The sequence below is a fragment of the Gymnoscopelus microlampas genome (genome assembly GCF_963454915.1).
Source record: "Gymnoscopelus microlampas genome assembly, chromosome: 2".
Lineage (NCBI taxonomy): Eukaryota > Metazoa > Chordata > Actinopteri > Myctophiformes > Myctophidae > Gymnoscopelus > Gymnoscopelus microlampas.
Window position 1 is genome coordinate 31,707,066 of NC_139939.1, and position 72,089 is coordinate 31,779,154.

Here is a 72,089-nt window from a genome sequence, read left to right on the forward strand (position 1 = left end):
GGCCTGCTGTATCATTTAAAATAACTTTGCCCCATCATGCTCTCAGCTGTTAGTGTTGTTATTTTCACATGGTTAACCCAGAGCTGAGAGGCCCAGTGATGCAAAGTTAACCTTAACGGCCATTTACATCACCTACTGTTCCTCACATTGCATGAGCGGCTGTGTGTGTGTGTGTGTGTGTGTGTGTGTGTGTGTGTGTGTGTGTGTGTGTGTGTGTGTGTGTGTGTGTGTGTGTGTGTGTGTGTGTGTGTGTGTGTATTGCCTGCATGTCTGATGTGTAAGCTGCATGTGCGACGGAGAGATGTATGTATGTTTAAGTGAAGGTTAACGCAAGAGTTAAGTACCTTTCAGCACTCCTCCATGTCATTACAGGCGGCCTCGGGGGCAGCGTGACGTGTATTTATTGCCTGATCACTGAGTGTCATGATGACTGTGTGTGCGCGGAGAGCAAGTACCGTAGCGACTGGGAGACGCTGAGGAAATACAGCATGTGTAATAATAGCATTGGCATATTTTTGGTCCTCTTGTGCTGTCACATTTCTGAGTGCATGTTAGCCTAAAGTGAAAGTATTATGCCGCTAAATGTCAAGGACATGAATGTTGCAAAGGCAGCCCCCATAATGCACACTGTGACAGTGGTGGAAAAAGTACTCAAATGTTTTACTTAAGTCAAAGTATGAATACTGCAGTGTAGAAGTACTCTGTTACAAGTAAAAGAACGGAATTCAAAATTGACTTGAGTAAAAGTACAAAAGTATTGGTATCAAAATATACTTCAAGTACCAAAAGTAAAAGTACTAAAATGTTTGAAGATCTACAAGCTCACAACGTTGAGCTTGTAGATGGGCTATTTTCAAATAGCATAGGTATAAAATAGGACTAAAGTGGTTAATGTATGTTTTATAATGTCATAATCTGCAAAGTAACTAGTAACTAAAGGTTTCAAATAATTGTAGTGGATTAAAAGTACAATATTTGCCTCTGTAGTGTAGTGGAGTAGAAATAAAAGTACTGAAAATAAGAAATACTCCAGTAAAGTAAAAGTACCTCAAAATTGTACTTAAGTACAGTACTTGAGTAAATGTACTTAGTTACTTTACACACCACTGCCTGTGAGTGTGGGCACACACACCCAAACACGAATACACTCACTATTAGATGTGCAAACAAACTCGCAAAAACGCATAAACCATATTCGCACAAACATCGACATACTGTAGGGAGCGAGGGCTCAGTGCGCCCTATAGGTGCATTTCAACATTTGAATAATTTAGACATGGATCTGTGCCCTGATGGATGCTGTAGAGTGATGGTTGAATATGTTGCCTGTCACAAGTGGTCTCCATCAAATGGACCTGTTTTTCCCAGACAATAAACGTATGTCATTAGCCCTGCTTTGTCTTCGAGGCTGTTTGTAATCATGAATAAAAGTCTGCGCAACAGCATTGCCCCTAAGTATTTAGTTCACTTTAAAACACAGAAATAATTACACGGTACAACGTTGTGTCATGTAATTCTATCTGTGTTTTAAAGTGAACTAAACACTTAGGAGCAATGCTGTTGTGCAGACTTTTATTCTTTTGAACTGTCACTTTGTGTCCAGCACCAGTAACGAACTGGATGTGCGCAACCCCTGTTTTGAATCACGACAAAGATGAGTGAAGACTCAGAGTGAGAGACAGACAAAAAGACAGACAGACAGGGAAAGGTATGTGTGGACATGTGCTGAGATGTTTGATCATGAGCTTCACACAGATCATGATCTTCACACAAATCTTTCACAGTCTTTTCATTTCTTTCATGTTTCACTGTGACCAATAGGCCAAATGTAAATGAGAGAATTATGTCACTTAAAAAAAAATAATAAGAAGAAGACCCCCCTGAATTAATACTGTGACCAGTACAAAGATGGACTTTATGTACAGTGTGTGTGTGTGTGTGTGTGTGTGTGTGTGTGTGTGTGTGTGTGTGTGTGTGTGTGTGTGTGTGTGTGTGTGTGTGTGTGTGTGTGTGTGTGTGTGTGTGTAGCCTACTGTATGTATGTATGTATGGTGGCATGTATATCTTCCTTTTGTGACACAAATGGAGGTCACACCAAAATGATTTATACTAAGTTTTTAGGTAGTTTCAGCAAGGTCAGGTAGGGAGAGACCATAAGGCTACCTGTAAATTATTGAGAGGCCATCTGATGTGGCATGTGGCTTTGTCTCATTTAAAATAGTATACACAGGACAACTCAAGCGTGTGTGTGCGTGTGTGTGTGTGTGTGTGTGTGTGTGTGTGTGTGTGTGTGTGTGTGTGTGTGTGTGTGTGTGTGTGTGTGTGTGTGTGTGTGTGTGCGTGCGTGCGTGCGTGCGTGCGTGCGTGCGTGCGTGCGTGCGTGCGTGCGTGCGTGTGTGTGTGTGTGTGTGTGTGTGTGCGGCTGTGCGCGTGCGTGCGTGTGTGTGTGGGCACTGAAGTTCAGTTTCTAAGTTAAGTTTCTGCATTTACATAAAGTCATAATTTAGTCTCATTCTCAACGGTATAATATATTCCTGATCATGAAACTCCAGAGGCACTAACATGGCCTAAAGCAGAGGGTTTAAATGTATGAACCCTATACCCTGACACACAGGCGACAGATGTGCTTTTCAGGACCATGGACAGAGCATTATTACCAGCCTGCTGCTTGTTCACAGCCCTGTGAAAGCAGTGGAGATGAAGCGCGCTCTCTAAGTTGAGACAGACACGTAACATCTAGTTTGTCACAAATACAGCTCCTCGCCTGTAATACGCACACAAAAAACATGTCAAATCATAGGGCAGTGGTTCTAAACCAGTGGTCCGGGGACCACCAGTGGTCCTTGAGGGGGTTCCAGGTGGTCCCCCCAGCTAAATGATGGAGAGTTGGTGACCAAATGGACCTTTATAGATCTGTAACTCTTGGGAGCGTAAAATGAAACCAAATGGACCCTTGAGTTACATTACTGTTAAACATATACATTACTTAATTTACAAGAAGTCTACACAATTAGATTATGTAGATGACATAGCTAATAAGTTTTGGGTCTGAGGGGCTAAATCTCATCAAATGGTGAATCCGTGGCTCAAATGCCGAATAAACAATGGCCCTTGATATGAAAAGGGTTAAAAACCACTGTCATACAGGCTATTTGAAAACAAATAAAAGCATTTACGGAACTTTATTAGGCCTACTTAACAGACATTTTGTAACGGCTACAATTATTCAACTTACTCGCAAGAGAGAGGATGAGAATGAAGAGAATGCTGTTCGCGGCCATCGTCATCTTCGCAAACGCTGGAAACTTGGTTCGCTTTTTTACAAAGAAATCACCTCCGGGAGGAAAGTATAAACGTTGACATCACTGTCACATTGGCAATACGTGGACCGCTTGATTTCTTCTTCTTTTCGGTTGTAGAAACTCTCTTTAGATTTCCATCGCTTTGGTGGCTCTTCTTTTCCAAACACGTGCAACTGCAACGGTCCGCGTGTCCTCGGGTTTTCTGGCAGCACAGAGATATAAAGCATCACAGATCGCAGATCGTGTGTAGGAGGACAGGTGCGTGTATTTCACACATTATAGAACACATTTTGTCCCATCATATGGTTCAGCTGCCCGGCGCCGCTGAGCGCCTCCAGACTTGCCTCTTCAGCCATAAATAAACTCGCCGCGTTGACATTGGAGGCACATTCGATCCGAATCCAATAGAGTCCACAGGACAGTGTTGCTTCTGTATAGGCTTAACAAGTAGACTATAGACAAACCTCACAAAGCTACAGAGTGATCTGTGATGTCCTTCTTCTTTTGGACGCACCGTTAACTTTCGCGTATTGGTAATGTTAACAGTAGGCTATAGCGCTGAGGCGAATGGGCGTAAGTTTTCGCTCTACGGCAGTGGTTCTCAACCTGTGGGTCGGGACGCCCAGGGGATACCCACATGATTTGTGTTTTTTTGTTTGTTCGTTGTTTTGTTTTTGTTTAGTTTTTTTTTTTTGGGGGGGGGGGGGGTCCCACCACCCAGATGACAGTGAAGTGACAATTTAAAAAAAAATGTCTTTAGATTAAAAAAGAAAGAAAGAAAAGAAAAAAGATCATTACTGCATCAAAAGTAATCAACAAACTATACTCTAAAAACTGCTCAAACATTGGCCAAATAGGCTCTATGTACAGCAGCCATATTGGAAAGAATTTGGGCCTCTTCTTACTTCCTTCACAGGTGTTACCAATGATACTAATAAAGGCTCTGTTCCATTCTGGTCAGGGTGCTGATATTGTGCACGTTGGCTCACTAGATACACTCCATTTTGGTTCCCGAATGGCCCCTTATGGTCGGTGTGTAACTCTGAGAGTGTGCAAATGGAACCAAATGGACCCGTAAGTTATGGGGGTCCTTGAAAATAAGACAACCACTGTAGCTTCCCTCCAGTTGACAGATACGATCACAAGGTTTTCTTTTCTTTTACAGCCATTTATTTACTAAATGCCGTGAGAACTGAATAAATAAGCATAAAAATACAACAGACATTAATTCGGTATCACATTTTCTCAAACATAACAAAACATACAAAACCATACAAACAAATACTCTGGCAACAATGATTACCTCATTGGCCGCATCAAATTATATGGGGGAAACAATCTTGTCTTCTTCTTTATAAAGTAAACTTAAACAGTTCTTCTTTAACTATTTTATCTTAAATCTCTTCTTTACTCTCTTTAAACATCTCTTTAAACAGCATCACACTCGACATACTCTGTTGCATGTTGACAGCCCTAGTGCTCAGAACAGAATGACTGACTCTGCCCCTGCTCTGGTAATTAACCAAATCTAAACCACCCTTGCTGATCGCTTGAATGACTGAATCTGACTCAGCTGCCAGGTCACTGTGACCCTAGACATCAGAGCAACTCAAATACACACATTAACAAAGAGCACAATCCAAACATGAATTGACCTAACAAAAAACATTATGAACTTCTTAACTTATTCACTTATTTATAATAATATGAACTTTAATCATGATGGCAGCTACAACCACAATGCCACACTAAATGGAACAGAGCCTTAATTAGTATTATTGGTAACACCTGTGAAGGAAGTAAGGAAGGGGCCCAATTCATTCCCAATATGGCTGCTGTGCATAGAGCCTATTGTCAGATTATACATAAAGAGGCAAACAATGTTGGGGGGTCACGGCCTGAAAAGGTTGAGAACCACTGCTCTACGGGGCCAGGACAAGGTAGGCTAGTTTACTCTGCATTGATTCCTCCAGGCTTGTTGCAATTATCGATGTCAGAGGTCAGAAACAAATGTCCCACTAAAGTCTGGGGTTCCAGGGGGTCCCCAGCAAAATGTGTCACCTTGCCTATTCAAACATAGCAGATCTACAAGCTCGAGCGTGTACATCTGCTATTTTTGAACATTTTTTAAGGTGTTTTGAATCATTTTGATTTTTTTTCTCTTCTAGGAGGTCCCTGGCACAAAACAAATTCAGATGGAGGTTTGTGGGCAAATCTATATAGTTTTGGGGGTCCTTGACAGGACAAAGTTTGAGAACCACTGCCCTAAAGCATTGAACCTGGACTGGAGACGAGTCGGCCACGTGACAGACAGGACAGATACTTCTAGCTGAGTGAGCGTTGGCTGCCAGTGTGCTTATAGCCTGATGCCTCTGATGTTGCACAGGCACTCTGCCAATGTCTGGATTACAGCCCACTGGTCACGACCAAATGAAATAAAAGTAAACAGCCAAGAATGAAAGGGTTTAGAATATATGAACCAAGCGTTGATTAATCCCACATAGTGTTTTTTGTTTTTGTTTTGTTTGTTATTATTTTTTACATTTATTTTTTGCTGAAAGTAGCAATAAATACGTTTTAGACCAAAGTAATGGCAACTGTGCCCTTGGAAATTGGTACATATAGTTAAGATGACATAATGTCATGGACTGTTGGATTTTGTCACACCTGTACCACTGCAGGCTACTACCAATGAAAATAATAATAATGATATATTTATATATATTATATAATAATAACCCACCCAGTGTTTTTCAGGTATACATTATAGAGTAGCAGGGTAAGTGGTGGATCAGTAACCGGAATCATTGTGATCCACTTTCTTCTTGAGAAAGCCTGAAGAAAACTGTGATATATGATACATGACACTGGGCCACAACCTGATGTGAAAGACCTAACAGAAGGAGAAGAATAATTGGAAAACTTGTGCTGCTCAATTAAAGTAGTGAGTGCAGAATAGTTCAGCCCCACAGACAGCTCCCCCGTTCAATTCCTGTCAGCAGGCCTCTATCTCTTCAGAATGAGAATGGATGATGTCATTGATTTTCCTCTGTCTCTTATTCACACACACACACACACACACACACACACACACACACACACACACACACACACACACACACACACACACACACACATCACACACACACACACACACACACACACACACACACACACACACACACACACACACGCATGCAGAATCATTCCAAATCAGTTGTTATTTTTGTTTAATAGAACTTGGAACCACGTCCCACAGTATATTCGAGAATTGCTTAAAGTTCCTCCTGTGTGCACGCCACACTGTGTGTGCCAGAAATATTTCTAAAACCTGAAGAGGCTACGTGCATGTGCGTGTGCGTGTGCGTGTGCGTGTGCGTGTGCGTGTGCGTGCGCGCTTGTGTGTGTGTGTGTGTGTGTGTGTGTGATAAGACTGTCATAGTAAGAGCAGAGTTATGTCACAGGCCACTCAACCGTACCACTTCGCACCAAAAAGACAGGGAGGAGAAGTAATACAGAGAGAGAGGTATGACCCAATGATTGCACCTCTTTTAGACATCTCTCCTGTTCCCTCATGAATTAAACACAAGCAGATGCAGTCCCATAACGCTGTTAAAAGCTGGGATTTGCCACAGCTGACGGGAGGAACACAGGAAAATCCTGAGTGTTCCTTTAACTCTGAGGCTGTGCAAAAGTAACCAAATGGACCTGTGGGGGTCCATTTGGTTAAATGTCTACACTCCCCAGAGTTACAAATGGATGAATTAACAGGATGGATTTTATCGTGTAGACTTGTTTTTGTGGAAGTTCTTTGTTTACAAGGGGTTTTCCTCAGTGTAATGTGAGTAAACACACAGATTCACACGCTGGATTACAAAAGCAGTGCAGGCTTTACTGTACTAGTCATGGTCAATTTCCCCTTAAATACAGGAGTACTAAACTTTTGGACAAGTACTCACAACTTTCTTCACTTCATTTAAATAAGAACAAATTGAAGGATGTTGTGATTGACTAGGTCTAGGTCACATAATGTCACATTCATTGTCACACATTCCCTGATAGCCTTTTTTTGGTTTGGTTTGGTTTATCTTTGTCTATTCCCTGTTTGCTTGTTTGCAATAAAGATTTGAAACCATGTAAAATCAGATATGTCAACTAATTATGTTGGATAATTATTACTATCAGTAATCTTGTCATGGATAATCAGGCATAAACATAATGTTGTAGATTTGTATTTTTATACTGCAATCATGTTATTTGTAATTCTATATTCATAATTTGTTGTTTGCAAATCATGTTCAATGTTTTTAATGTTGCTATACATAGGTAGAGGCCTTGTATAAGCCCTTTGGGCTTCTTGCCTCCTCCTGGCACTTTTCCTTTTTATATTTTGTGTACAGTTTTGTTTGTATTGTTTTTATATTTTGTGCTAAATAAATAAATCAAATCAATACTTACGACAGGCCATAAAGCTGTCGTTTGGGGAGAACCCCAGACCTGTAATGCTCTTGCACATGACAAAGACCACCACCATGATACGGGTGTGTGCCCCATGGCCTTTGTGACCCTTCCCAGTCGATGTACCACGTACGCCTTGTATGTATTTGTCACGGGCATGGATCAATACGGCTTTCCATTGATCCACAGTAAATGGTTTGCTAAAAAATGAGTTCGCTGTGATTAATTATATCTATAGGTACATGCCAATAAAATGTCAGGAGGTGTGGCCCAAACAAGAGTATTGGTAAAAGGTAGAATGAGTTAGGCTAGCAATTCTCATACCTTTTTTTTTTGGTACACTTTCCTTATTATTTTCAAAACAAAATGAGTGAAGAAAAAAAAAAAGAAAAAATGTCCATTCCCAATGTCCATTTTCATCCAATGATACAGTTCACATATCGCAAGGCATGTCAGTCCTTCATCCTTTACAAAGCAGACAGGCTTGTCAGTCCTCTTCAGAGTTATTCCACTGACACAGTGTCCTTTACAAATCAGTGTTTTGTAAAAAGCTAATAATGGGATCCCACGCTTTTGTTAATCTCTTGTGTTGCTTTAATAGAGTAACAGATTTCAAAGACAAACATATAGGAAGCTCGTTTAACCACTTACCAATATTTGGTCTGTTTAAATCTTTCCATGACAATGCTATCATCCATTTTGCTAACTATACATGTCTATTTTAAATGGTCATTGATACATGCATTATTTATACTGTATTTACACAGCCTTCCAATTTATTTCAGTTACTGGTTTCATGTTTTCCCATTGTTATTATTATTCAACTCACATTATATCTTCCTTCTGTGTCAAAACTGACCAACTTCCATGCTAAGTATTTTAGCACAGTGCTGCTGACAAGTTATGAGCTCTTGTGCACAGCTAAATCCGGAGTGTACATTTTATTTGGAAATGGTTAAAATGAGCCCATAAGGATCCATTTTCTGTGATTGTACTGTGTGTGTATACGGGCTGTGATCTATTTAATATAACCTGTGACTGTGGGAACCCTAAGAAAACATCTACAAATACAAACATACTGTATTGTACATGTCCTTGAATTCTACTATCCAAAAGCAAATGAATGATTCCCCAACAAAACATGGATGATAAATCAGGTGATTTACGATGGTTATTAGGGATGGGTTAAGCAGGTATATGAATCACTCATAGTCCAAGTCGTATAAGCAACTAATTATACCCCACACACAGCCCACTGAAGATTCCAATCTGCCATAATGGAAGTGTTTGCGTGCGTGTGCGCGCGCGTGTGTGTGTGTGTGTGTGTGTGTGTGTGTGTGTGTGTGTGTGTGTGTGTGTGTGTGTGTGTGTGTGTGTGTCTGTGTGCGTGCGTGCGTGCGTGCGTGCGTGCGAGCGTGCGTGCGTGCGTGTGTTTGTCACTTCACTCAAGCAACTGGCATACAATATTCCACAGCATATGGTGATTCACAGCACTCCTCCCCTCTCTCGTGTTTTTCAGATTCAGGCTCCGCAGTGAGAGTTTCAGAGAGATATATGGTGACAGCATGAGGATGGCAAATGAAATAGATCAGCACTACACAGAGGAGGAAGCTTCATTTTTAGAGCAAACACTAATAAGGTATTAAGGTATTCCACATGCATGATGGTGTATAATCTTTATTTATGTAGGGGAGGTCTGCTGAACAAGCATGCCGGAAAGTTTGCTGAGCATGCGGAAAACACTCTACCTTGCCCTCAGACAATTACTCATCACACCTGGGAGCTAGCCTATGCCAGTGTTTCCAAAAACATTGGATCGGGTCCCGTTCTTTTATGGCCTGCGAATAAATATCAGTTTCTGATAATTGTTTTGTTATTATTTCAGAACATTTTCAAAAATAAGAAAATACATGTTCAAAAATCCCAAAAAATTCAAAAAACATCAACATACATTTTTCAAAAGAAGTTCAGAAATACATAAGTACACATTCTAAATGTGAAAACAGCCATTCTACTTGTAGATCTTTTATTTTCTGCTTAGATGCATGCGTGTCTAAGTTCAGAGCGCACACACACACACGCTGTTCTGTTGTTCTGTAAGCATATTCTTTTAAATGAAACAAAGCCACAGCCACAGCAGATGGTCTCTCAATAATTTACAGGTATGCTTTTGTTTGGGTCAGTTTGCATCCCGAGGAGACACCAAATGTATCTTTTGGGTCTTGAGCTGACAGGTCTGGTAACCACTGTCCTGTACAACCACAGGCATCTGTTGTTGCATACTGAAGCAGTTAGGGCCAGTTAGGGCAGGGGTTCTCAAACTTATTTTTGGCTCAGGGCACTCCTGTAAATAACTTTTTCATCTACGGCACCCCTGACTGACATTGTTACTTTATAACACCTTTCATTTATGTCATATTATGGTACGGAAATATGTAAATATTTCGCCCTGAGATACAGGATGTCACGAGGAAGATTTGAGAGAATATCTGTTTCCATTATAGGACAGGTTGCAAATAACTTTATACATCCCTATTCTGGGTGGAACGTTCGCCAAAAATAACAGAGAACTACAAGCTCACAACGCGATGCGTTGTGAGCTTGTAGATCTGCTATTTTTGGCAAACAGATTTTATGTAGATAGAAAAAGAACGCGCCAAGTACAGTGCAACTGAGGTCCATTTTACAAACTATAATGGTTAAACTGACTTTGATAAATTCCAAATATTATCAAAGTATTCTGGCACCCCTGGCACCCCTGGACACCCTAGGGTGCCACAGCGCCCACTTTGAGAACCCCTGAGTTAGGGCCTTGTTCAATGGCACCACAATAATATATGTAGTGTAGAAAGAATGAACAACAACTGATCATTTACTACATTTACCAATATGTCAAAAGGACTTTGAGTCCTACATCGCACCGCCGATCCAACTCATGACAACACGTTTTTTTTCCCGTTTTTTTTGTCTGATGGCTATCACAGTCAGCATGACACACACCATATTTGGGTGTAGCTGCAGTGGGCACTATATATATGGTAATATCTGAGTCATAGTGAACTCTATGGTTATGGCTGAGTCATGGGGCAGTGGTCTGCTGGCCCGCCCGCCCACACATAAGCCAAGTTTAATATAGGATAAACAAATAAAACATTTACAAAAAAGTTCAGAATTCTTCCAAACAAAATCAAATGTTGAAAATGTTTGGATTTTTATGTTATTTTAATTTCCAAACATAGCAGATCTACAATGCATTGTGAGCAGATCAGCTATTTGCGCTGTTTGTCATACGATGACGTATATAGGGCTTAAGAAAGGGGAACTGCTTACGCCCACCACTTCGGCCTATAATGACCAACCACATACCATCTACCTAGAGCTCACACAGTTGCTCAGATGATCTCTGAACACCAGTGAACCAGCTCTCAGCACGGTAGCATCCCTGCCTAAACTGCCTACATTGGCCAGCTATCATACAACCCTATGGCACTATCAATAACCAGTCAGTCATAAAGTACTGCTGACAGTCAGCAAGGTCAGCAAGTGGAGCCATCAGTCGATAAAAGGACGTTCCAAGATCAATGAGAACTCTGCCCATAGATAGCAGCCACAACTAAATAAAGATTTATTCTTTATTAATACACACAGATGAGGCCAAGACTCATGCAGTGGATATAAAGTGAACACTATAGATTCAAATACCCTGGTTATGTAGGCATTTCAATCAGGGGTTTTAGAATGAGATTGAGGTTAAAGTTGGACGGAATCCCAATCAAGATCTTGGACTGACAAACTTGGACAATTCAGACACACAGTATGGAAAGTCCTTCAGAGGGATTGTCTACCTCAGTGGTTCTCACGTCAGAACCATTCACACTACACTACAGTCTCCATTCACCACTCACTCCTTGGATCTACACGTTTACTTCCATTTACAAGGCATGTCACCGCTGAAATTATTGAAGCGTTTTTACGTACTTAAAAGTAGACGTTTCAATATTTGTTAGAGGGTTCAGGAAATGTTTAATACACACCTCTTCTGACTGGATGGAGTGGGGTTTTTTACTCCTAAACTCACTGGCAGCTTCTTTTTTTCTGTTCTTTTTTTTCAGGCAATATTAGCTCCCTTCTATTAAGCGCCATTTAAAGCAAAGTAGTGGCCTCTGATCGTAACCAATGAGATTCCTTGATTGAAAACCACATCAAGTAACGTGTGTTCCCCTCCCTAAGGCATATACACCCTCCATAATGACCAACTGGTACGGGTCAGCAGTGACAAGGGAAGACTTGGGAATTGACAGAACAACTAAATTGGGAGGAAAAGGGGATACAAATATTTTTCTTTCGAGAATTTGGAATATACTGCACGCACGCACGCACACACACACACACACACACACACACACACACACACACACACACACACACACACACACACACACACACACACACACACACACACACACACACACACACACACACACACAAAGCAGAAGTGTGCTATCATTAAAGATCCAGTCACAGCAGCCAAGTGTAACAACAACTAATGAGGCAGGACTTGTAAAATGCACCTCTCCTCCACAAGCTCTGGATCCCAGGAGGAGGCACCTCTCCTCCACAAGCTCTGGTTCCCAGGAGGAGGCACCTCTCCTCCACAAGCTCTGGTTCCCAGGAGGAAGCACCTCTCCTCCACAAGCTCTGGATCCCAGGAGGAGGCACCTCTCCTCCACAAGCTCTGGTTCCCAGGAGGAGGCACCTCTCCTCCACAAGCTCTGGTTCCCAGGAGGAGGCACCTCTCCTCCACAAGCTCTGGTTCCCAGGAGGATGCAAAATGGGGGAAGGGAGGAAAGGTGAGGACATTTGAGGGCTTTTATCCTCGTAAAACAGCCTAGGCTTTTATGCACTTTAGGGACATGAATTCAGGATAACATCATCAATAAACTTCTTGTGGATATAAAATACAGAGATAGACCCATGTTGTCCATTATTACTACGATGCAAGTTATCAAATCTGGGTTTTATGTTATTTAAAACCATCCAACACTGATTGTCTGTAATAACCTTAACTATGATAGTTCATGCAGTTAGTTTGAGTTTATAGACACTAGACAGAGGTTCCATTTGAAAAGGTGTACCTCTGTAGGAGCTAGCTGTCCAAGAGAGTCTGTGTCTGTGTGTGTGTGTGTGTGTGTGTGTGTGTGTGTGTGTGTGTGTGTGTGTGTGTGTGTGTGTGTGTGTGTGTGTGTGTGTGTGTGTATGTGTATGTATATCCGGAGCTAATTGCAAACCAATTGGACCAATCAGTGTCAACATTCTTGTGCACACTGACAGTAGGGCAACTTTTAGTTTTCTTTCTTTTTTTTTAATCTTTTTGAGACATTTCATTTTTATTTAATAATGGAAGTCAAAGGGCTTTGGATCGAGCTCAAACCTTGCCCAAATTTGGACAGGTCATCGATATGCCAGAAATAAATAAAAGATGAAAACATGACAGAAACACCGGTCATCTCTCCATATTAACGTCATCAATATGGCCCCAATAGACCCCATCTTGTTTTGTTACACATTTACTTTTTTATACCTTATTATATGTTGGATTCTCTCTCTCTCTCTCTCATCTGCTAGATATATTCTCTTCTTTTCTTCATATCATGTTGCTTTAATTAGAACCCTGGCCAATGAACAGATTCTGATTGTATTTTCAGTACAAGGCTGAGAATGAAAACCATTCACGTGATTTAGATCAACTTCATATCCACATTTCTCCAGAAGGCATATAAGCAGTCGCTCCTTTCGTGTGGAACTTTGACCTTAATGTCAATGTCAAACGGGTAAAGGAGCGAAGGAGGAGTTGCAGGTCAAATCAGTGTTACTGAAGAGAGAAGTTGCTGGTGAACCATTGAGCTATAAGATTATACACCGATACTGCCACCTAAAGGTTAGCGCTGGAAATGCCTAAATGGACACTTTAAGGCATACCTACTGACTGAAATGACAACATTAAACATTAAACGAATAAACAATGCCACATTTTAAAAGAGGACGTTATACATTTATTATTGAACCAGCCTTTGAAATCCAAGACAGGGAAAGGGATAAAAAAAAAACATTGCACTACTTAGTAAAGCATTACTAGTAATAACTCTCATAAAAAATGTACAAATGTTTGTTAAAAATTTCATCATCATAACATTTCATCAAGCCTTCAATTGATTTTGGTTACAGATATAATACATAATGAAACTACTATAACACCATATTCAAAGATAGAGTTCCATGTATTTGTTATAAAATACAAACAAACCTTTAAACAACCCAACAAAAGTATATGAAAAACAAAAAAAAGCTAAATTAATCGATGAACATCAATCAAAAAAAATCTCCCATGAAACAGGTTATGCCATGTTCTGAAAAAGACATAAATAGTTGAACTGAGGTAACTGCTAGTGTACCAAGCAGGAAAAAAAAAACTCACTCGGGTGGAAACCTTGTATATCCAAAACCGTAACTTTTCAGGAAATGGAGCGACATTTTTCAGAAATCGCGAAAATAGCCGATCTACAAGCTCACAACGCATCACATTGTGACACTTTGTGAGCTTGTAGATCGCCTATTTTCACTACTTTTGCTTAACACTCTTGTGCGACCAAATAGGGCATTAAGTGACGGGGGAAAAAAACATAACAAAAGTTGAAATATGGAGATACAAGGTTTTCGCCTGACAGCGACGATATAACAATCCTATGACACAAAATGGACACCATAATTATGGTAACCAAGATGACCTTTGACACCCCCCTGCTCCCAGGAAAAAGAGTGAAAAGGAAAGAAGCGTTTTCCTACATCACCATGGATACTGTTATGATCTTAAACATAGACAATACTGCAGATGGGTTTATGTTCTCCCTATAAGCACTGACCGGTTTGCATTTCCTTCCTCTAATGCAGTGGTTGTCAAACTTTTTAATTTCAAAGAAACCCCATAACTCAGTGTACAAATATACTCCGAGTTACAGACCTGTACGCGTCCATTTAGAAACCCTGGGAGTCCCAGGACCACACTTTGAGAACCACTGCTCTAATGTACACAGTAAAATCCTCTGAGTTATTTAACTCGAGAGATTGCACAAAGGGAACCACATGGAGCCTTACGGGTCAATTATGATTCCATTTGTACATTGAATTAACATTATGGATTCTACTGTGTATGCTTCGGCTAAAATTAAAAGGCGTTACGCCAACTCTGATCCAGTTCATGAGATTGATGCTACTTGTGTTTGGGGGAGAAATGTGTTTGTATAGAACGCAACACTGCAGGTGCCCTGTCTGAAATCATCACAAAGCTCTGCCCTCTTAAAGGGATAGTTCACCCAAAAAATGACTTGTTTTCTATCAATTACATACCCCATGAAGCCTTGAATTCATGGAGATTTTTCTGTTTTTGTCGCATTCCTAAGCCATAATTTGATGACGAGCGGAAAGATGCTATGTCTCCGGTAGGAGACTCAAAGTTGACACTTTGAGTCTCCGACCGGAGCCGCCACCAGTCATCAAATTATTGGCTTAGGAATGCGAAAAAAAACTCAGAAATGGGGTGAACTATGCCTTTAACGCACATCTTATTCAAACCTGTCAGGCTGTCATAATCATGACACTAAATACCCATTGTGATACATAGTGAAGCATAGTGAAACATAATTAGGATGGCTGCATATAAGGTGAACACAGCAAGTGGGTTATGACAGAAAAACAAAAGGTCTCAAAGAGGTTACGTAATGTCAAACGAGAAACTAATGTAAAAAAATACAGGCTTAACACATGATGGGCTTTGCAGTGAAAAGGGACATAGATTTGGATGGATTAGTAGTTGGCATGGAGAAAGACCACAATAGTGTTATTTCACAAAGCAAGAATCTCCCTAGATACGCTATAGGATTGAGCAACATTTCCCAGACACTGACCGTGATTGCTTCAAATAATGCTGATAAACTGTCATGGGAATACAATCGTTTATCCCCAAAGAGCACACCATACACAGCAAACTTCAAAGTGTTAATTGAAAATGGACCATTGCAGGCCTATGTGTGTACTCTGCCAAAAAAACAAAAAAAACAAAAACAAAAGGCAGATAGAGCCCAGAGCTGTCTAAGGCCATGTCTGAGAACAATCTTTTAAAACCCATCCAAGTCATTGATTGGACACCTATGAGGACTGAACCAAACGGATCTGTGGTCTGTTGTTGCGCCAACAAAGCATACTGTAGGTGTTAAGCTAAGTAAAGTGCTTAAGTGAATCTACAGTCTGATCAAAGACTGGTCAGAGGAGAACATGGTTCTCTGAATCCCAATAAGATGGCTTCCGTGACCCTCACGATATGTCCACTCATCTTTACTCACTTCACAGTGGCAGAGAAAGCCTTGCATCTTAATGTCTATAGGGGCCCATTGGATGTGGAAACGCTGCCGGTATAGAGGCATTTTAATCATTGGCCTTATTTCCACAATCTAGTCCGTGAACGGAGGATGAATGAAATGGGCAGTGATACTTTCAGTTACCAATTACCATCCACCCAGGCTGTTCATTCAGAGCACCTCAGCTCTAAAGCTGCTCTCCTCTCTCTCAGAGAGAGACAGACAGATTATATTCCAACCATTTCTCTGACGATTAAGACTATTAAGATAAACATGACAACGAGATAAAGAATGCACAGATATAGGCTGTGGAAGATGAGGCAAATACATGACACGCATATATTTCTGCATTCATCAGGACTGTGTGTTCCCATTCACCTTTCCTCGCATGCACCTTTGTCAGCATGGTCAAGCAAAGCTACGATTAAAGGTCGGGAATGACTGTCCTTCTCTGGTTTTGAAACTCGTCGCCAAGAATGCCTGAACCAATCAGAAGTAGAGGTGGGAAACAGGAATGAGGAAGTCAGTGTACTGTACCACATGGACTTGATAAATAAGAGGAGTGGGATGGACGGACATACACGCACGCACACATGCACAATAAACTATATCATTCTCTTCCGCTGTTCCAACACAGTCCCTTGCTTTTGATAAAACATACAGTACAGTATCCGTTTCAACACAGAATACTTTCACACAAGGAATGTTAATTTGCTCACACACATTTTCTTTAAAAAGTAAATTCAAACCGTATAAGAACAACCCCAGTGAAAATGGACACCATCACTCAGAACCGGAACGCAAACACTATGATCGGAAATAACGATAAAATTGTAATCTTTGGGCTTCCACTTGTTTTCCGTAGCTTTGTTAGTACAACTATACATACGAGGTTCACTTCAGTCTTCCCCCCCCCCCTGTCCATCTTAAAAGGAGTTCAGAAGGGCTGGAGTGAGTGTTTTAAAAAAAGAACTGAACAAAACAAAATAACATAACACATTATGTCCAACTGCACATACAGTGTGTGTGTGTGTGTGTGTGTGTGTGTGTGTGTGTGTGTGTGTGTGTGTGTGTGTGTGTGTGTGTGTGTGTGTGTGTGTGTGTGTGTGTGTGTGTGTGTGTGTGTGTGTGTGTGTGTGTGTGTGTGTCAAAAGGCCATTAATAGTAAGGGGGGGGCAACCATGAGTAGAAGGCAGAGTGTTGTGGAAGGGGGGGCAACAGTTCAAAAGGTGTGAATCTTGGGAAGTCCAGTGATAAAGTGAGCACAAGTCAGCAGAGAGCTTTCCCAGGGGAGTGCTACTGTCCTGGTAGTTCAGGATGAAGACGTACTGAGCCTGGACATATGGTAGAATGTGTGTGGGTGGAGCTATAGGGTTAAAGGAGGAAAGGTTCACACTGTTTGATGGTCACAGGATTCAGTGATTCGTTGGTTGGAGGGTCCGACGTCACTCTGAATCCCGCTGGACCTCAGACGCATCGGCTCGGCAGATTGGACAGGTTCTGTTAGACTGAGAGAGGAGACAGAGAGAGAGAGAGGGAGGGCGAGGGAGAGAGAGAGAGAATGCATATTTTTATAATTGTTAAATGTTAACACTATAAAACACAGGCTAATAGGTACACATATCGTTGCTGTTGGGCAGAAACCTCATATCTCCATATGTCCATGTTTTTTGGTAAATTAATGCTCTACATCATCATACTATAGTGTCGTGAAAAAAAGGACAAGGTTTTGGACATACAAGGTTTCGACCCGACAAAAACAATATGCAGAAACCAATAGGAAACTTGGCCTTGGCTTGGCCTCTCCAAGACGCTTACTGTAAATCGCTCTGGACTAAGAGCGTCTGCTAAATGCCTAAATTGTAATTTGAAACAATAAACACTTAAAATCATCAATCACAGTGCTGAAAGTCATAAGATTAAAGAAGTGAAGGATGACTGATGTTCAAGTCCAGACACTCACCTTAAGCCACTTGTCTACACACTTGGCATGGAACTCATGGTTGCAGGGCAACACTCGTAGCAGCTGGCGAGACTCAAAGTCGCACATACACACCACGCACCTGCAAGACAAAGCAAGGATATAGCTCAACACAATGCCACCGTTGCCGTACCCGTCAGCACCAGGACGCAGGAATGATACTCCTGGAAACAAGCGTTTCATTTTTTTTCAGTGTGTGGGTGTTTTTTTCTCAAATGTTCAGCTAGAGTTAAATGTACTAGAGAGAGATCACTGCCCTTCGTGCCAGTGAGGACGAATAATCCATTGCTTCTCAGATGTGAAAAGCAAACAACTGAGAAAGTACTGGAGCACATAGAAGCAATAAAAGAACGGACATGTTTCGATGCAACTGCATCTTCATCAGACTGATGAAGATGCAGTTGCGCCAAAATGTGTTTTGTTTGTTATAGCATCTGTCTGTTCCACCACTTTGTTAGTCATGCGCAACTAATTTGAGTTGATCTGAAATCCTTTTCCTTTCCCAGGGAAACTTGCGAAGTAGTCATCTCGGCACTGCTACACAGAGGCGACGTCGAATACGACTACATGAACGCAATCAACGCACAGACTTCCAGAATCTGTGCAAGGAAGAGTAAGGTCCACTTCGCAGAACACCCAACCCTGCACAAGGGAAGCCTACACGACCAGGTACACATCCGCAAGGCTGAAACTCCAACTTTTGCAAAGAGCCTGAAGGACATCGCACTCCACCGCGACTATCCTACAGACACAGCACCCTACAAACGCAACCATCGTGGACAACATCCTACACCCAGAGGACACCGCACTGCACACAGAGGACACTCTACTAGACGTCACCACCCCTACCAACCTAGCAGACCCTCTCCTAGACACCCCTCCGCTCCATCCAGACCCCATGCCACACAACAGGGTGGCCCACCCACACCCCTGATGCCTATCCTCACTGCTCCACCCAGACCTCATTCGACACACAGCTCACCCACACCACTGATGTCCATCCAGCCTCACCACCGCCCACTCTCCCCCTCCCTCTCCAACCATACACATACACACAGGCGGTGACCAGAGCCATCCCCAGCACACACAGCATCGAGCAGATGTTCAGGGAATTCTACACAGCATGGGCCCAGGGCAGAACCCCTGGAATGTAACAACAATGTGAACAATGGAGTACAAATCACTCACTATATCATCCTGGAATATACAAGGTTTGAGGTCCTTGGCATCAAGAGCAGAACCCCAGACTTTGCCAAAGAGATTGCAAACATAGACATCATTGTTCTACAAGAGACATGGCACAGAGGGGACAGCCCCACTGGCTGTCCTACTGGCTACAGAGAACTCGTGGTACCATCTACAAAGCTGGCAGGAGTCACCCAGGGGAGGGACTTTGGAGCTATGCTAATATGGTACAAATCAGAACTAATCCACGCCATCAAGCTAGTCAAAACTGGAACTTCTTCCATCTGGCTAGAAATAAACAAGGAACTTACCACAACCGAAAAAAATGTCTACCTGTGTGCCACCTACATCCCCCCAATTGAATCCCCTTACTTTACAGAGGACTTTTTCCCCACACTAGAAGAGGATATCAGCCGTTTCCAGGCACACGGTCACAGTGTAACATCTAAACAGATCAACACACAGACACAAAGAACAAACTACATACTTTAAGAAAACGTTACAAATGGAATGAACATAGCGCAGAAGCTTTCCTAAATGCTATTAGGCAAAAACAAGTCCAATCACAACTGAATCAGTTCCTAGAAAAAACCTTTGAAGAAAACAGTGAAAGTGTAAACAGGGCAGTAGAAGGCCTCAATCATATATTTGAACTAACAGCCTCACTAGCAAACCTAAAAGTATCAAACAGGAAAGACAGAAAAAATGTTGAGAATGACAAATGGTACGATAATGACTGCAATAATCTCAGGAAAAAATGTAAGGAAACTATCAAACCAAAAACACAGAGACCCAGACAACCACAACACACGTCTCCAATATGGGGAAACACTGAAACAATACAAGAATACAGTAAGAAAAAAAAGAGATCAACATGTTAGAAACCAACTGCAAGATATCGAGGATTCCATACAGACAAACAGCTTCTGGGAAAACTGGAACAGACTTAATAAGTTAAAACAGGACGAACTACCCATCCAAAATGGAGATATATGGGTGAACCATTTTTCTAGCCTCTTTGGCCCAATCGAGAAGAACAAAGAACAAAAACAAATAAAAGATAAACTACAAAACCTAGAGTCAGCCGTAAAAGACTACCAGAATCCACTAGATTCCCAAATCAACCTAAAAGAACTACAAGACAAAATAAAAACACTTAAAACCAAGAAGGCCTGTGGGGCAGACGGTATTCTAAATGAAATGATAAAATTCACCGACCTCAAATTCCAAATGGCCATACTAAAACTCCTAAATATCTTCCCCAGCACATGGATTCAAGGGCTGATAACGCCACTCCACAAAAGTGGAGACAAATATGACCAAAATAACATCCTCGGAAAGATCCTCTGCATGATCCTCAACCACAGAATTCTAAACTTCCTCACAGAAAGCAATGTCCTGATTAAATCACAAATAGACATCCCAATTAAAACCTGGCTTAAAATACTGGACTGTGATAGAAACTCTATGGTTGTGAGATCTGGGGACCTTTAGCAAACCATGACCTTGAAAATGGGATAAACACCAAACCGAGACCCTACACACAGAATTCTGCAAATCCATTCTCCGTACCCAACACCAAATAATGCATGCAGGGCAGAATTAGGACGATACCCACTCATAATCAAAATAAAAAAGAGAGCACTTAAGTTCTACAACCACCTAAAAGAAAGCGACCTAGATGCACTCCATAACAAGGCACTCACACACAGAGAAACTCTAGAGAGATGCCCCCTCAGCCAGCTGGCCCTGGAACTCCGGGCACAAACAGAGCCACGAGATAGAAAACCCATTGGACTAAACCAAATTATAAAACAGCAAAAGGAAAACTACCTGACACATTGGAAAGAAGCAACACAAAAGCAGAGTAAACTAGAATGCTATCTGGCCCTAAACAGAGAATACACAGTGGCAGAATACCTGAGCACCGTGACCGACCCAAAACAAAGAAAAATCTTAACTAGGTACAGACTCAGTGAGCACAGTCTTGCGATCGAGAAAGGTCGTCACAGGCAGACCTGTATCCCGAGAGAAGACAGACTATGCACCCACTGCACACAAAATGAAGTGGAAACCGAGCTACACTTCCTAACCGTCTGTCCATTGTACCAAGACATCAGAGACACATACTTCCCACAGATTACAGCCACACACGGAGATTTTGAAAACATGACCAATGACAAAAAACTCCCATATCTGCTGGGCGAAGTACAACAATGTGCAAACACAGCAGCAAGATTCGTGAGTTGCTGTGATAGGAGAAGGATATCAAACGGAACACAAGCACCCTAAAGACTAATCATTGTGTACATTCCTGCACTATACCCGCACCCAGTGATCTTGGTGCATAGAAATTGATCTATTGAAGATTCTGACTTTCAAATGTACATATTTTTTGTTTTGATTGTATTGCTGTATTGTTGTATTGTGCTTTCTGCTTTGGCAATGTAAACGTATATTTGCTCATGCCAATAAAGCCCTTTGAATTGAATTGAAATTGAAACTTGCAGCCCCTTATGGTTGTAGAGGTTTATGTCACAATTTAATTTATTTAGTTTTCAATTTACAGCGCAGGCCCCAATACCTTTTCATTGTGTCTCAAACACTCAACACACACACACACACACACACACACACACACACACACACACACACACACACACACACACACACACACACACACACACACACACACACACACACACACACACACACACACACACACACACACACACACACACACACACACACACACACACACACACACACACGATACTCACAGAGTTTGTTCTGACTGGTGGTTGTTGGGGTTGAACCTGTAGGATGGTAGCTGTTCTATGTCGGCCTTGGTGAGCCCACGAGGCTTAGCCTCTCCTAGACGCTCAGCTAGGTTCAACAGAGCCTAGGGGGGAAACGAAAAATATTGGCAGTCATTAGTGATGTTATTATACACAGGCTGCAAGGGAATTCTCTCTAGTGTAGTAGGTTGGAGTAAAGTCACTGAGTATTTAACCACTTCAGCCCCATCTTCATCATTTGACAGTGTCATGCAGCTAAAATAGCCGATCTACAAGACATTTCACCTATAAGGCCATGCCCAAAATAGGTAGTAGGGGATTCGACTTTTCGCTAGGTGTGAGCACAGCTTTAGCGGCAACCACATACAGACTATAATGTATCCTCTTGCACTGGTTCTCACAGTGGGGTACGGGGTCCCCAAGGGATCTTTGAGGGGGTCCCCAGCTAAATGAGTTTATCGCATCAAAATCAGTTTGACCACTTTAACATTGTAAATATCAGCTATTTGAAAATAGCCAATCTATAAGCTCACAATTTGTAATAGTTTTGAAAAATCTTAACAAAATGTTGTACGGAGGTCCGCACAAAATCCTTTCAGATTGGGGTCCTTGACATAAAGGTTTGAGAACCACTGCTCTATTGAACAGTGTGGTGGCAGTCTGGTGTACCTCATAGTTCTCCACCTCTCCATCATCCACATCCAACTCCAGGCTGATGGTGGGGCCAACGGTGGGGGTCACAGGGAGCATGGACCTGACATGACAGAAAGACACATGTTATAACATGAGACCTCACACAGTGGCTGTTCAGTACTCAATTCCAAATACAGGACATTGAGAATAGCAGTGGTTTATCATCCATCATCATCAATATCAAACAATAATAATGATAATAACAACAATATTGCCAAATGTAGTTGTTGTTGGGGTATTTGACACGTAGAATGTGTCCGCTGCATTTACACATCCTAAGCATTAAGTGCAGTGGCTTCCATTAATATGGCACCAAGGGAGCAATTAATAGTCTTGCTTCGACACACACGGCCAATCCCAATACTTCCCCTTTTGGATTCTAATGATTCTGTGCATTTGCGAATGTTTATTTCTTTCTTTTAATGATTAATAAAGAGGCCACTTACAGGAAGTAAGGCAGTAAACTTGGGTGATAGGGCGACGGCGGGACAGGCTGTTGAGAGCGGTATCGCCGTCCTGTGATTCGCCGAGGCATGAAGTGAGGGTAGGGCTGTGAGAGGGGAGAGATTATACATGTTAAATTAAAACACTTCTGCTGAGCATAATGCACAAGAAAGTCCAAATCTACAGTGTATTTGTGGTGCTCGCTGGAGGGCATTACATTTGCCAGGGTTTGATGGTTTGATTCTCAATGCTGGCCACCCATGCCAACATCAACATGCTAAATATACTGTAAGGTGCTTTGGATACAAGCATCCACTAGATGGCGTATGCGAGTTGAGCAATGTGTTATGCACTGATGTGTTATGTATTCGTGTGTGTGTGTGTGTGTGTGTGTGTGTGTGTGTGTGTGTGTGTGTGTGTGTGTGTGTGTGTGTGTGTGTGTGTGTGTGTGTGTGTGTGTGTGTGTGTGTGTTTCTATTTACCATTGTGAAGAGCTCCTGCGACAGGGGGTCGTGGTGCGAGAGGAACTGCAGCGGTGTGGAGGGGGGCAGGGTGGGCGGAGGCTGGTGGTGATGGTGGTGGTGATGATGATGGTGGTGGTGGGGGTAGGTGAAACCCCCACCCACCTGCATATGCTCTCCGAGGAGCTCCACCTCGTTCTCAATCCTGTGTAGGGGCTGGGAGGACACACAGTGTGTTAAGGACCAAGACGCAGAGGTGGACAAAGTACTCCACCCAGTCAAAATATAGATCGTCCCAGTACAAAATATTACCCAACTAAAAGTGGAAGTTGCTCTGTCAAATTTGTACACAAGTTAAAAGTACTGGAGTACTTGCTTTTAAAATTCAACTACTCAACTATTATTCAACTACTTTGTAGTACAAACTACATTTTCAGTTTAGTATTAATTCATTGCTGTATTGAAATTTTGACATTCTCCCCAAATGTTTATCCAGAAAGTTTCAAATAAATATAAATAAATTATAGTTCTCAGGAAAAACAATGACAAACAGAAATGCACTTTTTATACATTATGTTCCATGACAGAAGCACTATTAAATTGTTAATCGCAATTATTTGAGAGACAATTAATGGTGACAGCCCTACTCAGTCTCTCTCTTTCTTTATCTCTCACAGACATGCACGGGAAAAAGTGTCTCATCTTTTTCCCTCACTTTCACACACATTATGCTAGGGCTGTGTCACAATTACATAATTACATAATGCAGCCGAGTGCGATCATATCAAAATCACAATAGTAGTTCTCGCACTCACCGATCGCGGCTGTTGCGTCTGGAAGGGCAGGAACTGTCCGGGAGGGGGGAGGTGGGGCGCGTGGTGGTGGGAGAGGTGGGGGGGCGGCGGCAGCAGGAACTGTGGGTCGCTGGACAACAGGGAGGGGAAGGCGTAGGGCACTGGCAGGTGGCCTAGCGAACAGGCCTGTAGCATCTGAGAGGGATGGATGGGAAGAAAAGAGTTTGAGCTGAATGCAATCAATGGCAGTTTGGCCTTTCTAACGTGTGTTCCCGTACCTCACCACAAGGTGGCAGCCAACATCCAAAAAATGAGAAGCTCCCAACAGTCTGGTTTCAAAAGCAAAACAAACCTCACTCACCATTTTCCTGCCCTACTCATGCAATTTGCTTGTACTCCGTCGCACCGGAGTACAAACCGTACTTACATAATGCTTATATATGCCAGGGTTTGATGGTTTGACTCTCAATGCTGGCCACCCACGGCAAATGTACGCTTTGGATGCAAGCATCCACTAGAAAGCTTTATGCCATTTTCCTGCCCCAATCATGTAATTAGATGTTTATGTCGCACCAGAGTACAAGCCCCAAATACTTTATTTCATGCACACATGTACTTTACGGGTATCGTACAATGTAACACTGTGCTCACCGGGTGGTAATGCTGTCCGGTGCTGAAGACCACGCTGCAGGCAGGAACCTGTTGCTGTGAGGAGCAGGCTGGGGGGAGGTGCTGTCCGCTACATAGAGGGGCCGCCAGGCCATGTGGCGGGACCGGTGTCACCGTGTAGGAGACAGGTACACTGGCCTGCTGCAGCTAAAGGAGGGACGGAGACTGCTGTTAGCGTGCACTCAGTCTCTCTCTTACTTTATTTATCTCTCTCTCTCACACACAGTCTCATAATTTTCCCTCACTTTCACACACAAACGTGTCGATATGAATCATTGAGACAAAAGACTCGTCGCGACGTAACAAAAAGTAAAATGATAATAATTTGCTGGTGAAAGTTACAGGAGTTCCCGGATTGAATGGGATAAATGCACCAATTAGCATTTTACAGACAGTGGCTGGTAACAGTGTTGATTTTGACAGCACAATTTTTATTTTGTTTTAGTCATAGTCTTTTGAATAAAATTCAATTTAGTTTTAGTCATATGAAATGTTTTAGTCTAGTTTTAGTTGACTAAATATCATTAGATTTTAGTCACCTAAATCTACAGTTGATTTAGTCAACTAAAATATATTTTGGCGGTGCCTTTATGGCGTCGTAATGCCTGATTTTACACTTGGTTGCTGAAAATAGTGACTGAAAATAGCCGATCTACAAGCTCACAACGCGTCGCGTTGTGAGCTTGTAGATCGGCTATTTTCAGAGCGCAACACCCAAGCGCAACCAAACATAAAATGACTTGTCTTAGTTCTACTGGATCTCTCTCTCTCGTCAATATATTTAGTCTTAGTTTGAGTCACCGCAGCTTAGTTTTTATTTAGTTTTCGTCAGTGAAAAAAGGTAGTCGACGAACATTTTTCGTCATAGTTTTAGTCGACGAAATCAACACTGGCTGGTAACAAACGCCGACATACACACCTGTTCGTGCAGGTCCATGACCATGGCGCCTTGCTGCTGTTGTACTGCATGTTGCTGCTGCTGGTGGTGGTGGTGGTGATGGGGGTGATGGTGGTGCGGGTGGGGATGGGGGTGGTGGGCGGCCGGGTGCAGCAGTCGAGGCGACAGCGTGGGGGGGTGGAAAGCCCGGGGCTCCTCCGACGACACAGCCCCTCCTCCGCCCGCGGTCAAGGGGGCCTGTCCGTACACGTTGGGGGCATGGGTCGCAAACGTCTGGTGGTGCGGCGAGGGGTGGGGGTTGCGGACGTGGTGGTAGTTCTCGTCTTGGAGCTCCGACGGGGACAGGCGGGGTCCGACGGGGCCTTGGGTGGGCGAGGGGTGGGGGTGATGGGGTAGGTGGCGGGCGGGTCGGGAGAGACGACCGCGCTGGCGCCTTGCGGGTGGGCTGCAGGGGAGGAGATCAACACACAGGTTTACTAGAGCGACACTGAACCATGGAATATAAGAGCCAAAGTCCACACTGACCATTAAGGACATTCATATTAATATATTGTTGCTGTCGGGCAGAAACCTTGCATCTCCATACATTTTTTCTCTAATTATTTTCGTAAATTACTTACTAAATTGCTTACATCGTGCTACAGTGTCACACAAAAGCAGCAAAAATAGCAAAAATAACCAATCTGCTATTTTCGAAAAAAAATGTAAGTGTGGTTAAGTGCGTCTGTGGGTTAACAAGAGCTTGTGACTAAATAATAACTATACTGGATCCATTGGAACACAAGGTTCTTTTTTCCCCATTTCCTGAAAGTTTGGGACTTTCCACCCCAAGGTTTCCACCCGACAGCAACAACTCTATTCTATCATATCATATCTTACCTGCGTCTGTGCCTGGCAGGCGTGTGGCACCTCTCCTGGTGGTAGTGTGTGTGTGGGTGAGGTGGTCTCCGGTTGGGGGTTCCCAGCTCCCAGGGCCGGATGGGGGGAGACGGGGTGGAAGGAGGGGGTGCAGCGGAGGAGATCTGCTCCAGAACAGACTGACTGGACAGCCTCTGGCGCTTCGGACTCGGACTGTCCTCACTCTGTGGGGAGAGGAGGGGGGGTACTGTGATTAGGGACCATTTATATCAGTGGTTCTTTCTTAACCTTTTCTGGATCAGGGCCCACTTGAAACATCTCAAGCGTTCACAGGCCACCCCGGGTCCATTTGGTTCCATTTTGTACACTCTTTTACATTCATTGTCAGAGCATGTTATGATCAATCAATCGATTGAGTTCCGACTTGGATCAAAGGAACTAAGAGTTCCTATTTAGCAGTATCACAATGAAAACTCACTTTTCAAGGTTTAAAATAAAGAATCTGTGACATTTTGGGGGGATAATGTTCCATGACAGAAACACAATTAAATTGTTAATCGAAATTATAAGTAAAATGTCATAATCGTGACAGCCCTACTACTCAGTCTCTCTCTTTCTTTATCTCACACACACACACACACACACACACACACACACACACACACACACACACACACACACACACACACACACACACACACACACACACACACACACACACACACACACAAGTAAATAATGGTGATAATAATCATCATCATCTTAAGAGTTTTGTCAATTCTTTGGGGGCCCCACTTGCAATACCTTCACGGTCCACCAGTGGGTCCCAGGTCCACAGGTTGAACACCATTGATTTATGTAGTACTTTTCATACAATCTAACAAACATAATAAACAAATCACGAACAGTGAGATCAAAGACACGGACAGTGAAACACCAGAGATAGCAGAGAGACACAATGTCCACAACTAGAAACCACACTGAGTCAGACACAAAGACAAATAAGATCAGATCCCATACATTTGAATAAAAAGATTGCAGCAGCCAGATTGAAGGCCGCAATCCGGTGTATGTAATAACAATATAAAAAGCACAGTTGGTTGGAGGTGGTCCTCCCTACTAAGACCCTGGTTGTCAGGTAGACCTGGGATCAGTCGCAAATACGTGCATCTCTGAGTCCAGAGAGGACAACTCAAAGATTGTAGCTTTAAGAACTAAGAGATAGAACATGGATTAAGATAGAGATAAAAAGCTAAATAAACCTTTTTTTTTTTAAAGATTCAAATCTAGGCCTAACAGAGACTAAAAACAGCCTGGTTAAAAGTAAAAAGGTGTAGCCTATTTTAAGTTTGCGTTTCAAAATACCAACATTCTCAGCTACCCTCAGATCCTCTGGGAAGCCATTCCGGCGGCTGGGATCCTGGAGTTGAAACGACCGCCTATCTGTCATACTAGTACCAAATAAATCAATTCACCATGCGTTACATGCCTTCTGGGGCACTATTCAATACTATTGCACAATCGCACACACACACACTACACTCCTTTGTGAGTCATGGCATTTCCCCTGCCCCGAGTGTGTGTGTGTGTGTGTGTGTGTGTGTGTGTGTGTGTGTGTGTGTGTGTGTGTGTGTGTGTGTGTGTGTGTGTGTGTGTGTGTGTGTGTGTGTGTGTTGGAAAAAGTACTCAAATGTTTACTGCAATCATGTAGAAGTACTCTGTTACAAGTAAAAGTCCGCAATTCAAAATTGACTAGAGTAAAAGTACAAAAGTATTGGTATCAAAATATATTTAAAGTACTAAAACTAAAAGTACTAAAATGTTTGAAAATAGCCTAGCTGTAAAATAGGGCTGAAGAGGTTAATGTATGTTTTATAATGTAATCATTTATATCTGCAAAGTAATTAGTAACTAAAGTTTTCAAATTAATTGTAGTGGAGTAAAAGTACAATATTTGCCTCTGAGATGTAGTGGAGTAGAATAGTCCAGTAAAGTAAAAATACCTCAGAATTGTACTATATGTACTTAGTTACTTTACATGACTGGGGTGTGTGTGTGTGCGCGTGTGTGTGCGTGTGTTCATGTGGGAGCAGCCAGCCAGTGAAAAGGGTTTTGTACATGCGTTGTGAGTGTTACGCCACCAGGGCTCAGAGGCCTGGGGGGGGTTCACAGTCACTTCCGCTCTGAGCGAGGAAATCCAAATATGGGACGTGCACACACAGGCCCATGTGCGAGTCATACATAGAATCCCCCTCACTCACTCAGGGGAATAGCATGACAATACTTTCTGAAAGAGTTGCAGTAAAAACTGATCAGTTACACACGCTCAACTCCATAGTCACACAGGTTAAACTAATCGGTCCTGATGGACGAGTCATACACTCTGCTTCGGTATCCAATACACTCATCTTGTGAGTCACTGCTTACCGGCAAATGCTGACTCTGAGACCAGGCTGTGCTTTGCGAGCCATGACTGCACACTCACACTCACACACACACTCTCTCTCTCTCTCTCTCATAGGGCTGGGCAATTAATCAAAAACATATCGAAACCGACATCTACCCCTAGAACCAATAACAGACTTAATCTAGCTCATGTAGGGTATTAATCGAGAAAATAAATTCCCCTTATATAACAATGAATCAAGACAAAAACGTATATATTTTTTTATAATCCACTAAATCCATTAACCACTTAACCATGTATTATGCTTCTTTGTACAACAGTGGCGTACACACAAACAATGTTTCTTATTTTTTTTAATTAATCGTAATCGGGGCAAAAGTTTGAAATAATCGTGATATAAGTCATATCACCAAGCGCTCTCTCTCTCTCTCTTACACTCCCACACACACACACAGGCTGACGTACACTTCTGTCATCTTAGTGACTCCCCCTCACTGAAACCTTTAGTTCTGTTCCGAGGAACATACAGCTCCCTATAGAAACACTAAACACGTTACACAATGTTTCTACACACAGTCAATGCTCAGTGTTCGTGGAACTCCTGACAGTGTACAGAACGTAACCAAATGGACCGTCAGAGGTAGCCTACATTAACACTGAGGATTTTACTGTGTGCTCACACATAAACACCTTCTTGGTGGCTCTCTCTCTGTCTGTCTGTCTGTCTTTCTCTCATCGTGGGAGAGGCACGTTTTAACAGTGTGATAAAAATGACTCAGCGGCTGTGACTTTTAACAGACGCACACGCGCACGCACACACACAAAGTGGCACAACTGCTCAGCAGCCTTGAGAGCAGCATGATAGTTAACAGGAAACAGCTGGAGATCAGACTGCGCACACCATGGATGTATTAAGAGAGCTGCGCGCACTCACACACACACACACACACACTAAACACACTCATAGAAACGCCCACAAACAGGCGCACATGCTCGTTCACACGCGGTCAGCTGCCACCGTGCAAGTTGTACAGGCCGTAAAGAACAATGTGATGTCTACACAAAACATTCTGCTCCTCTCTGCCAAGGATGAACTAAACGTCTTCAGAATGCCACGCTCACACACTGTATCCAAATCTCACTCTGAGACTCCCCCCCGCCCCCTCCCTCCTTCTCTCACACACATACGTACAAGTCTGAAACCATACACTGCAGTCATGGATTGGCACAGGATTTGACCCGAGCTTGGGCCAGCTTATGAGAAACCCCAATGATAACAATGACCTCACTCTGACTGGAGGAGAAGGAGCTATATGATAGGAAAGAACAGGTCAGATCAAAAGGAGAGGGGAGAGACAGATGGACAGACTGTGTGTGTGTGTGTGTGTGTGTGTGTGTGTGTGTGTGTGTGTGTGTGTGTGTGTGTGTGTGTGTGTGTGTGTGTGTGTGTGTGTGTGTGTGTGTGTGTGTGTGTGTGTGTGTGTGTGTGTGTGTGTGTGTGTCAGTCATTTGGCTCCTACTGTCCAAGCCTTTGTTATGCCATACTAAAAGTCTAAATATCCAACCTTCTCCCTCTATCTTGCTCAATTTCCCTATTTTGAAGGCATATCAGCTGCCATATAAGTAACGGTTATACTGTTTTCTTTGATAACGCTCGTGTTTGATGACTAGGGGGGTTTGCTTTATTGCTTTATAACCTCTTGTCCCTGAGAAAGTGCTGCAACCATTTGCCCGTGCCAGTTTGGACGGGGAGGAAGAGACTAAAGCCAAACTATTTGAGCTATAGGGTTTTCTGTGGCTTCTCAGAGCAGTTGAGCTGGAGCCCCAAGTTGGTGTCAGTTGTTTTAACCCATTCAATCCGGGTCATTTTAGTTTTCTTTGGCTATTCAAAAATAGCAGATATACAAGCTCATATGAGCTATGACATTTGTGCAAATCTTTGAATATATATATTTTTAAAGCCAACATTTCTAACTCAAATCTTTGCTTCTGGGGGGTCCCTGGAACAAAACATTTTGAGATGGGGGTCTGCGGCCAAATACATATCTAAAAATGTTTTCTAAATCCTAACGGTATGTTGCTATATCAGTGGTGCTCCAAATTTTCCATGTGAAGGACCCCCAAAATTATGTATTTGGCCGCGGAACCCCATCTCAAAATATGTTGTTCCAGGGACCCCCCCCCCCCCAACCCAGAAGCAGAGATCGGAGTAATTTTTTTCACAAGCAGGCATTGGCTGCAAGCATGCATGTGCACACAGGAGTCGACCAGTGCCCTACTGGACTGCATTCATAGGACAAAGTGCCCTTTTTATACCTACTGCGCACAAGCAATTTTTTCAAGGGAATATGTCAGTCCATCAGCTATTTTCATACTCTGATCTACAAGCTCAAAACGCATCATGACATAGTGTGAGCTCGTAGTCGTAGTTCTGTTTTTTTTATTATTATGATTTTTTTTTGAATTTCTTATCCAAATGGTCAAAATAGGAACGCCAGAATGAAAGTTGAAACTGGTTAATTGATGAAGAAAAAACACCAGAAAACAATATTACACAAAAAACATAATGTCGCTGTCAGGCTAAAACCTTGTATCACATTTTTTCAAAAATTAATACCGTATACTTCATGGTACAAGAGTGTGGCACAAAAGTAACAAAAATAGCTCACAACGCGTCATGATGCGACACACAATCGACGTAGTTTCCATCCAACAGCGACAATAAGCTCAACACACATTTCTACATGGGATAGTGGCACCAGTCACCCACCCCCTCCCCCCGCTGTTCCTCTCAACACCCCCTCCCTGCGCACCCACCCCACCCTCTCTTCAGTCTAGCTCGGTGCCCAAACCCCAAGGGACACGGACTGTGCCCATTTTCATATCTAAGCCAGCCCCTTCCAGCCTACGCTGCACCCCCAACCCCCACTGTCATCTCCTCCCATCCCCCCCCCCTCTCTTTCCATCAGATATGCTGCACCCCCCTGTACAGTCCTCCACTTTTCCCCTCCCTCCCTCACTCTCTCCCTCCGTCTTGTCTGTCTGTCCTGCCCTTAAATCTGAGGGTGCATGGCAAGAGTTCACTGAAAGGAAACACACACACACACACACACACACACACACAGGGGCAGTCTGTCGAGCACATGCAGGGTATTGCCCATTAGTATGAAAGTTTGATGGGCCTGTCTGCCTGTGTTAGAGGAAAGGGGCAGTGTGAGACAAAGATTGTGTGTGTGTGTGTGTGTGTGTGTGTGTGTGTGTGTGTGTGTGTGTGTGTGTGTGTGTGTGTGTGTGTGTGTGTGTGTGTGTGTGTGTGTGTGTGTGTGTGTGTGTGTGTGTGTGTCCGACCTCTAGCAAAAAGCACTCTGCATACGGTCTCTTGTTGAGAGAGAGAATGCACATTGAGAACAACACACACACACAAACACCTTGTTTAAACATGTCTGCACTACAACCAGAAAGAACAGAGAGAAAACACTGACTCAGTTTCATCATCAGTCCTCCCATATGCATGTACACACACACACGCGAGGGAAAAGAACTGCTAGCTCCCTGCAGAAACACATTCTGCACAGCTCCATGGCTGCTATTACATTCTGCAATGTTCACCGTGCAGGGACCACACACACCCTCCAATCCATTTTGACTGAGTCCACATCCGGCACACATGAAGCACACACGTGCACGCATGCGCAGATTCCGTGTGCGTGCACACACACACATACGCACGGTACAAGCTGGACACACGCAGTACAAACTGGACACACACGCACACACAGTACAAACTGGACACGTCACACGCACACATAGTGCAAACTGTACACACACACAGTACAAACTGGACACACACGCACACACACAGTACAAACTGGACACACACACACACACACACACACACACGCAGTCACGCACACAGTACAGACTGGACACACACCCTTGAAGCATTGGGAATAGACACACCCTCAAACATTCTATTTCACTCTGTCCACACTTGGAACACACAACCCCTCGCAAACACACACACACACACACACACACACACACACACACACACAGGAAGTGTGGAGAGCAGCTGTTCTGGTTTCCCCGTCAACACTGAGGCACAGAAAACCAAAATAAAGACAGGGCCGAGCCCAGAGAGAGCAATCTAACTAACACACACTCACACGTGCACACTGAGAAATAAGCCTAAAACTGGCAGTCATTCTCTCAAACGCTAATGAACGTTAAACAGTGTTAATTTATCCATTTGTGACTGTAAGATCGTGCACACATAGGACCAAATGGACATTGATGGGTCCATTTGGTTCTATTTGTACGCTGCCTGCCTTAAACGAACACTATGGATTTTACTGTGTGCGTTGCTCCATGCTGGCACAATGGCTATTTGCCTTTACGGTTTCATTAATATTAGCAGTCATGCTTGTCTCTCTTTGAAAAAAAAAAAACATTCTGTCAACTAGATTTCAAAGCCCACTTCATTTCCTCCACTACCGTTCCTCCCTTCCGCCCCCCTCCTCCTCCTCTTTCCCCTCCCTTCCTTCTTCCTCTCTCCCTCTCTCACCAACCAGGCCCACAGCTGGAGGTGAAATCATTAGCAATACCCCCTCCCTCACTGCTTTCCTTTCCTCTCTCCCTCCAAGGCTTCTGCAACCCCCCCCCCCCCCATTACACACCCCCACACACACACTCACACCAGTATCCTGCCTCCTCCTTTTCCACCTCCTTCCTCCCTCTGTTTTTCTTTCTTTCGGTCCCCTCCTCATAATAGAGGCGGTTCTTTTTCCACGGGTATGCTCCTGTGACAATGTCTATTGATTATGGGAGTATAGGACTTGGGTGATATACTTTTACCTTCACGCTACTGTACACAGTAAGACCCCCAGGGTTAATGTATGTATTGTAACTCAAGAGAGTACACAAATGTAACCTAAGGGGTCCATTTACGGGTCCATTTGGCTACATTTTACTGTGTGTGTTGGTATAGGATGTGCACACAATGGGTAAGGATTGTTAAAACAACACTAATCAACAGCACTTGAATAATACCGTGTTTCCCAATTAAAATAGTGGATGAGGTTTGTTCAGTGTTAAAAAAAGAATCCCATTGGATTAGAAAGGCTAAATATCGCCTTTGTTCAAAAAAAAAAAGAAAGGCTAAATATCAGCATATCGTCTATTTGCCCAACTACCAACCAGATCAAAATGGTTCGAATGCAACGCGAGAGTGCGGACTAGCCAACACCGACTCGGGATTCCTGAATTCGCTGCCCTCTACAACCTCCTGTCTAGCATCAGGGCGTTGAGCTCTGTGGTGTTGTTAGCTCTGCTGTCATGCGGCAGTGTGTGTGTTCGTAGGTGGTGCGCCTCTTTCCCCTCCCATCTGTGCCTTGTGTCAGTTTGCTCGCCCCTAGCTCTGGGTGCCTGGGGCAGCGCACGCTGTTTGTTTTCGAGATATCTTGTTTGGAACTAAAGTGTTAGAGAGACAGACTGACCAACCTAGGCCTAGCCATCCGTAGAGCCCCACAACTAGCGGGGCTAAAAAATAGTAATAAGTAGGACAAAAAGAAGAAAAACAGGGTTATAATTTTATATTGGGAGTTGGGAATCTCTATTAACTGGTTTACAGGACTTTGTGAGGATCACAGAACCCTCCTCCATGACATATTTTCATGCTGAAACACAGCTCCTCTTCTGTTTAAACAGCTATGACTTCAGTGTGGAAACATGAAAATCACATTCTGTGTATGTCATACACACTACTAGGAAACAGTACGGCTAGGCGCGTGTGTGTAATGCGCACGTTTACAGGGGGGGATTGGTGTGCATGATCATCCATTCACTCAGCTGATGGAGACTTTCCTCTAATATCTGAGTGAGGTCGTGACCCTGGTCAGTCACTATGATTCCATACATTCTATAGATGTATGTGAAGTTAACCCTGAATTCAAAGCTCTATTCTGTGGAGTGTGCACGTGCTTTTAATACAAAATAAACACAGTCTTAAAGACCTGCTAGCAGCACCCACTAGAGGCTGTGCTGCTCATTACACCTAACCAGACTGAAGTGGTTTGAATGGGGTAGAATTTGTCAAGTTCCAATACCTTAATGTCTGCCTCCTCGCCTCCTATGCACTCCATCCTCCAGCATAAGCCAGAAATCGGTCACATTCCCAAATGTTAATTTGCTTTTGGAGGAGCCGAGAACGAGGAAGCTCCCCAAGCTACTTGAAGTGAGATCTGGCGAGGGTACATGAAGTGAAGTGTTCATGTCCTCCTTTGCTGAAGTGTCTTTATCAGAATACATCATGTATAATATCTCCTCCTCCACATGACAACCCTCCAGGCTTCAGAGTGGTAACTAATTGCCGTCGCTTCAAAATGACGCTAACTTAGCGTGGCGCGTTTCAATTCCTTAAAGGGAACCCAATCGATTCCTCCGCCCTCGCCTCTCCTCCTCGTTTTCCGGAGTTCGGAGGATGCGAGGATGGAGGTTTGAGTAATGGAATTTGACTACTGCATTTCTTACGAGCCTCAAGCTCTTGTTACTGGGGCTGAATATAAAAGAAAAAAAAGAAAGAAAAAGTTGACATTTGGCCTAAATGTGCCACTAGAGGAAAGGTCGTGGGGTCATTCAAATGGCAACAGTTCATCCTTTGGTGAGCATTAATGTGCTCAGCCGGTTTCCTCTAGTGCCCTTGAGGGTGGCACTGAAAGGGCATGGGGTCACTGAAATCAGCAGGATTCATCCTCCGGGCAGTGTGAAGGTGCGGAGCAAATTCCATGGCAATCCAGCCTGCTCTGGGACCAAAAAGTGTTGGGTGGACCAACAAACCGTGTGTGTTGCCTCTCTCTTACCTTGTCGCTCTCATCTCCATATGCGAGGTCAGGGTGACAGTGGTAGGCCCCTCCAATGGCTCCTATACAGAGAAGAACAGAACAGAGGATCACTCACACACCGAGATTACATGACTACTACTACTTCTATTCACAGTTTAAACCTGGTGGTTGGAATGTAACCCGACCACCTGTGAACCGTAACTTGGTTGGTACAATGGACGGGACTCACAGAAGGATACCACCTATCTTATCCACCAACCACAGCGGCTGGCTACTCCCAAAACACCCCCAATTTCAACATTCTAAGCCAAATACACTTTAACAATCACAAACTAAAAATGACTGTTGGTTATCTGACAAGTCGACTTGTAGACTAGCTTACCATTCATTAAATTAAATTGGAGAGCCATTAAGTGCACAGACCATATGCTCCTTGAGAGCATGAAAGACCTGAATTTGAATCCAACTCCCATCTTGTCTTGCATGTCTCTCCTCTTTCTGGCCTTGGTTTCCCGTCTATCTACTACTAAATATAGCAATAAAGTATAAAATGCCAAAAGTAAATCTTTTAATTAAATTTAGAAGCAAGTGCCTGACTAGTGGTGTTCTGAAAGTTCCTATCTTCATTTCAGCCCAGTTAAGAGAAGCGCCTCTTCAGAACAGGACTGCTATGTGAATGACATTGTTGATCAAAATATTTTAATCCATAAAGGAATCAGACCGTTGAGAGGGAATTGTTAAGGAACCGGAATTGGTAAATCCAAAAGGATCCCAACCCTATCTATGTCTGAATTTGATTGGCCTATCCTATTGTTTTCAAACCTATTCACCGACTTAAATCCAATCCGAGTAAATCCAATCTCTCTGGCTCTTAACAGGGAAAATAAACTCAATCTTCTCTTCAGGCTGGCTAGGACTAATATTTTGGCCACTGTATGTTGCCTTGATCCACATACATTTAATCCCTTTGTTATTGTTGTTATCCAACTCAATTTAAAAACAACAATGTAAAACCACATTAAGAATGTTTGTGACAGATGGTAAAAGGTGCGTGTGAACGAGTGTGAGATAGAGAAAACAACACTATAGGAGACAGAGTGAAATACATATGGTATAGTCTCGTCTCTAAAATCAGAGGCTTGAGTAGACAGACACACAAACGAACACACGAACACACACACACACACACACACACACACACACACACACACACACACACACACACACACACACACACACACACACACACACACACACAGAGTAAACACAGTAATCCTGGATTAGAGGAGCTTTCTGATGATACCGCTGCTTGCATCACCACTAAGACTTTTACTCTTTTTGTTTTTCGTCCCTATCCTTTCATCTTCTTATCATCAATTCCATTTGGCTTGGTTTTTGTTTTTCCTTTTGTTTGTCGGGAAGTAGCACCGTTTGCTGGGGACGTCCCCGCCACAGATGGTGGCCGTGGTCTATCTACCCTTGGCTTCCACAGTGTGCACTCCCCAAGGGCACTCCGGACAGTTACACCTACCATCACTATACATGGACAGTAAAGAAAGATGCAAACAGCCTTTTTAATAGCATTTTCTCCTGTCGGCGGTTTGTTTTGATTTTTTCTTTTCTTTCCTGCTCACAGTTCCTCCCTTTGAAGAGGATCTGTGATTGACAACAAAGAGTGTGTGCATGTCTGTGTTTAGAGAGAGTGAGAGAGAGAGAGAGAGAGACAGAAGGGGGGAAAGATTGAACTGAATCTCTCAGTACTGAAACCATTCTCCCTCTCGCATCCCCAATCCCTAGAGTATGCAAAAATACAGGTATTGTAAAATGTTTTGGCAAGTAAGGCTTATACTATTAACGTGGTGGGATGGGTATTAAAAAAAACAGGCTATGTTCCCAAATTTGATTTGAAAGGTACATCGCTGAGGCATTCAAGAAGCTCAGCTACAGAATATAGTGCTTCCCAGTGCAACACTCATGCGCCGTCACTCACAATGGGCCCCAAAAATACATAAATAAATAAAAGCCCCTTCCTTGAATGAGACCTCGCTCGCCTCATTGTCAAGAAGACTATGTGGCGACTCGAGTCAGAGACGAGTCATTCACGGCGAGTCACTCACTCTATAGGCGGCAACACAGGACAAGCCACAGGACAGGTTTAAGGATGTTTAGCCCGTGTGGAATTTGGTTCAGCCGCAGAATAAGGCAAGAAGGACTGCATACAGAGCCACGCTGCTCGCTGTTCTGCCAGCGCTAAGCCCTAGTGCCATACAGTGTTAACCACTTAAACCCTATATACTGCATTGGCCGGTGATCCCTCAGGGCTCTATACTGGGTTTGCTTCTTCTTTTCCTTCCAAGCCAAAGCTCTTCGTCAAAAATGGCCGATCTACGAGCTCACACCCATTATTTTCGGCCCCGGAAAAGGGACGGTACGGTTTATGTGGTAGATCAGTGGTTCTCAAACCTTTACATTTCAAGAACCCCCCTCACCTCTGACAGTATACAAATGATACATTTGTACACTGTCAGAGTTACAGACTTGTAAGGGTCGATTTAGAACCCCCTCACTCAATGGATGATGAACCCCCTCACCCCACTTTGAGAACCACTGTGGTAGACAGACAAGAGGTAGGCCTTGCTAGGACCGCTCAAGAGACAGTACATACACACGATGCTTCAGAGGTGTGTGTGTGTGTGTGTGTGTGTGTGTGTGTGTGTGTGTGTGTGTGTGTGTGTGTGTGTGTGTGTGTGTGTGTGTGTGTGTGTGTGTGTGCAAGAGCTAATAGGCAGGAGTGAGTGACCAGATTGAACACACTGGGACCAGTAGCTAAGCACAGAGAGCTCACGGAGCAGAGAATTCTCGAGGGGTACGCAGGATGATGGGATGAAACGATCAGTATTGGTAACACAAACACGCCGCAAAATGTTCAGTTTTAACCACTTAAATCCTGTATACTTCAGGGATGTCTCTCAGGGATGCATTCTTCCAGCTTTTTTCCCCTCTACACCAAATCTCTTTGTCAAAAATAGCTGAGCTATACAAGCTCACAACACGGTGCGTTGTTGCGACGCGTTGTGAGCTTGTAGATCGGCTATTTTTGGCAAATGTTCACCTACTAAGACATGGCCAAAATTGGGATGCAAGGTTTGAAGTGGTTAATTTAACTGTAAATATGTACCCAAACCTTATGGGTTCGTTTGGGTTCATTATATTCCAGAGAAAGAAGTGGGAGGTACAGAGCAGAGGAACATGTGAGACACAGGCATAGAGGTGGGGGAGGGGCCTTTAAGTAAAAAGGAGACATAAAGAAGATGACTTAAGAAAATTAATTTTAATGATTAAAAAAAAGGAGAGACTAGTGATGATAACTGGAAGAACAGATTGTGCAAGAGAGAAAAGACGAGGGGAGAGAATGGGAGGGGGTAATTTGGAGGTGGGGGGGGGCAAAAAGAAGGAAGTAGAGAAGGGGAAGGAGGAGAGAGATATGAACGACTGTGAAAAGGGTGAGAGAGCTGAGAGAGAATGAGGGGGGAGAATGAAGGATGGAGGAATGAGATGTGATAAGGGAGAACAGGGAAGAGGAGTGAGAGATCTAGAGAACACAGAGAGAGAGAAGGAGAGAGGGAGAGAGTGGGAGAGGGAGAGAGCAGGGTGGGGGTTGCGGCTTCCCCTCTTGACTGCTATTGATTTCCTGTAAGCCTGAGAGTGCATCAGCTATTTCTATCCATTTCCTCCACCTCTCCCCTCCTCTTTCACTCCCTCTCTCTCTCTCATCCCTCTCTCCACGTACTCACACCTCCTCCACCCTCCCTCTCTCTCTCCCTCCCTCCCCGCCCCTTTCTCACACTCTCCATCACTTCATCAACACCCCTCCCTCTCCCTATCTGCTGGCCTGTCCCTCTCTTCCTATGTGTGTGTGTGTGTGTGCGTGCGTGTCTCTGTCTCCATCCACATCGTCTTGCTTACTCTTATCAAACCATCTCCCCTGCCCACCACCAACCACCTCACTTTATCAAATCCTCTCTCTCTCTAGCTATCTCTCCCTCTGCCTGCATCTCTCTCTCCCTCCTCTGCCTGTATCTCTCTCTCTCCATCTGCCTATATCTTGCTCTCTCTGTATGCGCGATTCTCTCTCTCCCTCCTACCATCTCTCTCTCTCAACTACGCTAGCCTCTGCTTCTATCTCTTTTTGTCTCCACCTGTATCTCTCCCTCTGACTGCATCTCTCCACCTACATCTCTCGCTGTCTGCATATCTCTCTCTTCCAATGTCTCTCTTGTTCTGCCTCTATCACTTTCTCTCTGCATGTATCTCTTTTTCCCCTCTGCCTCAAAACATTAATCCAGAGGAGATAAGGGATTGACAGATAATTCCATTGACAAACAGACATGGATAGAGAGATAGAAAGACAAACAGATGGGAATTGACAATCTAGCTTAACGCCATCATAGGTACAACAACGACGGCAAACAGCAAAAACAGACAGAAACATAACTTCACCCATCGAACTTGTATCAATTGTGCCAAAAATGCCTATTTTACATGAACGACAGACAGCAGAGAGCAAGAATGTAGCCCAACATATGTTTATCTGCGAAACATACACACATGCAGAAACATACACACATGCAGTCATCACGTCAGCCCCCTACACCCCTGAACACATGTTCGAGCACATTTCACACCCCTAATGCAGAACGCAGTCAGCCAACATGCTGGCATACGAGAAGCTTCAAAGAAGCATGTTATCTAATACTATACTTTGCAACTTTCAGCCTGGTATCCCTATTATGTAATTATATTATAAAAATAAGTAGGCATAATTATTTTATTTATTAATTAAAACATTTAATGAAAAATATACATGTTACATCTGTATTTCACCATTTTATTTTCACTATTCGTTGTAAGCTTAAGTATATAGGGCTTAAGTGGTTGATGGAAACTTCACTGGTAGAGTATGTGTATGGGTTCATACTGTATGTGCTCATATCGGACCCCACCCCCCCTCCACTCCTCTCCTCTTTATCTCCACCATGGTTCTCCTTTTGCAGTTATTCTTTCTTCTCCGTGTCACACTATGCCTTCACCAACCTACCTCTCTCACTCTCACCCAGCCCCCCTTGAGCAACAGATGTAACATGTAGATTAGAAAATCACCTCTGCATCTTTCATTATCAGAGAGCCACACACGTCCTATTCTAAATGACCAAAGAGATACTACTGCTTGCTCCACTCTGACTCTTCTGCTATCCTGCCTTTCTGTTCTCCCTTTTGACCATCATCTCTCCGTGCAGTTATACAAGCAAGTTGGTCGTGTGACGCCACTGTGTGTGCGTGCGTGCGTGCGTGCGTGCGTGCGTCAGCACTGATCCAGCTCCCAGCCCACCCAGGCAGCAAGTAAACAAGCCCCCCACACACACCTCCAGAATTGTGCACTGGTTGTGTGTGTATGTTGCACACACTCAAATGCTGCACAGCACGCACACGCACGCACATGCAGACCTTCACACTTCATAGTCCTTCACTCCTTCTTCTGCTCCATCAGTGAAAGGCAAAAGTGAGAGTGTGTGTGTGCGCGAGAGTGTGTGCGTGCGCGTATTGGACTAGCTTGTCATAAAGTGCATGTCCGTGTATGTTACAGTGTGTCAATATCAGTGGGTGAAAGAACAGAATCACTGTGACATGGGAAAGCCAGTTATTGTTCATACAAAATATCCCATCAACCTGGCTCACAGAGGCCTATGCTGCACGGTTTGATCACTATAATCTATCCTTACTTCATACAGTGAAGTCATTCTAATCATTGGAGGCAGACAGGCAAATACATGGGTCAGTCTGCCATGTTGTGGTGCCAATTGTATGAGTGCCTCGCCCTCGGCTAATTCACTGAATCTATGAAGAGCTCTAAGGCTTGATTTCGTAAAGTAAACATTCTTGCCAATTCAATAATACTCAGTTGAGAAAAGGTATTATCCATAGGCATTACCTCACAGCTCTATGTTAATGTATGTATCCATTGCTGCAGTGTAGCTGCCCAGTGAGCAACAGCATAACACTGTGATTGTACTGGCGAGTTCTCTCTCACTCACACACACACACACACACACACACACACACACACACACACACACACACACACACACACACACACACACACACACACACACACACACACACACACACACACACACACACACACACACACACACACACACACACACACACACACACACACACACAGTGTGTACAGTATGTGTACGATTGTTAAGCAGTGTACTGCTGAAAAAGCGCAGGCATGCTCTACTTTGTCAAACTGCCCCCCCAAGACACACACAAACTCAGTCCCTTTATTAAGATGCCAGCTCTCTTTTTGAAAAGAAACTCCAACACCATATGGTTCTAATGAAAGGCCTGTGATTATCAGGTGATAATACCACTGTATCATTACATCTGCTGGGCCTGTGGATCACATCCCAAATCCTGTTTGAAATGCAAAACCATTCTGACCTGAGAATTATTAACCAACTGGTGTCTGTCTCTCTTCAATGTCCACGGGGCTATATTGAATAAAGGCCAGTTACCATCAAAACAAACACATTGCTTTGTATCAACGGGTGTCGTGTCCACAACATTGTTTGGAACCACAATATACTTATTTACTACTTCATCCAACACACAACACAACCACGCAGTGGGGTTCTAAAAGTAGAGGGGATGTGCATGCACACACACACACACACACACACACACACACACACACACACACACACACACACACACACACACACACACACACACACACACACACACACACACACACACACACACACACACACACACACACACACAAATTCACTTTGCATAACGGTTACAACATAAACTACCAGAGGACAACAACTGAGAAGGAAAAGAGGAAGGAGTGAAGAGGAGGCTGTGTTGTAACAAGACAAGCAGATGCTGGACACACAAACTGTTGAGTTGACAGAATAGAACTCTGGGATTCAAAAAAAAAAGGAAAAAAAGTAAGGGAGGGTGAGATCAGTGTGGTCTGTTCCACTGGCTGTGGTGAGAACCAACTCATCAATAGGGAAAGCAGAGGGAAGTGCGCCAAACAGCCGGAGGGGAGCAGCCAACCTCGCCCTCCCTCAGCCCAGCATCAAAAACCTCACTTTCCCTACACTCAAATTTATGGCCTCTAGTCTCTAATTCCTCCATTTCTTTCCGCACGGTGTGTGTGTGTGTGTGTGTGTGTGTGTGTGTGTGTGTGTGTGTGTGTGTGTGTGTGTGTGTGTGTGTGTGTGTGTGTGTGTGTGTGTGTGTGTGTGTGTGTGTGTGTGTGTGTGTGTGTGTGTGTGTGTGTGTGTGTGTGTGTGTGTGTGTGTGTGTGCATCAGCCCTCTCCCTATGCTCCTGCTTCACGTAGAGTAGACCATCCCCTCCCACCATCAGTCTTATTCCATGACACTCCCTCACTAATTTCCTTGTCTTGCTTAAAGCCCCCCACCACCACCACCATCTAACCACCCCCCGCCACCACCACCATCTAATCATTCTCCCTTCTCTCTGGGTACAAACAGACATGTCCGTTCGCGACGGAACGAACGGCCGGAAGTCCCATCCACTCCCATGTTAAAAAAAAAAACGGAAAGACGGACGCGTTTCGTTTCCGTTTTTTTTATAACATGGGAGTGGATGGGACTTCCGGCCGTTCGTTCCGTCGCGAACGGACATGTCTGTTTGTACCCTCTCTCTCACCTCTATCTTTTGCTCACTCCATCTCCCACCAGCCCCCACGTCCTCTTCCTGGCCCGACTAACCCCAAATGTTCACGGAAATATGCCTCCCCTCCCTCCCTCTCCCTCTCTAAGCCCCCCTTCCTCCCTGTCGTTTCCGTTTTTGCACACTCACTAACTCTCTCACTGGCATGACCTCCCTCCAGTCCACACTTTTCCAAAAGCGCTCTCCTGGCTTTGCCCTCGCCTTCCCCTCCGTCTCAAGGTCTCAGTTTACATGAGGGCAAATCGCATCCTTACATTGGGGAGTTTTTTGGGCAATTATGAGGTGACTCGCTCTCTCTTCCCCATTTAGGTTGTCTTCTCCTGCTGACCGCAGTAGTCATTTGTAATTGTATTTACTTCATTTGTAAAGTCGAGTTCCAAAGTAAATTGTGGAGTAAATTTTGGAAAAAGCTTTCTCTACAAATGCGAGGTGGTTGCCGGGGTGATGGGACAAAGGCAAGAGGGGGGAAGAAATTAAGAGCACATTTCCCCCTCTGATAATGGAGAGGATACACAGTGAAATCCTCAGTGTTCATTCATTTGCAACCAAATGCACCCTTACATTTGCACACACTCTTGAGTTTAAATTGATTTAAGATTTTACTGTGTAGGAGTGGGTGGGAGCATCCATCCTTACGCCGTCCTGAGCAATCCAATAAAACAAAGCCGCCATCACACAAAAGCAAGGGAGGAGATGGACAGAGGGGAAACCTCGAGAGAAGGGGCCATAAAAGTGTGGGGGGGTCCCAAAACTGCAAGTAAAGAGGTCAGTCTGCAACAACAACATACACATTAAAATCCCCAGTGTTGTCCAACTCAAAAAGTGTATTTTGGTTTCATGTGTACACTCTCCGATAGTGATGCGTCGTTCGTGACGTTCGTGATCGATTCGTTCAATAGGCTGATTCATTGCCGTGAACAGGAACGAACTAGTTCACTTCCTGAAACTGTTACGTTCACGCTTTCGTTCATGACCCCCGTCCCCTCCCCCCGTACACAGGACGGGAGGGCGGGCTGTTCCCGCGACAGACAGACAGCGGTGCGGTTGAGTTGTTTTTCATTAGACAATAGCGCTACTGAACGGGTGAACGCGAACAAATCATTTGAACGGATCATTGCCGTGAACATGAACAAAATCGTTTGTTCACTGAAATTAACGTTTCTTCCCACCACTACTCTCCGAGATACAAATGGACAAAAAAACACTGGGGATTACATTTTACTGCATATTTTTGTGGGAGACAATTTGGCTTTATGGGGGGAAAACTGTTCACATTTAACAGACAATTAATTTAAATCCTTGCTCATGTACCATCACGGCCCAGTTTCGTAAACGCAATCTCAATTTCAGAACTTTCAGGGGCATTTTGGCCCCCGAAACACTGCGATAGGAGATACTACACTGCAGGGGAGAGGAAACAAGGAAGATGGGGGGGGGGGGGGGTTTAGTGGCAGAAAGCAAGACATCATTAGCTTTCATGGCCAACGCAGGATGCAGGTGACTGGCGTGGGAAGAATACACCCGGCATCTCCTTCTCTCTCTCCCTCTTTCAAGACAAGCATGGCCCACTTTTGCAAGAGGGAAGGGGGCTGCCTTTATTCATAACAGTGTGTAGTGCAGGGTGAAGCCTAACTAGCCAGCTGCTTGGTTCTTGTCAGGGGATATTCAACCATCATTAGGCCTATGAGTGTACATGTATGGCTGTGATGACAACACGCACTCCAATGAACCGAGCGAGGCGTGGTCTTGTCTTTAGTGCTACCAAAAAGCTTGGGCTACAATAGTTTCACGATTCTGTACTCTCACTGCAGTCCGACATTCTTATCTTATTACCGTCTACACACACACAGTACAAACATGCACACACTGTATATCGCTCCCCCTGCAGTATCACTGTTCTTTCCTGTGGCGAGTTTGCCAGTCTTTGACCAAATCTGGTACACAGAGAGTGTGTGTGTGTGTGTGTGTGTGTGTGTGTGTGTGTGTGTGTGTGTGTGTGTGTGTGTGTGTGTGTGTGTGTGTGTGTGTGTGTGTGTGTGTGTGTGTGTGTGTGTGTTTTTTTTCCCTCGCCAGTACCTCTCCCCCCTCTGGATCGAAATCCATTTGGATGGAAATACAATACAGCCATTCTGGACATCAATTTGTGCTCTTATACATGTCATAGCCAAGCTACTGTGGCAGAGTACGACGTCACACTGGACCAATAAAAACAGTTCAACTTCCTTGTCGGTACCGCGTAACTCTGGAAAGTCATGATATGGGGGGGAGAGAATTTTCTCCTAGCTTTTTGCATCTAACTTTTGAATCTTGGCAACTGTTCTCTCTTCTCTAAAGCCATCACTCCTCGCTGCCTTTTCCAGGCCTCTGGTCACACACAGCTTGGTTTCCCAGTGGCCTGCAAGCTTATACACAGCTAGACGTATGACACAAGCACTGCCTGGCAACCTGCAGGCTGGGAGTCCAGAAAGAGCCTTTGTGTGTGTGTGTGTGTGTGTGTGTGTGTCTGTGTGTGCGCAAGTTTAGCTGGGAATGGCTTTCTTTGACACTCACTCCACCAGACAGGTATTTCCAGTCTCAGTCTCCATTCATGGCTGCTCACTATAGATCTTACTCTCAAACACACACACACACTCTCTCAAAAACACACACACACACACACACACACACACCTCTTTATGCAATACTGCATTTCATTACATATTAGTTGCTCAATTGAAAGCAAGATATAGCCCCGGCCTACAGTTATCACTAAACCCAGACTAAGCCCTATCCTGAGGAGACCACATTCCCTTAAAGTGAAAATCCACCCTAAAATATAATAGAATGACTTAATAGTTTGAGCATTAACAACACTCATCCAAAAGCCAATAAATCTAGTGCCTGCCTAATAAAGGGGACCAAACTCAGACCTACTACACACAGTATGTCTGTTATGTTTTGTGAATTGTTGCAATGTTTGAGTTTTTACATACAGTACACATCAGCTTAATCCATGTGTATTGTGTAGCATTAGTAGAACATGTAACTCGCTGCTACTGAAAGTGAATATTAATAAACACTAAACAGTTACTGTAACTACTGTTACTATGTGTACCATGCCCAAAGCTGCTTCAGAGCCTTTTCCCCATCTCTGTCGTTTTGATGGTACAATAGAAGAAGTAGTACAATATGCTAAATGAGTCATCAGGAATCAGAGCTAAAAGTTGACATTTCTGGATAATGCAAAGGGGATGGCAAATCAGATTTTAAAAAGAGACGACCCTATTAGTTGGCCGATATGTACCGGGTACACCTTGACCCTTATGTGTACCCGGCTGGCACACATTGTGCATGTGTACATTTCAACTTTCCTTTAAAGCAGAGAAATGTCAGGGACACTTCGCAGACTTTGATTATAGATGTATTTTTTAATGTTTGTCTTTGCTGGGTGAGACTGACAGCAGATTGAACCCTACCGGTCTTCAAAACAAGCTGACTGATTCCACAAGTCAGAAGGCTTTGTAGCGGTGTGTTCATCTTCGGGTGAATGCAAGGCTTTCCTATGTAATCTTAACTGTGGTCTATCTATGTCGGTCGTTGGCTCACTGCACTGTACTAGTCACACAATGTTAAAGAGCTCTCACAATGCACATCATTCAGATCTAGATCTTAGATTTCTTCTATCGTAGTAATATTGGGGATGGTTGTCCCTCTCTTTGAATCAGAATGTGTTTCTACTGAGCACACAAAAAACGCCATTGCCTACCCTCTTTCACATGATATATGGCATTTGGTAGATGCTTTTATCTATAGTACCATTAATGCAATGCAATGTGTGACTATGGGTTGTACCAGTGTGGGAATCAAACCCCTAACTGTAGCAATGACAGTTAAGAGGAACCTCTGCGTCAGGTACCTAACTTACGTGATGTATTCGCCCGTAACAGTTTTTTTGTGTACTTTAAGGATGATAATAAAACTGACCGTGCTTGATTCAGACACATTATGTAAACCAAACCTTGTAGACACACATTTTGCAGACTGCAATGCCAGTCAACATTTGACTAACTATAAAAAGACACGTCACAGGGTCCCTTATTCAAGACAGTCCCTATGGGCTAACTATTTGCAGCAGTTCAGCAAGCTTAGAAAGCTAGCCCTAACCACATCACACACTGCTGTTGTTCATTTACCTACTCTTATGTATTAATGGTGCTGTACATCCAAGCTGCAGTTCTGTGGCAAGCACATAAAACACCCTGTCTAATTGGTATATAACTAATCTCTCTCTCACACACTCACACACTCACACACACACACACACACACACACACACACACACACACACACACACACACACACACACACACACACACACACACACACTCTGTCTCTCGCTCTCTCTCTCTGACACACACACCATTGCCATGCCAACCCTGATACCCCCCTCCCCATCAGACGTCGCCTCGCCTTGCACAGCACATTAAAACAGCTTGACTACTCCTCTATGCTGGGTCTGCGTTTAGCAGCAGAAAAGGCAAGTCTGACGAAATGCACGGCCCCTATGTTCCTGGGTCAATGGAAACAGAGACACACACACACACACACACAAAACCAGTGTTACTGCTCAGTGCTCAATGTGACATTTACCTGCCGCCGAGATGTGGTGGTGGTGGTGTGCCCCGGGGGCCGCCGAAAGCCTCTGGACCCCGGAGGAGCCGTTAGATCCGGGGGCTCTACTGTGCTGGTTCTCCGGGTAGTTACTGTGAGCTCCAAGTGGTGCGCACACAGTGCCGTGCTGCTGCTGATGCTGCTGCTGCTGGTGGTGGTGATGGTTTGATCCCATTACTCCACTACCGGCCATAACATTCCCACTACCGTACTGCTGGTAATACCCAGATCGGGATCGCGAACGAGTCCTCGGGGGCTCCATGGCCATTTGGTGGTGGTGGTGGTGGGGTTGGTGATGATGATGGGGGTGGAGGGGGTGGAAGAGGAACGAGGGGGTCGTGGTGGGAGGGGAATGCGGCGGGGTGCCGCTGGTGGTAGAGCCGGGCTGTACAAAGCCCCTAGCACCGCTCTGGCTGTAACCAAAGCCCCCGAGTCCTCTGCCGCCCCCCTCCGCGCCCCCGTATTCTGTCCGCTCCGGCGCGCCGGCCACCCCCGCCTCGTCGAACAGATCAGCCCCTTTAGGCACCGGCTCGGGGGTCGTGGCGGGCAGCCGGGGGTAGATTCTGGCCTCCTGAGTCCTTGGTTGTCCAGCGGCTGCGATTGGCATTTCCTTTCGGGGGATTTCCTCTCTCTCTCTTTCTTTTCTGCCCCCCTTTTTTTCCTCTTGTTTCCTCTTCACAGAAAGAAAAGATAAAACTTCTTTAGACCCTGTTAAAAAAACACACAAAACTTGAGTTTAAGACTAAAACATGAATATATTTTATTAACCCAGCAGACACGTTTATGTGTCTAACGACTGAGGATTTTTTTTTAAGCAACTACAGTCGCGAAACGGAACGGAACGACGTTTAACTTTTAAAGTCACGTCTTTGTTTATTTATTTGGATATGTAAATCAACGTAACGTCGGGGTACTTCCCAGAACTTTGACGAGCTAGCAGCAGCAGCCCACCACCACCAGTAACCGGATGACTCGCCCCAAAACACGCGCGCTCCCATTTTTTTTTTCGCGGACCGCTCGGTCCCCCCGCGGTTCTTGTATTCTTTCATTTGTTTTACTATGGATAAGGTTAAAAATAAGTTTAGGGTTAGGCATAGTTTTACTGAGGTTACGTTTACGAATAAGGTTAGGTTTAAGCATAGTGTTACTGAGGTTACGTTTAGGTATAAGGTTAGGTAAGGTAATAAGCATATTGTTACTGAGGTTACGTTTAGGAATAAGGTTAGGTTTAGGCACAAATAAACAGAGTATCTCCAAACAGTGTGAGTAAGATATAAACAACATCAAAACAAAACAAAAAACAAACAGACAACACTCACGAAGGAAAACAACAACAGACAACAAAACAAATACACAACGTAAAATCTCCAAAAACATGTATGTATATAGAAAACAGTCTAAGCATAGTGTTAATGAGGTTACGTTTAGGAATAAGGTTAGGTAATAAGCATAGTGTTACTGAGGTTACGTTTAGGAATAAGGTTAGGTTTAGGCATAGTTTACTGAGGTTACATTTAGGAATAAGGTTATGGTTTAGGCATAGCCATGGTTCACATGACACTTGTATATATGTTTCAGGGCTAGGTTTAGGCATAGTGTTACTGAGGTTACGTTTAGGAATAAGCTTAGGTTTGTTTAGGCATAGTTTCCTGAGGTTACGTTTAGGAATACCAGGTGGCGACCGTTCCGAGATCGCCGGATTTCCCCCGGGGAGACTGTGTTTTGGGGCGAGCGTTTTGGTATTCACCAGCAGCACACAACCCAGTTCCCGAAACCGAGGAGCCACTGACTGACTAACGCTGAATATGGAAGAAATCACTCACCTCGGTACTTTTACACACAATACACACACAATCGTGGGTGTGAGCTCGAGAAAAAACACCGGCCCGTTGGATAAATAAATAACAACACGTTTCTCCAACATGAAGCTCGTGTTCTGTTTAAAGCCGTTCAAAAATAAATCCACAAGCATCCAGAAGCCACGGCTCTCTCTCTCTCTCTCTCTCTCTCGGTAGCAGCGTTAAGCTAACGCTAGCGCATAGCATACGATGGTAAACAGGATCCAGTAGATCAACTCTCCGGCTCCACGGCGATCTAAAGAGACCCCGCGGCGGGCTGCTACTCAACAGCAGCGATCATGTTCCCCACGTTCAGTTTAACGGAACTTCGGGCACTTTATCAGCTTTTTAAACTTGTTTCGATCAGTCCTGCGTATTAGTGTCGTTTATTTATGAACCCCTCCTCCTCTCCAACCAACCTCCCCCCACCAACACACACACACGTCCACCCACGCCTCGATTCCCTTTAAACGACTCGGTTAATGAGGAACAAAAATATGCGGTCCTGTCCATGTGTAAAGCACGTATAAATCCACGGCGAGGGGGGGTCGATTGTTCGTCGGTTAGGGTTTCTTTCTCCGTCGCAAAAAGAGTGACAAAAAAACAGACAAACACGCAAGAATAACCACAGATAAAAAGTGATCAACCCTCAAATTACAAAGAAAAGAACGCTGATCAGATAAATGACTCAGTGTCCATTCAAACTAGTTGAATTAAAAACCATTCACAACTTACCGTCACAACTTCCCTTCGCTCTCTCTCTCTCTCGTCTCTAAACACTGAACTCCTGACTCGGATCCGTCGATAAATATTTTGAGCCGTGTGTGTATGTGCTTGCTTGCGCGCGCGTGTACGCGCCCCGTGTTCGCTCGGTGTCAGCGTGAAATGTGACAGACCGTCAACGCTCCAGTCGGATTTCAGCCAGGCGCGACGCATCGAAGCCAGATCGCAGTAAAGTGTTTACTGCTTGGATCTCCTCCACACACTCAGTGACACACCAGACGCCGCTCACACACACATACCAAGGAGAATGCGTTATTGCTAGACGTTGAATAGCAACTTTTAAAACGCCTGCCCCTCGTGTATTCCACGATTTAAGAGTGTATTCTGGTGGAGTGGATATGCCCATGATTCGGAATTCGATTAGTGTTGCCTGGGAATATCGAACGCTATGGATGGCAGAGAGAGAGAGAGGCAGGAGCAGGAGGGCCTTTAAATTATTTATTTCATAGGCCTTCCAAATGCAGCTGTTTCCTTTGGACTCTCAAGTTTGTTTTGAAAATAAATACATTACACGTCTGAAAACTTTAACTCCGATTTGCGGTGTGTGATTGAGGGAGGGCTCAGAGAAAAGGCTAGGAAATTAAAATGACAAGAATGTAAAGTGGGCTAAGTCTATTTAGCCTATATGCCTGGGACAATGTATGAGAAATTGATATTTTTTCTTCTCCTGACAAAACAGCACAGATGTGCACATTTTGTGGCTGTATCTCTTCTTACAAAACCCCACACTCAGCTAGCATAGATATGAAAATGACACTTTTGTGCCTTTACATCATAGCCTTTGACTTAAGAGTTGAGGTGCAAAGCCAGGCCTTGTAAATGGTGTGACATTCTGCATGGCTTTCATACATAAACCAGAGACACAAAATGATCATGAACACAGGACAGGACATACCAACATTGTATTCTAAAATGTACCATGGTCTATTAGAGAGAGGCTAAACAGGTCCATCACACACATAATTATGCTATGTCATTTCTTTGTATGTGGTTAAACATGTTAAATGCATGTGAAGATAGCGATGGTGTGGGGAGACCAGTGTGTGTGTGTGTGTGTGTGTGTGTGTGTGTGTGTGTGTGTGTGTGTGTGTGTGTGTGTGTGTGTGTGTGTGTGTGTGTGTGTGTGTGTGTGTGCCCGTGCGTGCGTAGGCTACACGCACGCACAAAGCCCAACCCAGTTCATGTCACCTCTCAAACCCTTATATTCCCTTGGTGTTGTTCTCTCATTTCACACACATTCAACCCACAACCACTCCCAATACACACACACACACTCCTCATTACACTCCCTTTCCCTACTTTGATGATATGCAAATATCCCATCCCTCCCTCCTCTCATCCCTCTCTCTCTCCCGCAAGCAGCAAGCTTCCACGCACTCACACACATGGGCTAATATGCTGTGGCAGCCTGCGTCCACAGACAGGCTGGGAGGATCAATTTTTCACCCAGTATGCTACCGATATTCATAAGATAAGGCCACAGAAGAGAGAGGGGGGGATGGGGGGGTAGATGAGTGGATATCGGGATAAGAAAAATTGTGCAGTGGGGGGGGGGGGGGGGGGGGGGGGGGGGGGGGGGGGGGGCTGTAATAAAGCAGAGGCAGTGAGAAGGAGGGGTGACTGGGAAAGGGGGTGAGTGGGAAGAGCTAGGATGCAGAGAGAGAGAGAATGGATGGATGGAGGAAGGGTGAAGAGATGCTAGTGGTTGTGGGGGGAAAGAGATAGGGTGGGAGAGTCTCGTGGGTGTTTGGGGGTGTGTGAGGCAAGATGAGTAAGTGGGTTAGGGGTAGAAAAGAAGGGGGGATGGGGTGTAGAGAGAGTGAAAGACGGCTCTGGGGGATGGGGCTGGGGATGGATGGGGTGGTAAAGGAGGGGTTGGGTGTATGGGGGGGTGGGTGGTTATTTTGCTGATGTGCTCTCTTATTGGCTTGTTCAAATGTTGGGGGAGGGGCAGCCACGAAGCATACTCTCACCAGCTGTAGGGAAGAGTGGAGAAACAAAGAGAGAGAGGGGGGTTTAAAGGGAGGCAGATATGTGTTTTAATATTGATATTCTGCTCTAATTAGATTCCAGTCTAAGTGGTGGAATGAATAGCACTGATCATCCGAAAATGAGTGTTGTGGATAAGAGAACAGGGCTTGTGTTTGAGAGGGGAAATCTGATGCTTGTTCTAAATCACACAAGGGGTCTTGATCTATAATTCAATTTCACATGAAAAATAGAGGAGAGCAAATTCTAAATTGTGTAACAATAAAAGCACAGGTAATGTTTCTAGCGTGTCAGCGTGCCGTACCGTGACACATCATACCTATAATACCCATACCCACATTGCCTAATCATTATGCAATACGTTTCTGCATTTCGAAGTTAGCATTTTAGACATTTCATCTCATATTAGCAAACATATAGGTGATGCCACCATGTCATGTCATCATTAGCATCATTCCTGCCATATGTATAGGCTACAGTATGTGGATAAACAAAATACACTCAATGTATGACTAGGCTACTTATTCAAATGGAGACGAAGAGGAGAGGATGAAGAGAAAAGACCAAAATAAATACCATTCCAACACTCTCACACACACACACACACACACACACACACACACACACACACACACACACACACACACACACACACACACACACACACACACACACACACACACACACACACAAAGACAGATTGGGAGCCATGTGTTCACGGAGCCCATATGAACCCCAGCCTGCTAAACCAGTCTACTGGCTGAGGAATACAGAGGGTGTGTTTCCATGATGTGTGTGTGTGTGTGTGTGTGTGTGTGTGTGTGTGTGTGTGTGTGTGTGTGTGTGTGTGTGTGTGTGTGTGTGTGTGTGTGTGTGTGTGTGTGTGTGTGTGTGTGTGTGTGTGTGTGTGTGTGTGTGCGCGTGCGTGCGTGCGTGGGAGCGTGCGCGCGTGTGTGTGTGTGACGTGTGAGAGAAAGAGGAGGAAGGGAGACAGAGACAGTCAGACCGACCGAGACAGAGAAGTGCAGAGATCACAAAAAAAGAAGTAGATTGGCCAACACACAGACACACGCAAAACAGAAGAAAAAAACTAGCAAAAGGGAAGGGCATAAGCAAGACACAGATAGAGAGACATGCATAGAGAGAGAGAGAGAGAGAGAGAGGGGTAGGGAGATGAAGAGAAGTGTACACATACATACATACATAGAAAGAGAGAGAGAGAGAGAGAGAGAGAGAGAGAGAGAGAGAGAATAGATGGAGCCAAGCTTTCTGTGGCTTAGCCAGACTGGAGCAGTGGGACTTGGCTGGCTGCAGACCCTTGGCTTCACTATTAAAGCAAGGGGGGGAAAAAATCACAGTCAAAAATGAAAAGGGCAAAGAGCTATGCCAAGAATGCACAGGCAAGAAGCAACACATTAGGCTCATTCCTTCTGCCTGCCTTTCTGTTTCCCTAAGCACATCTAAACAATAGGTGGACCCCGGAGTCGAGACCTGAGTGACGCTGCTAAGCTGCAGCAGTTTATAGGTTATATGGTGATATAACATTATGGCTGAAATACCACTTCAACCTATTTTGGTCATGTCAGTATAGACATGACTGATACTAGGCGAACAATTTCTAACATTTGCAAAATTTTGAAAAATATAAATAATTGCCGATCTACGAGCTCACAATGCCTCGCAATGCAATGCATTGTGAGCTTGTAGATTGGCTATTTTTGCTATTTTTGTGTGACACCATTGTACCCAGAAGTATAAATTAGGACTTAAAGGACCACTTCACTCGTTTTCAACCTATCTTCATATAATTGGCCCTCACTAATGCTCTTTATAAGATGGTGCCATTTCTGTGCACTTGCTCTGTGAGAAGGGCTACGGACAGTTCAGAAACGTGACTACCTTCCTAGTGACACAATTGGTAGGCAGGTTTGGAAATTTCAAAGAAGATTTAAAACTTTTTAATATATTTGTTTAATTAATGCAAGAACAGTGGATTCTATTTCAGCATGCTAACTTTCCAGGAAGCGAAAGGTTGTAGTTTCACTTGAAATCCCTATTGATGATGTCATTGGCAGGTATCTGACCTGTCCATTATCTCACTAATAAGAGTGAGTAGGTGATAAAAATTGTGGCATCTTATAATTAACATTAGTGAGGACCAATTTATGAAGATACGGTTGAAAATGGGCGAAGTGCTCCTTTGAGTAGTTAAGACAAGTGCTCAAAAAACAGAAAGAGAACAGCAGTTGTGAAATTATCACGGAGGAGGGGCCAAACAATATTAATTACACAATCATTTCACCAAGAGCAAAGAGTTCTCAAGTTGTCACCAACACGCTGTTCCTCGCTCTCTTTTGTCTTGAACATCAATGGGAAAACACTCCTTAGTTAACAGAATTAGAAATGAGGTGTAACATGATGATGTGAAGTATATTGTGTTCATCTGTATAATAGCATTGTGGGTTGGCATGGGTGAATGTTTTTTTGAGTGTGCCTTTGTGTGTGTGTGTGTGTGTGTGTGTGTGTGTGTGTGTGTGTGTGTGTGTGTGTGTGTGTGTGTGTGTGTGTGTGTGTGTGTGTGTGTGTGTGTGTGTGTGTGTGTGTGTGTGTGTGTGCGTGCGTGCGTGCGTGCGTGCGTGCGTGCGTGCGTGCGTGTGTGTGTGTGTGTGTCAGCAGCATAAATTACACAGGTACTGATGGTGTGGCTTTCAGTTCTCCACCAGTTTGAAGCGTGATGCCAATCACACAAATGCTTCCCTTGTATTGTGCATATGACACACACACACACACACACACACACACACACACACACACACACACACACACACACACACACACACACACACACACACACACACACACACACACACACACACACACACACACACACACACACACACACACACACACACACACACACACACAGCAAACAAAGATAAACATACAAAATTAAAACTTGGGGCGCATGGGTTTCTGTCCACATCACACAACAACAATAATCCAATCGTAGTGACCCAGCCTCTCACAGCTACTAATCATGTAGTAATAGCAACAATACCACAATCATATCACTATATAGAGGCATGTCCCGACTTATAGGCTTTGCCAGATTAATGGTTAAAAAAAACAAGGCATTATTTTCTTGACTTTTCCATCCACTGATACCCTAAGTACAGGATTATAGCCTGCAGATTGCCTGGCTCCAGAGTGACATTCACAAAGGGGATATTTGTGGAAAACACACCCGAGAAGCATTTACCACACCACGGCACAATACACAAACCCATATTCATTCCAATGTACCAGATGAGCACCAAACTTCCTCCAACCAAAGGGCGAGGCTGCAATTTGGAGAGGAAAAGGAAAGGCCATTTGGGAGATTGTAATCTCAGTATATTCACTAATGAAAAGGCAGTGGAAATTCAATAGTTGTTCTATATCACTGGTTCTCAAAGTGGGGTCCGGGTACCCCCAGGGGTCCTTGGGGGGTCCATGGGGTCCCCAGCAATAGTAGTTAACATAGCATCACAATCATTTTAACCACTTTATCCATTTATACGTTGGCTATTCAAAAATAGCAGATATACAAGCTCATAGAGCGGCACTGAGCTTCTGGGTGTCCCTGGCACAACATATTTTCAGATGGGGGTCCGCGGCCAAATATTTATCAATTTGGGGGTCCTTGACATGAAAAAGTTTGAGAACCACTGTTCTATATCAAATGGGTGCCACAAATTAAACCTCCATATGATTCTGCTCTTATCTTTGTAATTATACTCGCCATATGTCCTAGAATCCTTAGTATAACGTCAACAGGGGGGACAAAACGTAGCCCTTACAGGTCCATTTGGTTTCATTTGTACACTCTCAGTTGAATTAACAGTCAGGACTTTGCAGTGTGTGCATGCTGCGGAGATGCAGCCCTAAAGTCATGTCATATTTTGGGCTACGAGGGGGAAGAGGGATGCCAAGGATTGAAACTTGATGACGATGGCTTTGTGAGAGGGAGCGGGGAAAAGGAATCCTTCCAAGCTCCCTTCAGTACGTGTGTGTGTGCGTGGGCGTGGGTGTGAGAGTGTGCACACGGGCACGTGTAGTCATGTGTGAGCGTATGTGTGGGAAGAAGGAATCCTTCCAACCATCTTCTTTCCTGAGCCTCTTCCTGTCCCCCCCCCCACTCACACTCACACACACACACACACACACACACACACACACACACACACACACACACACACACACACACACACACACACACACACACACACACACACACACACACACACACACACACACACACACACACACACACACACACACACACACACACACACACACAAACACTCAATCCTTGGAGTCAGCGTCAGAGGGTTTGGCTTTGGCAAGAACCGACCTCACCAGAGGAGAGGAAGGAGTGGAGCCAGTCTCTCTCTCTCTCTCTCTCTCTCTCTCTCTCTCTCTCTCTCTCTCTCTCTTAATGCTCCCTTCTCCTTCAAGAACTCTCACTGAATATACTTTTCAGTGTTCATAGTTTGTCTTAATGCACGCACGCACGCACGCACACACCATTGGTGTGTTTCATGTGACTTGGCAGAATTAAACTGAGCATTTGTATTTGTGTGTGTGCGTGTGTGCGTGTGTGCATGTGTGCGTGTGTGTGTGTGTGTGTGTGTGCGTGCCCACATACGTGTTCAGAGTTTTGGCAGTTTTCTTGGCGCAGCTCAACAGATCTATTGGGATATGTGGTTTGGACTCCCCCTCTTTCTGCTCTCCTCTTACTTCCGTTCTCCCATTTGCATCTCCTCTGTTTCTGCTTGTTCTGCTCTCGGTTGATTTGTCCCCCCTACTTTTTTTTCCATCCTTACACTTTCCATAAATTCAACCAATTCACGTCCTTTATCATTCAAACCTTACCAATAACACCTTTTGGGCTCTCTTTCTTCTTATATTAAAATTGGCTTAAGGGAGGACCGGCCGGCAGACCACGTCACGCTCATGTCATTATGACTCAGCCATATACCCATATAAGGAGTTCCCAATGCAGCTACGCCCAAATATGGAGTGTGTTGTCTGACATCAAAGTGTCGTCATGGCATCAGGCGCAAACAAATCAGTCAGCTCCATATATGGCCACAAAAGGGGGAATGCCCGTACATAGACATACTGATGACATCATCTCCATATATGGGCATAAAAGGGACAAGGACTGACAGATACAGAGATCTCCATATATGGGCATGTTGGTCGGATTGGCGGTGTGACAGTGTGAGGGCCGCATAGCGGCCTGAACCTATCTATATATACAATTTGAATCCTGCGCCATGTCGGTTGTCAGTATGTACGTTGTAACGTTGTATGTACGTTGCATCACTCCGAATATGGACACAACGCCAGTGTGACGTAATCTCACGACAGCATGACATCACGCATGACATCACATCCTACCTATAAATTCTAGGATGCCGTCAGATCGCACCAGTTCGACGGCTTCCATAGTGGGTTTTGGTCATTGGAGAGGTGATGCACGTCACCTCTTTCTGAAGTGGGTACTTTCAAAGCCTGCCGTGGATTTAGGAGAGCACAAAACTCTCTCTCACACTGTGAGGTGCCTGTAAGGTGGCACTGCAAAGTGAACGATGCGTCACGCTAGACGTTCGGGCCGCGTAGCGGCCCGAACTTCTAGTACCATACATAAGCCATATATACAGTACGTCGCTATGAATAGCAAACATAGCCGCTCTACAAGCTCAGAACATGTTGCATCGCAACACGTTGGAGCTTGTAGATTTGCTATTTTTGTTAAAAAACTGTACATGGTCATTTGCATTGACTTAAACCCTCTATTCTTAATAAAACAGACCTGAGTTGAAACTGTACTTGGACCGCTTTTCTTCCATCTGCACCAAACCTCTCAAAATTGGAAAAATAGCTGATCTACAAGCTCACAGATGGGCTATGTGTGGGGAATGTTAACCCCAGAATGGGGATGCTGGGGTTCAAGTGGATAAATGATATTGCATGTATTGCTTGGAGATGGACCTCCAGTTCAACATGCAGCGTTCCCACAGCTGTCCACACACAATGAATGCTGATGGAAAGACATGATAGCTTATCCTGTAGGGAGCTGCTCACATCAAACAGCTACTTGGTATTCCATCCCCATGCAAACACACAGGAGAGGCATGTGGGGGGGGGGGGGGTATGAAATAATACTTCCTAGTTTTCTATAAGTTCATCAACTCATCCCACAAAGAGAAATGACCTCTGTGGAGAGGACCAGGTCGAGAGGCACACGCTTCAAAATCAGAGCAAATAACAATTGTAGTAAAGTGTGTGTGTGCATATGCCTTTGTGCCTGTGCCTGTGTGTGTGTGTGTGTGTGTGTGTGTGTGTGTGTGTGTGTGTGTGTGTGTGTGTGTGTGTGTGTGTGTGTGTGTGTGTGTGTGTGTGTGTGTGTGTGTGTGTGTGTGTGTGTGTGTGTGTGTGTGTGTGTGTGTGTGTGTGTGTGTTTATGTGCCTGTGTGTGTGTGTTTATGTGCCTGTGTGTGTGTGTGTGTGTGTGTGTGTGTGTATGTGTGTGTGTGTGTATGCATGTGTGCGTGTGTGCGCCCGTGTGCGTGCGCGTGCGTGATCATTTTGGCCTTTCATGGGACCGACCAGGGTCTAGAAATCCATTGATGGCAGTGGCGATTGAAGCACATAGAAGTCCCTGTCCTCCACAGCTCTGCTCTGAGGTTCAGCAGAGTTCATCTGCTTTGTCCCTGCAGAGGCCGAGAGGCGGGCTACTGTCTCTCCTCTCTTGTCTCACTCATCTTTCCTCAGCCCTCTCTCTCTCTCACACACACACACACACACACACACACACACACACACACCCCTCCCGGTCCCATGGGGGACAGTCTCACAATCCTCCCCCTTCTGTCCCTCTGCCCTGCCCTACTTCACTCCCCCTGCCTCACCCTGCCGCTCCCTGCTCTCTGGCTGCACCCTCTTTCTATGTGATGTCATTGGAGAGAGAGAGGGGATGGCTTCATTGGCTTGGCTTGGCTTGACTTAACTGTGTGCGCACGTGCGCGCGTGCGTGCGTGCGTGCGTGAATGTGAGAGGGACAGGCAGAAGAGAGAGGGACGGAATTATTGCATACTTTGTGGCAGCAGCTAAAACAGCCAATCTACAAGCTCACAAAGAGTCACCGATGCGGCCATTGTGATCTTATAGATCTGCTTCAAGCTGGAGCATGAGCTTAGCTGAGAGAGAGAGAGAGAGAGAGAGAGAGAGAGAGAGAGAGAGAGAGAGAGAGAGGTGCACACACTCAGTGTCGGGTTTCCCTTTTCAATTCAGAGCCTCAACTCCTTGTTTTTAATCTAGAAAAGAGGGTGAAAAGAGCAAGAAAGGAGAGTAGATAGCTGGGAATTTGAGCTGCTGACAGCTGTTTTTTGTTCCTGTCTTTCACCCCCTGTCTCCGCTTGTCTTCTCCTTTCTTCTTTCTTTCTGTCTTTCTGTCTGTTTCAGTATCATTGCAGGGCACCTATAAATCATGTAAACCAGCTTGTGCAAAAATCCAGCTGTCTGTGAACGTGATGGTTATGTATACTATACAGCTCCTTATCTGTAATCACACAGTGAACATGATTAGAGATGCATACACTGTCTCTTCCCCCCCAGATGATAGTACTTACTTTTGAAATATTTTTTTTCCCCATGTGACGTGCCTCTTGACGTCTTGACCACATCCTGCTTCTTTTGACTTCAGACGATGATGACATATCGTCAGTTGAACGTATTTCCTGTCCCGTATTTGACATTACACACACATACACATTGCTTCACATCACTTACTTCACTTCACACACACACACACACACACACACACACACACACACACACACACACACACACACACACACACACACACACACACACACACACACACACACACACACACACACACACACACACACACACACACACACACACACACTCTTTATCACGCATACACTTTTTTTCTCCTCACACACACCTACACTAGTTTGGTTTAGGCCCACGTGAATAAAAAGTGTACCATCATGGTAAGCTACTGTCCAATCTGTGGGAAGCCCGTCTATTTTGGTGAGTTTGATTCTCTGTCTGTCTTTCTGTCCGTCTGTCCGTCTGTCCGTCTGTCCGTCTGTCCGTCTGTCCGTCTGTCTGTCTGTCTGTCTGTCTGTCTGTCTGTCTGTCTGTCTGTCTGTCTGTCTGTCTGTCTGTCTGTCTGTCTGTCTGTCTGTCTATCTGTCTGTCTCTCTCTCTCTCTTTATCGTTCTATTATCTATTTCTGTGTTCTTTTAATGCATCTGTGCTTCAATATGTTAAGTATTGGATTAGTCATTAATATGAAATGCATCGGTAATGTGGCACTTGCATTAAAGGCAGAAAATTAATAGTTACATGCAGGCAGCTAATTATAATAATCATTATTATCATTATTATCATCATCTGAAACACAAAGTTTGGTTTAAGTAATGAAAGGGTGTAAGAGCCTTCAGGCACCGATCACATTTTTCTGTTTCTATGATGTTCAGCCTTAATTATATAACTGTCAATTCATCAGGTGCTGTAAAGGAAAAACGTGATACGCTAGGCTACACCACTTCTTGCTTCCTACACAATAATGTCTCCCTTGCTCCCTCACTCTCTTTCAAGAACATATTTACACATGCACATGCTATGCATGTGCATATGTTATGTGTTATGCTATGCACTATACACAATAACGTTTTCAGTCTTCATTTATACATTAGTAACTGTATAAACTGCCTGTACGTATGCAACCAAATGATGGACCTTTACGGGCCAATTTTGTTACATTTATACAGTCTCAGAGTTAAATTAGCACTCTGCTGTTCAGGCCTATACATACTGTAATATACATAACAGGATGTGGGTCCTGAGTAATGAGCATTCATGCAGTTCTCTGGTTTCTCTTTGCTGGGTTCTTTCCCGACACTCAGAGAGCTCCCCACAGAACTACAACAGCTCTCTCAAATTCGCACAATGGCTCCATTTCTACGCCGTGGTCCTTGGGCTCATGGTTGTACAGTACCTTCTTCTGAGCCCCAGCTAAGTTCAAATTCTCTGATGTGATCTGGCCTACTTACCTCTTTTCTAACACCACCTCATCCAGTGGCCTACTTGCCTCTGATGAGTGTAACTTTATACATTCTACTGTTTTTTCCCCTTCTAAAATGAACACTGTCATGAATAGACACAACGTGATTTCACCTGTAGAAGGGAGGGGGGGAAAAGGCGATGAATGTTTTGTCTGGTTGAACGAACGAGACTTGACAGAAGTACTTATTTCACTGTTACAGCTGAGAGGAGAAGGTCTTTAGGGCGCGACTACCATCCCATGTGTCTGAAGTGTCACCAATGCAACACGCTATTGACTGCCGGAAAACATGCTGAGGTGAGCAATGACACATTAATCATTCAGCAAAGAGTCATTTTTAAATGACATGAGTCATTTAAAATGAGTTAAATGACATGAGTGTTCTATAACTGTGTGATAACTGTGTTCAGAACGTCTTGTGTTTGTTTGTGTTTCAGCATGACGAGAAGCCATATTGTTCAAACTGCTACATGAAGACATTTGGTCCAAGGGGTATTGCTCCCATACACACACACGCACGCACGCACGCACGCACGCACGCACGCACGCACGCACGCACGCACGCACACACACACACACACACACACACACACACACACACACACACACACACGCACATTCGTATTACTATACCTGTGAGGACGAGTATAGTAAAACTTTTATTATGGGAATTTTCAAAATACCATTTTTACAATTGTTTGGAGGGGTGGCATTTTTAAACCTGACCCTGAAGCCTGAGTTATACTGAGAATGCAGAATTTGCAGATCTACAAGCTCGCAACATGACAGTGTTGTGAGCTGGCGGCCCGGCGCACAATTGCATTTAAATCAAGCATAACTCCAACCCCAACGCCTAAACCTAACCTCTAAATGCCTAATCCTAAACTAAATCCCAAGCTAAATGTTTTGCTAACTGCGAGCCTAACTCCCTAAATCTTTTTATTTAGGATAAAGCATCTTGTGAGTACCAAACACACACACACACACACACACACACGCTCGCACACACACACGCGCACACACACACACACACACACACGCACACACGCGCACACACACACACACACACACACACACACACACACACACACACACACACACGCACGCACGCACGCACGCACGCACACACGCGCGCACACACACACACACACACACACACACACACACACACACACACACACACACACACACACACACACACACACACACACACACACACACACACACGCACACACGCACACACGCACAGAGACTAATCTCTCTTTTTGTGTCTTTCTTTCAGGTAAGGTAGGAGGTAAGAGGTGACTGGTAATCTCCATGCCATTACATGGGCATGTCATTGAAACCAGTGACCAGATGACACAAAAGACACGATCATGAACCAACAGCAGTGTCGCAACGTGACGCTTTATGAGCTTGTAGATCGTCATTGTCAAAAGAAGTTGGGACCCTTGGAATGAAGTATATAGGGTTTAAGAGGTTAAACCCTCTATGACAAGTTGGTGCACTTGCATACATGTGCTCACACACTCATCTGTATAGTGTATACAATGAAAACAGACACAGTGTGTAGTATTTTGTCAGAAATAAACGCACCTTGAACAATTAAAACGTGTGTTCATCTGGGTTTCTGCATTACATTTGCACACAGATAATACCCACACACTCTGCTTCTAGAGAGGATATACAGTATGCACTGCACACCCACACGAACAAAATATTATAAACTATGAAGACACAAGCATGCGTACAGTACACACTCACACATATGCACATAATATCAGCTGAGCTATGGGGTTCTCGTTCCCACTCGTCAACCTAAGCCAGAGGGAAGAAGACAGAGAGAGAAAGGGAGGAGGGGGGGGGGGGTCGGAGGGAGGAGGGGGGCGTTATTGTTGGCTGGGTAGGCCAGGTCTACTGCCAGCAGAGACTGCTGGAATGGGTGCTCTCTCTCTCTCTCTCTCTCTTGCTCTCTCTCTCATGCATACGCACGCGTAACACACTCGCACTCGCACACGCACACACACACACACACACACACACACACACACACACACACACACACACACACACACACACACACACACACACACACACACACACACACACACACACAGAGTATGTCTGCAGTGTGCCTTGAACTGCTGCAGGGGCTTGTCACCCTATGGTGTGTTAGGTCCATGGATTTGACACACACACCCATGCCCGTGCGCACAGGCACACAGACACACGCACACACGCACACACACACACACACACACACACACAATGTTGGATGGATGGACACAGACAGACAGACAGACCCCCTGTCACAGCTCTTGTGGATGTGCCCCTGCAGTCACATTTCAGGTAGGGTGTCCACGACACGACAGCCAGACTACACAGTATAAATCCTCAGCGTTATTGTAACCACTTAAACCCTATATACCCGTCTCTTTGCCCAAATTAGCAGGTCTGCTATTCTCACCCAGTGTTCACCCCACAATAGGGACGCTAGGGTACATGTGGTTAACTCTGCGAGTGTACAGATGCAACCAAGTGTACGCTTATGGGTATGCTAGATCAGGGGTTCTGAAAGTGGGGTCCGGGGACCCCCCAGGAGTCCTTGCTCCAGGGGATCCCCAGCAAAATGAGTCATAATAGCATCACAATGATTTTAATCACTTTGATCCTATTTGATAGGCTTTTTTGGAAAGCTATTTGAAAATTGCCAATCTACAAGCTCAAGATGCATCGCATTGCGATGCGACATGAGCTTGTAGTTCGGCTATTTCTTTTTTTTTAAACAGTGAAACAGTGTGAACTTTTTTATATTTTAACAATACAAATCTTGTACGGAGGTCCCTGGCACAAAATATTTTCAGATGGGGGAGTCCTTGACATGAAAAAGTTTGAGTGCTAGATACTTTTACAGTGTATAGAACAAGAGAGGTAGAGAGGAATGGGGATGTAGCATTCTGCTGTACAAAATGGGCCGAGGCAGAGACGGTGAAGAGAAAGCATATCTGATGACAGAGGGTGAGATGATGGGAGCATGCAAAATGATAGGATTATTCAATGCGGTGTCTATACCGCACGTCTTTGAACTTCTGCCTTTCCCCTCTCCTCATCCTTCAACCCCCCCCCCCTTCATTCCTCCCTCTGTATGGATACGGATCCCTCCCTCTCTCCTTCACCCCCTAACCCCCACCTTGACAGATCACATGACTGCTGTGATACCAGCTGGCTGACTGCTCATTTGCATGTGTTTTAGTTACAGTCCCTTATTAGAGACAGTGTGTGTGTGTGTGTGTGTGTGTGTGTGTGTGTGTGTGTGTGTGTGTGTGTGTGTGTGTGGGGGGGGGGGGGGGGGGGGGCAGTATAAAGTATGCTTTGTCACTAGGTTTTAAGTTTAAGGTTTTTACTAAGTGAAATGCCAAAATATAAATTGGCCATATAGCTGAATGGTTAGTGAGCCCTCCTGGGACTCCGGAGGTCCCAGGTTCAATTCCCTGAGCCCAAGTCCCTGAGCAAGACTTACCCCTTAAAGTGCAACCCTGCTCCCCTCTCTGTGCTCCACTGTGGGAAACACTCAACTGAGTGAAGCTGAAAACCGAGGTTCCCCCATGGGATGTCATAGGTAAAAAAATAAAGCAAGGGTTATAAAAACTATTTTCAGTCAGCAAACACATTTTTAATATGTTAATATTGGAAGACTACTTCAATGAATACATATAATTAGCTTTATGTGGGATGCCATGGCCCATGTGTTATGTAAAGTGTAATAAAGAGTGGTGAATGATAGATGTTCTGGGTTTCCCCTTTAAATGCTGGCCTAACTTTAGCTCTTCACTCACATAAACTACCATTGGCAGATCCAGTAGAAGAGCAGAGACAGGACAGTCAGTGCGTCTGCAAGTTTATTTCTGTCATAGATGACAACATGAGAGCAAAAAGCTTAGACCTTGAGACAATGGAAATGAGCAGAAAGTGATGCTTCAAGGGAACCAAAAGTATCTCTGTGTGTGTGTGTGTGTGTGTGTGTGTGTGTGTGTGTGTGTGTGTGTGTGTGTGTGTGTGTGTGTGTGTGTGTGTGTGTGTGTGTGTGTGTGCGCATGCGTGTGCGTGTGCGTGCGTGCGTGCGTGCGTGCGTGTGTGTGTGTGTCTGTCACACAGTCACTCACAGCACAGAACTCTCCCCTTTGTGAATCACTACCGACATCTAGAGGCCATGAAGGATACCGCTACATGTCAGTGCATAATAATGTTTTACTTAAATAAAAGTATCAATACTGCATTGTAGATAAGTACATTTCCGGAATTCAAATGGTTAATATATGTAATGTATTGTAATAAAAATCTAAAGCAACAAAGTAACTAGTAACTAAAGTATTCAAATAATTGTAGTGGAGTAAAAGTATAATATGTGCCTCTGAGATGTAGTGGAGGAGAAGTAAAAGTACAGAACATTTGAAACACTCCAGTAAAGTAAAAATACCTCAAACTTTTACTTAAGTACAGTACTTGAGTAAACGTACTTAGTTACTTTACACCACTTGTTGACACGTACTCATGCGTTACTATACATTATTTACTACTACATCATATCATAAAATGTGTTCATTGTTGTTTAAAGTCAGTGCCATTTTACACCGAGGACTCTAAAAAGCCTATTTATCTTTTTTTGTTATTAGCTTGATTCATCATGATTTGTGTGCATGGGGATCTCATCTTAAACAAGCTAAGTGCTTAATGAGCTATCCAGTTTAGTAGACCTTATATTGTGAATTTGTACTTCCATGTACTGTTATGTACTGTCATGTACTGTTCTCATGTCTTACTAAATAAAGTACATCAATCAATCAATCAAAAGCTTGCCTTGTAGGTCGGTACGTTTTGGCTGTGAGCGACACCGTCGCACTACGTAGTATAACACTAGGCAGCGGGGGCGCATGCGCGGCCAACGAAGTAGGAAGCAGGCACCCTTGACGGATTAATCGGCTGTTCAGCTGGAACAACAACATGACCGCTTTCAGAGCCGCGTCCCGGTAAACAGGGGGAGTCGGCGTGGAATGGACGGCTGAAAAGTTACAATTTGATGTAACCCGTCACCGTAAAGTGAGCGAAAATGATGTCAGAATGCGACCCGTGCGAGACGGCGGCGGTAGACACCGGAGGAGCAACAGCGGCTTCGACTCCCTCGGAGTCGTCCAACTTCTGCTCCTCCTCCTCCTCCCCCTCCGAACCTCCGACCATGACGACGACGGTTCGGTTCGAGACGAACCGGACCGGTGGTCCTCCTCCCGGTCCTCTACTGGGACTCTCGCTCGTCGTCGGGGGCTCGACGAACTCGAACCCCGGCGGCGCCGTGCGAATCTCGGGCTCCTGTGAGAGCATCCTCACCGAGCTGGACGACACCGAGGAGGAGGAGGACGCGCTGTTGTTGCCGTGCCTCGCCGGGAGCTCCTCGTCATCCAGCGGGCGAGAGAAGCGCCGCCGACGGAACAGACGGAGCTCCTCGTCCGAGCTGGCCTCGCCAGGTAAACCGAGCCGAATAATAGACAGATCAGGCTGTTTGGTCGGACATTATGTTTACAAGCACATTGGCCTTTGTGTGTGTGTGTGTGTGTGTGTGTGTGTGTGTTACTGTGTTAGACCAAGGTGACGCAATAGCTCCATTTTGCTCATGTGGCTGTACCTGGTTGGCAGGACACACACACACGCACGCACACGCACACACAGCTCAAGTGGCTGTACCTGGCTGGGTATCAGTTGTGTTTTGGCAATTTTATTTGCATAGCACTTTCAACAACAACAACAAGGCAATTCAATGTGCTTTACTAGTACACAGAACACAAAGCAAAGGAAACACAATTATAAAATGACAATAGGGTGCATAACACAAAATAAGTAAAATAATAACGGATACAATGACAGTACAGAAGAGAGAAAAATAAAAAAGTTTAGTGTGACAGAAATGTTTAAATACTCTTTAATGTGTAATTGTTTACTTGTTGCGTATTTGGTTTTATTTATTTGTGAACTTTAAAGCCAATATCAGAATTTACTTTATACATATGTTGTGAAGAAGACTGCCTTTTACTTTGATATATTCGCAACACAAGGTGTGTTTTGGAGCTATTTACAGTCAGACTTTGTGGTGGTGTGTAAAAATATTTAGTGTCACCATGGAAACAACAGTAGCCTATATATGCTCATTTTTGTTATTAATTGTATTTTACCATCCCTGTAACCGTAAGACACCTTAAATGGTGTATATTTATTTCTCTGTATGCATCAAGCGGCCCCTGAGAACAGTTTTACTATCGTTTTCCATTAACCTATAATCTAAACTAGGCCACAGGTAGGTTGACTAATGCTTGAATCGAAGGGGTTTGTGTCCCATTTCCCCATGGCTATTATCAAACGGTGTCCTCATCTTCCATGGCATGGTTGTGCCCATGCAGGGTTCTTAAATCAGAGCACACCCATAGACTCAGTGCAGCAATAACCTATATTCAGTAGTACTGTTCTAAACATATGCAGCAATACCCTATATTCAGTAGTTTTAAACATCAAATGCTGACATAAAGTATTATCAAGGGTATGGCAGCTTTGCGCTTGCAAAGACAATGCAGTACTTGTCAAATGATATCCCTGTGACTATTCTAGTTGCAGATTTAAAAAAAAAACAAGTTTCTAACTTTCCCTGGTCCAGGCACCTAGGCTCAATGTAGCCTGACAGCGTGTCGCGGGTTCGACTCCCGATCCCGACGGCCTTTGCTGCATGTCACTCCCCTTCTCTCCCAATTTCCTTTCAGCCTACTGTCCTGTCAAATAAAGGCATAAAAGCCCCAAAAAATATATTTAAAAAAAGTTTCTAACTTGTGTTAAAAAAACGATTCTGTTATTGCAGAGCAAAGCAGTCTGCATGCGCTATCTAAATTAGGTATTGATAGGTTCAAGAAGACATATTTGTTGTTGTGGCATAATCTGTCAGACTGTGCTAACAATGTTCCTACAAATATAGACTAATCCAAGGTAAATACATTGCAAGTAAGGTAATATACGTTATGATACAATTAAGATACTAAGTAGTGAGTAATGAAGTGTAGAAAATGTAAGTAACCTGATTGGTGTGCATCACTGACATTGGAGCAGAGAATGAATAGCCTAAAACGTAGTACAATTTGGAATTGCACCACCTTCCCTGGATAATAAGGTGATGTAGTTTGGTTGATGATAAAAGTCAACAATAACGTCATTGTGCAGCCTGTGTGGCTGACAGAGAGACGGGCTATTTTACTTCCTTACATACTGAGTGTATACAGGATGTCTCTGCCTCCTGTGCTCACACGTTTTAATATCAAGCGGTTCATATTTGAGTGTGTTGACTTGCGTGTCGTCAGCCTTCTGCATATTTCATATTCATCCACCTCACAGGCCATGGTCATTTAATGGGCCCAATAGTGCTTTCTCACAGCAGGAGGGCTGCACACAGCACTAAGCAGTAAGCTCTAGACTGACTGTTAAAAGGCTTACACAGGGAAAGGCTGGTTGCTTAGAAAGTACAGTTCTCTCTCTAACACAAATGGAGCATAGCCAGAAACGTCACTACTGTCGAAAGTCTGGAGTCAGTACACCACAACTCGGTTAAAAAGAAGAGTGGTTAATTGGCCTGGCTTTTAATGGATGGTGGTGCTTTTCTTTTTGCGGTCGTGTGAGGTATTGAACAACCAACACAAACTCATTCAGAGTGACGTCCTGTGTGTTACCTAGTACAGTGTGGGCAATGGAACACTTTATCCAGGAGAAAGATAGAAGATAAAGGTGCCTGTTACATAATGACTGAAAGAGAAAACACTTAGCAGCGCACCTTGGCCGGGAAAATCCTGATCGCGTATCTATACGTACTCTCCGGTGACCTGGAGCGTGGGTCTAATTTCTCGATCATGTCCTCTCCATTCTTCCACCCTATTCCTCTCCTTCCTGCTTTCTTTTCGTTGACTTCTTCTTTCTTCTTTTATTCAACTGAATTGCTTCCCTTTGCTTTCCTCTCATCTCTCTGTGGATAAGGGGTGTCCTCTTCATTTGTTTCCCCAACCTCAGTCGGTCCCTCCATTCCTATCATTCCTGCCTTTCCCCCTGTGTTCCATCTCATCATCTCTCCTAGGGCTGGGCAATTAACCCAAAATGTATTGAACCTGAAATATACACAACCAATAAGTGAATAACTGACTTAATGTTAATTAAATTGATTAATCTAGAAGAAGTGAAAATAAAATAAATGTATTCTATTGTATGTATCAACAAATAGATTTTTATAATCGACTAAATCGATTGGTCTGATTAACCACTTAAGCCTTGTTTTATACAGTAACAGTACTTAGTTGTACAATGGTAGCGTGCCCGTTGTGAGCTTGTAGATCTGCTATATTCACATATTTGATTTAAATAATCGTTCATTAATCGTATTATATATTTGATTTGAAGTCCTATCGCCCAGCCCGACTCAGTCGCTCCCTCCATTCCTACCATTCCTGCCTTTCCCGCTGTGTTGCATCCCATCATCTCTCCTGTGACTCAGCGTGACTGATGGTGAACATAAGGGTTCTCATCGTCAGCTGACTGTTCTGCATCTGTGGGGAGGAGAGGGGAGAAGACGTGTCATGTCATATGATTAGACCATACGCTGCATGTGTGTTTGGGTGCCTTTCATCAAAGCTGTGAGGAGGAGGTGGGATATGTGTTTGCTGTGTGTACGTACACACACACACACACACACACACACACACACACACACACACACACACACACACACACACACACACACACACACACACACACACACACACACACACACACACACACACACACACACACACACACACACACACACACAACTCTCCTGTATTTCCTCCCTCCCCTCCCAGGTGCGAACAGTGGAGACTTCAATCATTTCCCGGAGGACCCGGAGTTTGCTGATATCATCCAAAGGGCAGAACAAGCTATTGAGAGTGGAGTATTTCCCGCCAGGATTTCCCAGGGTTCCAGTGGGAGCTACTTCGTCAAAGATCCCAAAGGGGTAAGGAGATGGAGAGACTGGTTAGTCGACTCCCTTTTGTGTTTTGTTTTTACGGTGTGGCCTAGGGGCCGGAGCCGTATACAAAGCCTTGTTATTAGAGACAATATCACAGGATTGCAGTTACAGGATTGGTGAGTCAATTCAATTGTGAGTTTATAGCCTATATACAATCTATGCAATAGCCTGTCCCTACAGGCTATTGTCACATTGAACATAACTAAGCTAAGCTACATGCTAGGCTAACGCTACGGGAGATATGGCAGATTGATGGAGGAACACAGACATTCATATCCTCTGTGTTAGTTTAATGCCGATCTGTAAGCTCACAATTGAAAATGGCAGATGTACAAGCTCACACCACATCTGCAAGCTCACACACCACAATGCAACGCACAATCAGGCTTCACAGGTCTATTTGGTTACATTGATTTAAATCATTGATCTTACTCTGCACTGTTAGAGATCCCATGCCTGGGGTTTGACCCAGTCTTGTTTCTTTGAGACACAGGGAGAGAAAGAGTAGATAATAGGCAGGCCCTAGGTAGCCATTAGCCAAGAATGCATTTTTATTTGTGGAGTATAAGGAGAGCAATCCAACACACATTCAACTTCTCCACATGCAAGCTGTTCAGGCCGGG

At 44.2% G+C, this 72,089-nt stretch overlaps 4 protein-coding genes across 5 annotated transcripts in view; 2 read left to right on the top strand and 2 right to left on the bottom strand.

The window, feature by feature from the left end:
- The window catches only part of LOC311062734 (neuronal acetylcholine receptor subunit beta-2-like), a gene marked incomplete at its 3' end in the record, with an annotated part of 12,240 nt that extends 8,912 nt beyond the window's left edge, over positions 1-3,328 (bottom strand). The window contains exon 1 of the mRNA XM_084081950.1: positions 3,236-3,328. Coding sequence (XP_083938076.1) covers positions 3,236-3,287 — 52 coding nt within the window. The 5' untranslated portion in view covers positions 3,288-3,328. The remainder of the gene's footprint in view (positions 1-3,235) is intronic.
- Positions 3,329-13,786: 10,458 nt separating this feature from the next.
- Positions 13,787-51,337, bottom strand: rnf38 (ring finger protein 38). Of its 2 annotated transcripts, none has more exons than XM_084073516.1 (13): positions 51,203-51,337; positions 48,609-49,337; positions 36,217-36,278; positions 26,974-27,176; positions 26,116-26,539; positions 25,179-25,343; positions 24,549-24,722; positions 23,755-23,949; positions 23,275-23,378; positions 22,805-22,889; positions 22,118-22,239; positions 18,135-18,234; positions 13,787-17,679 (listed from the first exon to the last, which is right to left on the bottom strand). In XM_084073516.1, exons 2-13 carry the CDS (start codon positions 49,234-49,236, stop codon positions 17,617-17,619), a joined length of 2,325 nt encoding a protein of 774 aa, XP_083929642.1. In that variant the 5' UTR covers positions 49,237-49,337; positions 51,203-51,337; the 3' UTR covers positions 13,787-17,616. The 2 variants fall into 2 exon arrangements, with proteins under 2 accessions (XP_083929642.1, XP_083929643.1); XM_084073517.1 differs by lacking the exon at positions 51,203-51,337 and adding an exon at positions 50,453-50,666.
- Positions 51,338-61,143: 9,806 nt separating this feature from the next.
- LOC311060783 (cysteine-rich protein 1) lies at positions 61,144-63,928 on the top strand. The gene is made up of 4 exons (XM_084079109.1): positions 61,144-61,348; positions 62,590-62,684; positions 62,798-62,879; positions 63,670-63,928. The coding sequence occupies exons 1-4, from the start codon at positions 61,306-61,308 to the stop codon at positions 63,690-63,692; spliced, it is 243 nt and encodes an 80-aa protein (XP_083935235.1). The 5' UTR covers positions 61,144-61,305; the 3' UTR covers positions 63,693-63,928.
- A 3,412-nt stretch (positions 63,929-67,340) lies between these two features.
- The window catches only part of pi4k2b (phosphatidylinositol 4-kinase type 2 beta), an 11,876-nt gene continuing 7,127 nt past the window's right edge, over positions 67,341-72,089 (top strand). The window contains exons 1-2 of the mRNA XM_084080803.1: positions 67,341-67,906; positions 71,300-71,451. Coding sequence (XP_083936929.1) covers positions 67,495-67,906; positions 71,300-71,451 — 564 coding nt within the window. The 5' untranslated portion in view covers positions 67,341-67,494. The remainder of the gene's footprint in view (positions 67,907-71,299; positions 71,452-72,089) is intronic.

What these genes read in the sequence shown, in the direction of transcription:
- rnf38 (XM_084073516.1), bottom strand. Translation starts at nt 49,236, where the DNA reads ATGCCAATCGCAGCCGCTGGACAACCAAGGACTCAGGAGGCCAGAATC. An exon ending in TCATGGACCTGCACGAACAG is followed by an intron (nt 25,344 to 26,115) that starts GTGTGTATGTCG and finishes TCCCTCCTTTAG; the next exon opens with CTGCAGCAGGCCAGTGTACC. An exon ending in CGCAGGAGCTCTTCACAATG is followed by an intron (nt 23,379 to 23,754) that starts GTAAATAGAAAC and finishes CCCCTCTCACAG; the next exon opens with CCCTACCCTCACTTCATGCC.
- LOC311060783 (XM_084079109.1), top strand. Translation starts at nt 61,306, where the DNA reads ATGGTAAGCTACTGTCCAATCTGTGGGAAGCCCGTCTATTTTG. An exon ending in TGGGAAGCCCGTCTATTTTG is followed by an intron (nt 61,349 to 62,589) that starts GTGAGTTTGATT and finishes TCACTGTTACAG; the next exon opens with CTGAGAGGAGAAGGTCTTTA. An exon ending in CTGCCGGAAAACATGCTGAG is followed by an intron (nt 62,685 to 62,797) that starts GTGAGCAATGAC and finishes AACTGTGTTCAG; the next exon opens with AACGTCTTGTGTTTGTTTGT.